Genomic DNA, 72,089 nt, shown 5'->3' with positions numbered 1-72,089 from the left:
TTTGCCTGATTTGCTCCAAAACAGTGGTGATCTCTGTGAGAAAGGCTGTAGTTAGCAATTAGCGAGAAGTTATGTTAATTAGATGTGTTTATTAAATGTGGTACATTCTACAGACTAATTACAGGAGTAGTTCAAACCTCATTTTCTTCGTTCCGCCAGATATCCGAGTTTCTCGACCAATTCTTATTCCTGGATTTCCTGAGAATGCTACTGTGTTAGTTGGAGGACATGTGAAGCTGGTGTGTAAACTCCACCAGCCAGCCTCAACACGTCTTCAGTGGTTCAAAAAGGACAGCAATCGCCAGGGGCCTGACGGATCACCACTTCTTACAGCGCTTACGGTGAGAAAGTGATTTAAAGATCCTCTATTATGCATATTTTCTGTCTTCAAGAAAGAGGGAGTAAAGTTACATTTGTTTCCCCCGCAGCCTCTTCTTGAGAACCTCTCCAAAGTCAACATACTTCCTTTAGTGAATGTCTCAGTGGAAGATGCTGGAGAGTACGTATGCAAGGCAGAAAACTCAGTTGGTCAAACTATGCGCTCTGCCTGGCTGGAGGTCTTATCAGGTAAGCCATAGCATCTGATAACATTTAACCTTCTCATCCTTAGGGCTGATCTGCCATCATTCTCTGACAGGTCAGCCATTCACGTTATATTGCCATGAAAACAATCTTATGACTATTTAGTAGGACAAAATTACCACCACAGTTAAAAGGTCACAGCTTCAGTTTAGTGTGATGGTGGTGCTATTAGCAACTTTGTTTTTCATGTTTTGTCCAAGAAGTTTCTGAGGAGCCAACTGAGGAAACATCAGAGCATCTACTTCTAGAGCTTGGAGATGTACTAAAACTCCGTTGTGACACAAACCGTCCTGGAGCTGTCCAGTGGTTCAAGGGTGGTGTACGGGTGCAACACAATGCTCGTATCCAGATAAGGGCAGCAGTCATGGAGATTGCAGATGCCACCTATGAAGATTCAGGAGTGTATGTGTGTATGCTGCGTGGCACCAAAGAGTCTCTACGCAACTTCACTATCACAGTGGCTGGTAGGTTCTGCCACTTGGTTTCCATTAAGAAGATTTGTAGTATTCATTAATAACCTTTCTTTTGAATGTTCATCTAATAACTTGAACACTTAATTCTCCTGTAGATGCTGTAGGATCAGGAGATGATGATGAGGACAATGGTATTGATGACGCTGGTCCTGAGACTGAAAATGACCAGGTCTACATCTCCAGAGGTTAGTGTTCATTGTATCTACAAATTCAGTTGCATTTACTCGCATTTCAGTTTCTTGAAATGTACCATTGTTTTTTACATTTTAGCACCATACTGGACTCATACTCAAAGGATGGAGAAGAAGCTCTATGCAGTCCCAGCTGGAAACACTGTCAAATTCCGCTGCCCTGCCACAGGGAACCCTCTTCCCACCATTCGCTGGCTAAAGAATGGCAGAGAATTCAGAGGAGAGCACCGGATCGGAGGCATCAAGGTGGGAGATTGATATTTTTGTTTGTTGGAGACATAGCAATGACTTGAACTTTTCAAAATCTCACAATAAATATCAGAACCACCTCATGCTTACACATTACATTTTGTGTTCATAGCTACGACATCAACACTGGAGCCTGGTCATGGAGAGTGTGGTTCCCTCAGACCGTGGGAACTACAGTTGTGTGGTGGAGAACAAATATGGGTCCATTGCTCACACCTACCTCTTGGACGTGTTGGGTAAGAGGGCTTCTGCTTGCCTGCTCTAGACAGCCGCCTGGCTCCACGAGGAGCCATCGCAGGTCTGCCATGCTTAGCAAGTGTCAGAGGCAATAAGCATCAAATCAGTGAGATCCTGTACTAGCAGCTCAGTGGCGTCACATAGCAAGACAGGCACCAAATGCACCTCAGAGAGAGCCACAGGGCACACTGCTTCACCACAGGCACCAGGGTTCACCCGAGGCTATACATGTCTATACAGATATTTAAGAACTACACTGGAAGAGGGCAATAAATATCATCACACCAGGGGAATGCGGGTTGGGGGTTGGCATCGGTCTGTATGGTACGTGCCTGGAAGCGCTGTGGGTTGAGGCGTCCAGACCAATTTTCTACCTGACCTGTGACAGACCTGTTTGTTAAGAGTCCGGCGTGGGGTCAACTGCTGTGTCCTAGCAGACAAGGGGGGGAAGAACAGGGAATAAAGAGCCCATCGACATCAAAGCAACCCAATACATGGGGCTGGTTCTAAAAATCCCTTAATGGAACTAATTAATGAGCGTTGATCAGCTTTGGAAGTGCCGCTTGTCTATCCCTGTGCCTTAGACTATCTTTCTGCTCTTGAATGTAATCTTTCTTTGGTAACATTGTTTTTTGGATGTTGAGAATTTTGATAGAACTAAATATCTTTTGAATATAATATCAAAGTACTGAACCTTCTGATTTTTTCTTTCAGAACGCTCTCCACACAGGCCCATCCTTCAAGCTGGTCTACCCAAAAACACTACAGCTGTAGTGGGTGGAGATGCTCAGTTTCTGTGTAAAGTCTACAGTGATGCCCAGCCTCACATCCAGTGGCTAAAGCACATAGAGATGAATGGAAGCCGTTATGGGCCTGATGGCATTCCTTATGTGAAGATCGTGAAGGTATTTAGCGAGTCATTCATTACACTTTTCTCGAGGTAAATCACATTACCAGATCAGTATATGGAATGAATGAGCATTAAAATGTTGATTGTTTCTTCCACCTTCTTAGACAGGAAGCTTGAACATGTCTGAAGTTGAAGTCTTATATCTTACCAATATTACAATGGAGGATGCTGGGGAATACACTTGCTTGGCGGGAAACTCCATTGGATTCTCTCATCAGTCTGCTTGGCTTACAGTCTTATCAGGTAGATTTGTTTGTATAGACACATTGATGACACAAATCATAAAAATTGCTCGTGGCTCAGAGGTACAAGTAATGAAAACGTATCAATTCCACAGAGGAGGATGTGGCCAAGGAGATGGACCTTATGGAGGCCAAGTACACTGACATCATCATCTATGCATCTGGCTTCCTGGCACTGGTGATGGCCATAGTTATCGTGGTCCTCTGCCGCATGCAGGTTCATCCCAGTCGGGAGCCTTTTGATACGCTCCCAGTGCAGAAACTCTCCAAATTTCCACTACGCAGACAGGTAAGATGACACTTCTGAACAAACCTCATGATAATTCCCCAAGAACATGGAATTCAGCAGAGCATTCTGGTTTCTAATCCTGTATGTTTTGGACCCTATTACAGTATTCTGTGGAGTCCAATTCTTCTGGAAAATCAAGTGCGTCACTGATGAGGGTGGCTCGTCTTTCCTCCAGTTGTTCCCCAATGCTGGCTGGAGTTATGGAGTTTGAACTGCCTTATGACCCTGACTGGGAGTTTCCAAGAGAGAAGTAAGTAGTACTAGCAACCATAACTGTAAAAGATGTTTCCTTTTATATGATGGTGAACTGACTGTTTATTTGAATTCTCTTGTGCTAGTTTGACTTTAGGGAAACCACTTGGAGAGGGCTGTTTTGGTCAAGTGGTGAGAGCTGAGGCTTATGGGATAAACAAAGAAAATCAAGATCAAGTGGCAACGGTAGCTGTTAAAATGCTAAAAGGTAAGTTTGTACTTACAGGTATCGTAGTCAAGTGTTGAGCATTTCTGAATTTCAGACTAAGAAGGATTTTTCTGTCTTTTTTTAGATGATGCAACTGACAAAGACCTGGCAGACCTCATCTCTGAGATGGAGCTAATGAAGGTGATGGACAAGCACAAGAACATCATAAATCTTCTTGGTGTTTGCACACAGGATGGTAAGTTAAACACAGTGACATCTCATGGTTGTACTAAGTTCATTTTGGACATTTGACTTAATTTCAATTTATATTACTGGAACAGGTCCACTCTATGTGCTGGTTGAATATGCTTCTAAGGGCAGCCTACGGGAATACCTCCGAGCACGTCGACCTCCAGGCATGGACTACACCTTCGATGTGACCAAGGTTCCGGAGGAACAGCTCACCTTCAAAGACCTAGTTTCCTGTGCCTACCAAGTAGCAAGAGGCATGGAGTACCTGGCCTCCAAAAGAGTAAGTTGCTTGCAAGACTCAATTAGCTTCGGTTTGAAGCCAGCCCCCCTGCGTCTTATCAACACATCCCTTTGTCTGACACGTGATGCCAAGCATTCCTTAGTGGAGTGGTGGTGTGTCATGTTTACCGCTGTGTCCATCCTGTCTCTGTGGGCTTTGTCCTTTTTAGCACTGCCATAAATCTGTTAGCAAGCAGGCGCTCGGACCCGCCTGTGCACTGGATCGTATTACTAGCTTTTTGTGGCCTGCTAAGAATGCAGTCGTCTGAAACCCCTCCATTAAGGGCCACAAACCAGGGGCCTTTTTCGTCCTCTTTTTCAATCCTCAAATACCACTTCTATTTAAAATGAAAACCAAAATAAACTTAATGACATGCATTTACATCAGAAACTAGCTCTGTGTTGTTTTTCTGTGAAGTCCAAGTCTATTTAAAGTTAGGCTTGTTTAAACTTTTGCAAATATTGCTTGCTATATGTTGATTTAGACAGCAGACCTCATATAGAAAGTAGTTTGTAATTTCTGTTTCATCTGATTTGTGGGAACAAAACTCTAGCCTCACTGTGAACATGTTTATCTACTTACCAGAAGCGGAAAAGAGTCTGCGAAACATTGTTTGTGTCATTTTAGCTAAATAGAAATCTCTTTTCAGTGTATTCACAGAGATTTAGCAGCAAGGAATGTTCTTGTGACAGAGGACAACGTGATGAAAATCGCAGATTTTGGTTTGGCAAGAGGAGTGCATCAGATCGATTACTACAAAAAAACCACCAATGTAAGTAAAAATTAATTCAAGACTTGCTTACATCTGTATATAGTTGTTTTTTGCTCTTTTGAAGACATCCCATTTGTAAGCAGGGCTGCATGGCCCTGTTTGTGGCTGTTTGATGCCTTAATGCTTTGAAAGACAGATGTGTAATGTGTCCATACTGATTGGCAGGCAGCTTAATAGAAGATAATTGGGGAAAGGGGGGCGGGATTAGCGAAAGAGTGGGCAGTGATATTTTTGTGGATCAAAAAGAGATGGAGTGCTTTGGCTCGGCCTGTGTGGCAGCTAACTGTCCCACTCACAGCCCTGTTGTTTCCAATTTCAGGGACGTCTGCCAGTGAAATGGATGGCACCAGAAGCCTTGTTTGACAGAGTCTACACACACCAGAGCGATGTGTAAGTCTGGCTAATCATTACAGCTATGCCAAAGAATCAGCTGAGCAGGGAACCCCTGGCTGGAATGTTGGTCTGTTCAAATTAACCAGAATGCACCAGCATAGTTTAATCCTGGTTTGATGGTGGACGTTTTTAATGACTAAAATATATGTCCTAATGACTAAAAATGTTCTTAACAAGAGGATTGAATTAGCACGGCTCAAGCTGATTATCCTACATGGTGCACTGACATTTCTGGACTCTTGCTTCCACAGTTGGTCTTTTGGAGTTTTGATGTGGGAGATTTTCACACTGGGGGGATCACCGTACCCTGGGATACCGGTAGAGGAGCTTTTTAAGCTGCTGAAGGAAGGTCATCGAATGGACAAACCCTCCAACTGCACCCATGAACTGTAAGCATCAATCTGTTCACCCAAAACCATGATTAATTTCAGTGTTCAAGGTGATTTACTTATATTCAAATTGCTTTAATAGCTACATGAAGATGAGAGAGTGCTGGCATGCAGTACCAACACAAAGACCTACATTCAAACAGCTTGTGGAAGAGCTTGATAGGGTGCTGGTGTCCATTTCAGATGAGGTAAGCACCTATTTCAACAGCAGTTTGAGTCCCACAAGTTGTTGTTTTGTATCCAAACCTCTAAACGATTCGTATTTTTACATTTTCAGTACCTGGACCTATCCACCCCTTTCGAACAATACTCCCCATCTTGTGAGGACACCTCCAGCTCTTGCTCTTCAGACAATGATTCAGTGTTTACCCATGATGCTATGTCAACTGTCCCATGCCTCCTTGGCTACCATGATGTGCGCTCTAGGATGGACCTCAAGACAACAATGCGATAGTCCTTTTTGGCTGAAGGCTTGTGGACATCAGATGTTGCTATGAAAAGCGGTACAAGGATTTTCGCCTTTGTTGCTATGCCTAAGAACATTATAACGATGCTTGGCACTATGAAACATGGTGATGAATCATTTCACTCTCATATCATCAAATTTCTACTAGAGGACTGGTCATGAGCTTTTTGTTTAAAGTTTTAATTGAATGGGTGCTGCTAGATGTAGAAAGCTACATTGGAGCAGCATACAGGAGCGTTTTCAAACCAGATTTTAAAAAAAAAAAGAGAACATTTATTTTGATATAAAAGCGAATAGCGTTAATAAATATAAATCTCTCTCTATATAAAATTATTCTACATTTTTATTTAAAAAACTTAAATCTCAGGATCTTGCATGTTGTAGTGGCAGCAAAGTGCCTGATTTTTTGATTTCCTGTGAATATCTTAAAATATTTTATGTACATATCATTACAGAAGACAATTACATTTTATAAATTATTCTAAATGATATAAAGTGAAGGTGTTACGTAGGTGAAGAAATTATGTAAATCTGTTCTGAAGCTATCCCTGAACAATTCATCATTTCATCAACACATTTACAATAGCTATTGTTCGCTGCTCATACCATTGTACACTGTCAAGGCTAAACCTCTGAGCACTCAACTTCCTGTTGTTCTGTTCATTTCATGCCTCACCATTTGGTAAGCATGGTTTGTCGTGGTCTTCTCACCGACCATTCACCCCATTCAAACTAAGACATTGCGGGGACCAGCAATGCTTCCATTGTCAGTACTGTACGGAAGAAAAGGACTCGAATGAATGTGAAATGCCTTGATATTGATTGATTTCAAATAGTGAATCCTCCATTGTTTGGCTGTAACCTTTTAACCACCCCGACTTGTTTGCGGGTTCCAAGCATAGGCCCGAGGTGGACAATGGTCTCATGCAGCTGTAATGTGTGTGACTGCTGGCTAGGGTGATTGGGGGGCTGTCTAAGGCCTGTGTGCAAATGAGAAAGCCCCTTATTATGCTAATGGCTACAGCTGCCCATCTTTATCCTGCACTATCTTTTAATATACAAATGCTAATGCTGGCCTTTCTAAACAAACTCAGCAATGTCCTTCAGGGAATGCAAAGCCTCATCCCACAAGCTGATAAGAAACCAATGGCTTTTCTCAAGTTAATTTACCCAGTACTTTGCATTCTCAGCCAGGGACGCTCCTATGGTTCCCTTTGGGCACATTCTGGGACAATTGGTGGTTGATTTCTTCAATGAGAGCAAAACTGTTCAATTTCGATTTATCATCAGAGCTCAAAATCTTCTTTTCAGGCAGCTACATTGGTGTTTGACCTTTAAATGACAAACAAACTCTATGGACTAACAAATGGACTAACTTAAATAGTCCATGACACCTCTAGAACTGTAAGAGCACATTCTTTGTGTACAAAAAAAAATGTGCAAAGAATTATAAACCACATGACATTCCATTTGTGTATTCCCCATTGTAACAATCGATGTTATTATAAATTCCCCTCAAAAGAATTATTTTAGAAATATTTAATTTATTTGTTTATTGTTTGTTTTATATTAAATAAAGTATAATTTAAAATACTTTGCCATTTTTGTGTCTTGTTTCTGTGAATATGTGAGCAGAGGATGTTTGAATTTCTGAGAGAACGTTAGAATCTCGAACTAGGTTTATAGCCACTGGTTTTGTGATGGGTAGGTTTAGTGTGGGAGTTGGATTTGAATTTCTGATCAAACGTTTATTTTTATTTAATGAGGCCAGTATTTGTTGTATAAACTTCAGATCAATGCATTCTTTTCACACGCTACCCACAATTCCTTGTTTGCATTTCATCTGCTTCAATCATGCAGATTGATTTTCTGATCACACCTCAATGTCACCATCTAAATTGTCTAGACGCATGTCTACTGCATCACTTATCTTTCATGTGTAACAAACCATTATGAGATGGGATAATTATCGGGACAACTATCACTACAGTCCACATGTGTCTGTCTCTCCATGGAGACAATCTCAGCCAGCTGGTGTTGGTTAGATAAGAGTTTTTCCACCATGGACTAGGCGTCTCTTGTCTTTGTATGTCCTGAATGTTTAGCCAAAGGGCAAAGGCCCAAACCAGCCTACCAAATGCCCTGGACTGCATCAAGCTCTGGCTTCCTACTTCATTTTTATTTATTTTTTTTACATAGAGTGACCAGATGTCTGTGTTGTCCGGGGACAGTCCCCAATTTTGTTGGCTGGAGCTGTCCTTGGAAATGTCCCTGCCAAAACATACTAGAATTGTCCTTGTTTTTTAGTTCATAGGCAATTTATTTGAAACTTCAGTGAAGTACGTTTTCACTGTCTTTCAGAATCTGTCAATAGCGGCCATTTTGTCTTTAGTGATTGAATTTGACTTAAACTGATGCAATTCAGTCAAACATTACATCTCTTTTGTGAATTACTGCTATTTGGAAGTCACCTAGTTTGTCTTTGTTTCAAATCGTCCAAGCAAGCATGCGTTCCAAGCCGTCTTCAAGACATTTGCTTGAATCATCCCAAGACCATAATTTTTTAAATCAATGTTCTGGTGTTTCTGATCAAAAACTTGCTTTTACTGCTGATTATTGGTTGGCAGCTAGAAGTTGAGGTCATTGTCTTCCACTTTGTGTGTGTGTGTGTTCTTGTTTCTAACAGGCTAATTTTGCATGACAGACTAATCTATTTTATTATGATCCAATTGTCAGACAAGCAGTTACGACCAAATGTAGTTGAACATCTTCAATATTTAGCCAAGTTCAGGGTAAACAGTTAACCAGTTGATTAATCAGTATTTGAACTAGGGCTGTTCAACGATATTCGTGATTATCATGTACAAAATAAGAGTCTGTGTTTACGTAATATATGTGTGTTTGTGTATAATTAGTATGTATATATATATATATATATATATATATATATATATATATATATATATATATATATATATATATATATATATATATATATATATATATATAAATAAACATACATTCATGTATATATTTAAGAAAAATATCTTATATTTCTATTAAAAATATTTGCATTTATATATAATATAAATATATAAAAATATAAATATATATATTTACACATACATGCTTATATTTCTTAAATATATACATGTATGTGTGTGTATTTATATATACATAAGAATTATACACAAAACAAACACACATATATTACGTAAACACAGACTCTTATTTTGTACACGATAATCACGATTATCATTGAACAGCCCTAATTTGAACCTATGACCATAGCATTGCTAGAAGCACTGTGCACTAAATAACCTTTTAAATTATGAAATAGCCTATGAATATATTTAAAAAGTCCACTGTTGTAATAATTAAATTTTTTAATAATCTTTTGCCAGGCCTTAATGAAATACTCTTATTTTGTTGACTAGTATATTAAAGCACATGTAAATTTCTTGATTATATATTTTAACTTTAATCTTAGTGTGTTAAATGATTTACCATAAATGCCTCAGTACATTTAGCAGTACCACTAATAATGAAATTACATATAAAGATGTACTTAAGTCCTACTTAAAGGATCACTTTCAAATGAAAATTAGCCCAAGCTTTAATGACGCTCAAGCCATCCTAGGTGTATATTACTTTCTTCTTTCTGATGAACACAATCAGAGATATTTTAATAAATATCCTGACGCATCCGAGCTTTATAATGGCAGTGAACAGGGGTCAGGAGTATGAGCTGAAAAAAAGTGCATGCATCCATCCATCATAAACGTGTACTCCACACTGCTCCGGGAGTAAAGCTCAGATGCGTCAGCATATTTATTAAAATATCTCCGATTGTGTTCATCAGAAAGAAAAAAGTCATATACACCTAGGATGGCTTGAGGGTGAGTAAAGCTTGGGCTAATTTTCATTTGAAAGTGAACTAATAAGTGGGTCAGAAAAGCACTCTCAAGTTTAAATTGCATTTAATATAAATTACAAAAACATTACATTCAGTTCACATTTAAGCATTTTATTTCAAAGTATATTATTTCCGTAATAAGTTTTAAAAGTATGCTAAAGTGTACTTTTTCACAAGGGATATCAAAGTATTATTACAAACTGTTACCATTGCTTTACTATATATTCCTATAAGTATTTCTAACTGATACATTTTCCTTTTTGCACATGTGCAGCCCTGAAATGTACATACTTAGGATAACAATTGATATACTACCAACATGCAACATGGCGTCATTTGTCAATCTTATTATCAAAATCTCTTGAGGAGTGACATTGCTAAACAGCAAAGTAAAAACAGACCTTATGCCAATGGAAACATCTTACAGTGGGCACTATGTCAATGTCATTTTTATCTACAGAAACCTGTGTGTAGTGCAGAAAGGCCAGCCAGGGTAATTATGTAGCAATTACTTTAGAATATTACATCAGCTGTTTGCCTTCCTGTATCCTGTTCCAATTAAGGTCACACACTTACAAAATCTCTCTTAATCTGGACACATTCCCTCACATACTTATTTAATAAAAACACTCACAAGCATTAGACTCATTCACAAACCTAATTTCTCATGTTATAGAAAATGTAATCTTGTACATTTTCTCACTGTTACACACATGATGTAAGGACTCGCTGTAGTTGAGTCATGCTAACCGTTCAGCAGTTCAAAGTTAATGTTCAACCGCTTAGCCTTCAGCCCAGTGCTCCGGACGAGAGCACAATGGCTTATCTGTGTGTGTGTGTGTGTGTGTGTGTGTGTGTGTGTGTGTGTGTGTGTGTGAGTGTGTTTTCTCTTTCTCTCTATCTGCTGATCAAGGGAAGTATTTGAACACTTGTCTATACACAGAGCCTCTGTGGATAATGCCTAGAGTGTGTGAGGCCAGGAAGTGTGAAGGGTAAACATCCCCCAGTAAATGGCGCCATTTTATTTTGGCTCTTATATTTCCACACAGATTTGGACTTCTTCGTTGAAATGAACTGTCAGAATTTGCCTGGCAAATGTCAGAGTTAATGTTGAAGATATATTGCCGCTGGATTATATAGTGGAGTTTGACATTCCACCTAGTTAAACTTGACGTCAGACTAATCTATTTTTCCATGAGCACTACAGTAGTACACTGTAATATGTTAAATAGGCTCAAATTTGAGTGAGTTGCCTTAAAGAGTGATCTTCACAATGAATAAACCTAACCATTTTATTAGTTAATTAGTTAATAAGTTTAAGTATATATACTAATGCTGTTAAATGCTGTTTTCAGTTCATTTTAGCTGAAATTGCTAAAATTTATATGTTAGAAATTTATTTTATGTGTCTTTGAGAAACACAAGAAACATGGAGACTGATTATGTGAGGATTCAAAAGGTGTTTATTTTGTGTGGTGGTAAGTGGAGTCTGTCGGGTCAGGTCAGAAAACATGCTGTAATTAGCCAAAACTAGGTCTAAATGTTGTTTTTAACGAAGGACCAAATACTTTCATACTATGAGTGATTAGAACAAATTTGAAAAATCTAAGCAAATATAACTATATTGTATATAGTAAATACATCTTGGTTTACCTGATTATTATGGTATAGCCAACCCGATCTCATGAGAAAATGAGAAACTTTTTTACAAGATGGCAATTTAATTAGTACAATGTGATTCATATGGAAACAATTTTTTTTTTTTTTTTTTTTTAGAAAAAAAAAAAATGTAAGAATGAAAGTCCCCCCTAAACCTAAACATCAGTGGGTATAAGGAGGTGATATGAACAGGCATGAATGAGACATACTGTATGAATTTATACAAATTAGCCACTAATTCAGTGGAACGTAAAATAGCTATGAATTGCCATAAGAGTGTGTTGGTGTAGCTGACAAAGCCTTCACTAAGAAAATGTCTATATGTCTTCATGAAAGTTACGTCTCAAAAATAAATAAATGAATACAATTAGGATTTATTAATTTAATTTGAGAAAAATACAGAATACTATAATTAATTAGAATAAACATTCATGAATAATAAATATCAAAAGCTTTTCAAAGACAAGATATATTGGATATTGGACAAGATATTGGCTTCCATTAAGGGCTCAAGGTCCAATTCAGGAAACAGTATAAATGTCCCACAATCCCTGTCAGCTATAGGAGAAGCAGGGCGCTTGCTACACACTGGATCACATATCCTAAAGCTGGACTGTAGGTCATGGACAACAGAAAGCCCTGAAACTAGAGATGCAGGAGGAATCAAGGGGACCTAATCTTCAGTCACTGAAAGGGAAGAGCGCGGCGAAGACGGAAGGAGGGGGAGAAGAGGGAACCATGAAGGAGCCGTGGGCCTCACCACCGTCTGCAGACCCTCATAACTCCTTCATATTTTTCTGGGGGTTATTTATTGCTCTGTAATTTCTGAGGTGCCGGGGGAGTGTAATTGATTTGGCTTGGATTTCAAGCATGGGAGGAGTGGGATGGGCCCCTGCAATCGGAATGGGGAATCTGGGCCCCTTCACCGCCTCACTTCCCTTCATAGTCTGCCATAATCTCCAAACCAGCCCACTTTATCAGCATTCCCACAACAAGACGTGTGACGGCAACTTATCCATGCCAATCCTTTAAACCAGCCCAAACTGTGACAAGTTTTTAATGACCTGGAGTGGCACGACAGAGGCTGACGAGAAAGGGTGGAGGGGTGAATAAATGTTTGTCAGTATCGAATGGCTAAACCAACACGATATGATCTTCCACGCGAACACTTCAGCTAAGGAGCGACATGCATGCCGGGGGCACAGACTGGGATCCAGCCCAAGACTTTGGAAAATGGCAGCCTCCAGTGAAGTGGATCAGAGTGTAAAAGAGCCAGTTTCCAAACAGTGAGGCATGACACACTGTACAACTTTAAGTTAAGACCAAAATGAGGGAAATGTCTGTGCTTAAATGAAATGGAAATAGCATTTCAACCCATTAGTGTGTTTACATGAGAAATATAAAAGTCATTTTTAGGCAAGTCAGTCCAGTTGGCGGCCATCTTGGTGGCCCCATTTAGCTACAGCTCATGAATGGGGAAAGACAATCTCCAAAACTGTTTATCAAGCTAACATATGTCAAACTTATATGTCAAATCACCAATACAATCAGACAGAAGTGTTAAAATTTAGCTTCTATGGCTAAAATGTCATGAATTGCAGATTAGTCTAGGTAATACATATTGTTCTAAGCCAGAGGTTTTCAAACTGGTGTCCCAGGCCTCACAAAAAGTTTTTTTTACAGAATTTGAATATAAATTATCTATACATAATTAAAGCTAATATATACACTGCCCAGCCAAAAAAAAAGTCGCTGTTTGGATTTTAATAGGCAAATACTTAAGAATCTATGAATGGATCATTATTACAGTGATTATTATGTTTCTAGCATGTTATATGTTTGTATAACATGTATAGCCTTTAATTTCTTAAACAACCATGTAGGAAGACATATCATGGCCATATTCCAGGATGACAATGTCAAGATTCACCAGGGTTAAAATTGTGAAAGACTGGTTCAGAGAGCATGAAGAATCATTTCCACACATGAATTGGCACCTCTGAGTCCAGACTTAATTTCATTGAAAGACTTTGGGATGTGCTGGAGTAGACTTTACAGAGTGCTCACCTCTTGCATTGTCAATACAAGATCTTGACCAAAAATTGATGCACCCGTTGATGGAAATAACATCACAACATTTATTTCCATCGAGAGGTGCATCATTTTTGGTCAAGATCTTGTATTGACCATACAAGTGGTGAGTACACTGTGTAACGTCTCCTCCAGCACATCCCAAAAACTTACACTGAGGTTAAGGTCAGTGCCAATTCATGTGTGAACATGATTCTTCATACTCCCTCCCAACAATTCTTTCACAGTTGGAGCCTGATTAATCTTGACATGGTCATCCTGGAATATGGCCATGATACATCTTAATACATGGTTGTTTAAGAAATGAAAAGCTACAAACTCAATCTTTTAGGGCAGTGCATAATATAAATATATTATTAAAGCTGCTTTGAAATAATATTGTGAAAAATGTTACACAGTTTGAATTGAACCTGTTCTTCTCTAGATTATTCCATGTAAAATTACTATAACAGTGAGTGGAAAAAAATAAGCACAGTCAACTTATTACAAAGTAAATATTGTTTCAGAAAATATTTTAATCACTGCTTTTGGCAATATACCTTTAAATTTTTTTATTATATAATATTTAACTTTTTATTTATTATACATTTTGCAAACAACATGTTGTCTAGTAACATCATGCTTGATATTTTTCAAACTTTATAAACAGACCTATACAGGCACAAGACACTCTACTATCTACAGCTTTGCAAATACATGTCAACTAACTCTAATTAGAGTATTAGTAGACTTTCTGCTTAGTATCTGCTAACACTTTATTTTGATGCTCCCCAACAGACATCCTACTAACATTGAAAGTACATGTTAACTTATTCTACTAACCCAAACCCTAACACTTAACCCTAACCTAACAGTCTACAATTAGTCTAATGAGAGTTAGTTGACATGCAGTTGCAAAATTACTTATAGTTAGTAGAATGCATAAAGTGGACCATCGAAATAAAGTGTAATCGAATATTTTTTTATATTTAAGGAAAGGTGTCCCATGCAAGAGGGTTTATACATCAACAAAGTTTGAATTGTGTTGAAGATGTCTTAAAGACCATAGGATGCCTTTTCCAATAAAGCTATTGGCTCATTATCTCAAATGCATGTCTCCTTGTATCTCTGCAAATATCCAGACAAAGTAAGCCAGAGATTGATATGGATGTTCTTCAAAGTATGAAGGGCTTGCAGGGGATTCTTTGCCCATAGATACCAATAAACAGAAGTGTGAAGGCCAAGGCAAATGTTGTGCTGACAGGAGATCCCATTTACAGCTGAAAATAAACAAAGGACTTCCTTTACAGACTAATTTAGCAGAGTAAATCTGTCTTTTCCTTTAGAGCACATTCCTTTCTTTTCCATTTCAGCTGCGAAAGAAAATTGATCAGATTACAGGGTTCAAAAACTAATTCACTGCAAAAGATTTCTCGCAGTCATTTGGTCTTAAAAATACCCTCTGGTTCTTCAAACCACATTACAGAAGCATCTCCACACTGATGCTATTTTGTGGGCCAGGCTTTGATCCATGGCCATATTTATGTGAAAAGAGAGGCGAGTGCAGGGTGAAATTGCTTAGGCAGGACTGCAAAGCCACAAACTCTTCCAGATTCCGACGCTTGCCTGTTTACTTGACAGCATTCAATTAGACGCTTAGTTTCCACATGCAGTGATTCACCCAGCCAACAGGAATCCAAGCTTTTGCAAATCTGGATCGGTGAATGTTTATTAACAAGTGTGGAGCGATACGGATGTCACCACCCCTTCCACAAGCCCTGCACGCTCACAAACACACTCGTAACCCACCCATCTCAGGTAATTGGCTGTAAGGTATTATCTGCCTAATTATCAAATAAATCCTGCTCTTCCTCTGCGGCACTGCATTTACACAAAACAGGAAGGGGGGATTAGTGGGGGCGCGCTGCCCTCAGATCCGGAGCCCTGCAACTCGCTGCAGGAAATCTACTCAGCATTCAGCACACACACACACACACACACACACACACACACACACACACACACACACACTCTCTCACACACACACACACACACACACACACACACACTCTCACACACACACACACACACACACACACACACACACACACACACACTCTCACACACACACACACACACACACACACACACTCTCTCACACACACACACACACACACACACACACACACACACACACACACACACACACACACACACACACACACACACACACACACACACACACACACACACACTGTGTTGTAAAATTAGAGTGCTTGAAAAACATGCTAGTATATTAAATTGTTTGCACTCAAATTACATTGTCAATTTACAAAAAGGGGTAATTAGGAGCTTCTTTTAAAGTTGTGCCAGATTTCTGCCATACCTTATTTCACTTTAATCAATGTATTATCATTCTTTTATTTGATTCCTTTATCTGTCACACAAACACACACACACCTACACCTACACACACACACACACACACACACACACACACACACACACACACACACACACACACACACACACGTTTGTTTTTGTGAATTGTGGGGACATTCCATAGGCGTAATGGTTTTATACTGTACAAACCGTATTTTCTATCGCCCAACACAACCCTACACCTAAACCTACCCATCACAGGACACTGTGCACATTTTTACTTCCTCAAAAAAAAAAAAACTCATTCTGTATGATTTATAAGCCTTTTGAAAAATCGGGACATGGGGTAATGTCCTCATATCCTCATAAGTCACTCTCTCCTTGTAATACCTATGTTATTCCCATGTCATTATACAAATTTGTGTCCTGATATGTCACAAAAACACGTCCACAGCGCGCGTGTGCGTGTTTGTGTGTTGTGAATCGATTAAAAAAAACGAATTAATAAAGACAGTATATTTTAAATATTGATCAAACAGGTATGAAATATACAGAAATTGAATAGTTATCAAACACATTTTATCACAGCAACACACAGTTTTTACTATAAATTATAAATTAAATATAGATACATTTTTATTAAAGCTACAAACGTTATTCAGTCAAGAGCAGTGAGGGATTTTCTCTTTTCTTTTGTTCTTTGTTTAACATTAATGACAGACAGCAGCCGGTTTATTAGGCTGCTGTCACTTTAAGGCCTGCCGCACATGATGCGGTCTGATACACATCCCATTTTCATAACTCTTTAAGTTCATTTAAGACTTTATTTAACTCAATTAAGACTATGGTGCGGAAGGTTCAAATATAAATTGAAACAAGTAAGAACAATGTTTTTTTTTTTTTCTCACATGAGCAACAGAAATCACTACTTTTGATGGGTTTTTGGAAAGTACAGCAAAGTACGAACAAAAAGGGTTCAGTTTTGAATAATTTGAAACTGTAATTTTCAGAAAACATGGTTTTCAAACATTACACACCTAGACTTATTATTATTTAAAAATGTTTAAATGTGTAGAATATTTTTATATGTAGGCATATATAAGAAAGTCACGTTACACTTTATTTCGATGGTCTACTTTAGACATTCTTCTAACTATAAATAACTTTGCAACTACATGTCAACTCTCATTAGAGTATTAGTAGATATAGTAGACTGTTAGTAGACTATATGTTAGGTTTGGGTGTCAAGGTTGGGGTTAGTAGACTAAGCTGACATGTAGTTGCAAAGTTACTTATAAACAGTAGAATTTCTGTTGGTGAGCATCAAAATAAAGTGTTAGCAGATATTTAGCAGATAGTCTAATAATACTCTAATGAGAGTTAGTTGACATGTAGTTGCAAAGGTACTTATAATTAGTAGAATGTCTAAAGTGGACCATCGAAATAAAGTGTTACAAAAAATCAAATGTTGTGCATATCAGACCTCCTACAGAACCTTCACAGTTTAAAGACCCTGGCCTTAGATTTACAGGTGATTTCAAGTTGACACCTTGTCTCAAACTTTTCCCAGTCTAAAACTCTGATCCAGAGATTTCTCAGGATGCTGAACTTACTGACAGGCGACTCTCTCTGTGCTGAACATCTGTTGGAAATCACACTGGGGCAGCAGCGATGGGAGAAAAGGGGCAAGAGAGGGTGATAGAGAGGAACTCTTTTTCCCCTCACAGGCATTATCTCATCCCATGAGCACTCCCGCTCCATCCTCCCCTGGCTGGCTCCATGCACAGAAGCATTATGCGCATCTGTCACCCATTAATCGGCAAATTACGGAAGAAGTGAGCGTCAAAAGCCATTACCAGCAGCCGGTCCCCGGGGCTCTCAGTGCTGTCTCTCTCCTTCCCGACTTCACCTCTGTTTGTCATTCCTTACACACGAGAAAACATGTAAGGTCACATTCACTGTGAAAATAATGCTTTAAACATTTTGTGTAAATTTATGTACATTTTATGATATACTTTGATTTTTTACGTTGAAGTGACACGAACAGCAGGTAGGTGAGTGGGATCGATGCTTTATTGAAGTCTAATTAGGTCCCATTTGCCTTCTTCCCATCATGCATTGGGGTATGTATACTTATTATGGTTGCCTTTTTGACCATTTGCCATTTTTGTTGATTTGTCATTTAGTAACGTCATCGTCATAGTCATAGCAACTTGATATATCAAGACATTTAGAGGGTAATTAAAATATAAAAATAAAAGTAATTAATTAAAAAATAATCAAGCAAATGATTTCAACTTTTAGTAATAAATCATTAATTTTTAGATTCTAACATGTTTGTTTGTTTGTTTGTTGTTTGTTTGTTGCAGTGTATAAGATACAATATTTAAAATGTAAAAAAAAAATACATTTAATAAATAAATAAATTTTAAATAAATTTAAAAATTATAAAGCAAATGATTTCACATTTTAGTCATAAATTGTTATTTTTAGGTTCTTATATTTTTATTTCTTTATTCATTTATGCAATTGTGTAAGATGTAATTCAGATGTAATTAGATGTTGTAGATGGAATTCAAAACAAAATATAAAAAGTACAAATATAATAAATTAAAAATAATCAAGCAAATGATTTCAACTTTTAGTCAATTATTTTTTTCATTTTTATGTCCTAACATTTTATTGATTGATTGATGCCAGTGTATGTAAATTCAATTTAAAATAAAAAGCAATTTCAATTAAAAAATAAATATTAAATGAGATAATCAACATAAACGAAGGATTACTTACAGGCATCACACTAATTAATAATGAATGAAATATTCAGCCCTATTTTTCTATACTTTCGAGTGCCACAAAATGCTGTACTCAGGTAACGGATCCTCTAAAATAATTCTAAGCGCTCGCATGCCCTTGTGACGATGTTTCTGTCAGGAATAAATCAGGACTTTGCTCAGTTCTCAGCACTGGCATTAAGAGTTTGTTTTTATGCTGGTACTAAAAGTGTCCCTCTTAATTCACTATTCATTTGTGCTGAGCTTTTCCCAAGAGCCATAAATTCTCAATAATGTCTCTCTGTTGTTAAGAGCACAATGTCGGATTGGATTCAGAGTTGTGTTGTAGTGTTAGGCTTACAAGCTAGCTATCTATTCCACATCAGACAATCTACCAATAAATGTCAAATAAATCTCAGATATCAAAAGCGTTTAATTCGCAAACATAAAATCTGTCTCATCTGAAACCAAAAACATCACATCTGTTTTGAGACTTATAGTCAAATTGCGCCAAGAGCTAATAACGCAACAGAGTTTGGTAATTCGATCATGCTTGAGGCCTACTCGAAACATACAAGAAAATCCTTATTTAAAGATTGCTTTCAAAGGGAAAACTGTATTGTGAAATGTTCTGGGAAGAGGACAAGCACTTATGCATGATTTGTAACTTTAATTAAATAAAAGAAATGTTGATATTTTGCAGTGCCAAGGGAGCAATGAAAAGCTCTGGACAAAGTCAATGAGAAAACAACATTAAGTGCGTCAATTAGTTTCGTAGAAAACAAACACAAATATTTTGAATTATGTTTGGATCGCCGTTTTAATTCAGATAGGAGATAAAGTACAGTCAAGGGCAGATTTATGTTATGAAACGAACTTCGTTTGAGCTCTCGCACAGCTGTGCGTCTGAACATTCATTTAGCCTCTCAAAGGAACACACCAGCCATAAAGGTCTCAGGGCAAGAGGCCGTGGAGGATTAAATTGTCCTTGCACTCCCATATCACCATAAGACCAGAAGTACTTTGCCCCTTCACTCTCTCAAGTGCTCTGTTGACAGAGAAAACAGAACAGTGGAATAGAAGCCAAAGGAACTTGGAGATCCAGTTGCAGGTCTCCCTCAGTATTGGTGGGGTCTACTGGGTTGACAAAGGGCCTCGATTCAGGTAGGGCATAGCGGTGACCTCACGTCACAGAATTGTGGGGTGGAGGGGAGCCGCGGGGAGGCCGGCAGTGGCTCAAACCGGCACGCAGGGAACAAAGAACCACTTATGTAGCCAGCAATGACAGCTGAAAACATCTTTAAGCTTCGACTGTGACTGTGTGTGATTGAGTGAGACGGTAGAGACAATGAGCACTAAAACAGTTATTCTGAAATTAATTCAAATAAAAGACATAGATGTTAGATAGATAGATAGATAGATAGATAGATAGATAGATAGATAGATAGATAGATAGATAGATAGATAGATAGATAGATAGATAGATAGATAGATAGATAGATAGATAGATAGATAGATAGATAGATAGATAGATAGATAGATACTACTCTACTATCTAGTTTGTATCATAATATTCACATTAAACACAAAGATACTGCAAAAAATGCTCCATATCCTGATCCAATACCACTCATAGAACTAATTCCAAAAAAGCCCTCTTGTTGTAAGTGGAGGGATCTGGCCATCTCAACTGAAGAACAGCAGGCCTCCATGCGTGACCATGGCCACAGGCCCAGGTCTCACCCCTCCTCCACCACAGCTGTTGTTTTGAAGGTTTATCTCAGGGCTACAGGTCAAGACTCTCAGTCCAGCACTGCAGACTCAATGTGGTCTTTGTGTGTGAATGGACAGTAAGGTGTGCCCTTTGGCTTGGCGGCCCATCAGTGGGGGCAAAAGACCTCCAAGACTATTCATGCCAAGAACAAAATGAAAAATCAAAGAAAATGGCAGAAAAAAACGACTAATGGTCATCAAACCAAGAGTAACTTTCCATGGAGTTTGCATACATCAAAATGAATTGCATTGCTTATTTAACACAATCTGAAAAGGGGTATATAATATATATGTGCATAATCATTGTTCCTGTAACCATTTGCCATTCTTAAAGAGAATAACAATTTTTTTACCTTTTTTTGCCACGAGTAAATAATTGTAAATAACTGTAAGGTTTTTTTAAGAATATTGTCATAATTACATAGATACATCAGAAAACATACCACAGAATCAGCTCTTGCTTTTATTGGCCATCAATGAACACAGATGAACGTACATACTGTTCCACATGCCCTGTCTGTCAGAAAATAAGTCCTGGACTGGGGATGTTCACAGACTATGTTTTAACTGTGTGAAGGCTTGTTCACAGTCCTCAGTGCAAGTCATTGGGTTGTTAACAGCTTTGGTGGTCAGGTTAGTCAGAGGTACAGCCATGATGGAGAACTGTGGTATGAAGCGCCGGTACCATCCAACTCGTCCTAGAGAAGAACATACCTCCTTCTTTGTATGGGACAGTTGCATATGACTTCAACCTTGTCCACCTGAGGTCTCAGTACACCATTTCCTTGTTGGAATCCCAGGTATCAGGTCTCTTGCCTTGCCCACTCACACATTCAGTTCAGTGTCAGGCCCACTTCACTGATCTTGCACAGGACTCGGTGCAAATGTTGGAGGTGATCGTCCCAGGTGCTAGTATAAATGACGACATCATCCAATTAAGAGGCACAGCAGTCCTCACACACTTGAACAGTATGGTCCATAAGCCATTGGAATGTTGCCGGAGCCCCATGTAACCTAAACGCCATAGTTGTGAATTGTAAGTGGCCAGTGGGTGTCCTGAATGTCCCTGGACTTCTTCTCCAGTGGAACCTGTCAGTATCCTTTACAGAGATCGAATGTAGTGATGTACCTGGCCCTTCCAATTCTTTCCACCAGCTCATCTATTCTGGGCATTAGATAAGCGTCAAACTTACAGACAGCGGTGAGTTTTCTGAAGTTCAGGCACAGCCTTAACGAGCCATCTTTCTTAGGGATCAGGACTATTGGACTACTGTTCACAATGGTTGATGGTTCTATTACTCCCATGTCTCTCATCAATTGAATCTCCCTTTTCAATGGGGCTACGAGGCTCTCTGGTAGGTCTCTGCCGAATAGGGGTAGGGTCCGTCAGATGGATCATATTCTCCAACACAGTGGTTCTCCTAGGTTCAGTTCAGAAGATTTCAGGGTAGTCAGCAAGGACCTTCATAAGCTTCTCCCTTTGGTCCCTCTTCATATGGTCCAGGCTCACCAGAAAATTGGGGACGTTTCACAGCCTCGTCATCCACTTTGTCATCATCTTCTGGGACCAGCTTGCATGCCATCAAGGCATTTTTTTTCGCTTCAGGCATTCTCTCTCGCCATTCTATGATGAGGTTGAAATGGTAGACTTAGCTTTCCTTATCTTTGACTGGGTGGTGAACTTCATACATGACTGGCCCTATCCTAAAAAGTAAATAAATAAATAAATAAATAAAATGGATAGTTGCACACCTGGATGCTGATCAATACAGAGTTCCAGTCATATTAAAATACACAATATAGTAACAGCTACTACACAAGACACCTGATTAGCAGCTTTTGTGTACATCATTGCACTACACTTGAAAACCAACTATTCACCTTAGCTTGTGTGGCTAAATCCTCTTAAAATTCACTTAAAATGTTACAATAAAATTTGCATAGATGTTTTACTGAATATTTGGGTCCTTAATATATTTATTAAAGCAAAAAGCTTTTATGTCATATTATAATATATTGTATTAAAGCAAAAGGCTTTATGTCATATTATATCTATCATATTGATAAATTGACTGGAATTATTCTGTATTAGTAATGCATAGAAAATGTAACTTTTGGCAGACAGTTCTTCAGTGTAATTCTATAACAGCTCTTCTAAAAGCAATGAACACTAAAGGACTCTCATTATGTTGTAAAATAAGCTTGCTGCACTGTTTTGGAAGAGTTGAAGAGAACACAAGAGAACATGTTTTAAAAAAGAATAATTTCTAGTGAATTTTATGGAACAATAAAATTCCCAGAAAATCACTGAGATCTTTGGTCAGGCATGTTTAGTTTGTTCACAGAAACCAATTGGTAGTGGCTTTGGATTCTTGTCAATTCCAAACCAGCAGATTCCTCTGCTGGTCACTGGTCACCTCTGTTTCCTTGACTGTGTTCATTCAGACAAACTGTGCTCACTCATACTTTCTGACAATTACATATTCCAGGAGCTTTTTTTTTTTTTTTTTTTTTTTTTTTTTTTTGCTTTTGGCCAGTAAAGATTATACAGCAAATCACTTCCTGAGGAAACATCTCCTCCACTAACAGCACTCCTGGAGGGCCTTCCTTAATACTGCAGAATACATGTGGGGAAATGCACCATGAAATGCAATAGCTCCAGGCAGGAAACTGGAATACTGAGAAGGAAGAAGCAGGAAGCGAACACGGCATGTTTGCCCTCCTAAAGCTTACACCTTCGGCTTGCTCTAACCCAGCTGAGTGGGGCAATATCTTGTTTTTAGAGGGGGTCCCGTCTCTACCCAATTTTACAGCTGGATGGAGAACTTCAATGGAGTCTCTGATGCCGGAGTTAGACAATGGACTGGTAGCCAAACCGGCATGCCAACACAGGATTTCCTGGCTTATGGCACAAAAAAAGGTTAGCCACCGTTGCACAATGAAGAATGAGTCTTGTGTTCGGTTGATCTGAATCACAGTTCCGAACTGCGCCACATCTGTATGTTGGTATTTACATTAAAGCTGAACCCTCCTCTTCCTGTAAAGGAAGTGCTCAACTAGTATTGGAAATGGTGCTGTCTTGAGACAGTTGGGTGGCCAGTTCAAGGGTCAATGGTATTAGAGAGTTCACATTAAAGAAAAGGAAAAATCTTTTAAAAATCTAATTTACAACGTGTGCAATTTCTTTGAACTGAACTTTTTTTTTTTTTTTACTCTTTTTATGCTTTTTATTCAGTTGGATTCATCTGATTTTGAAAAATGTCATGTGGTATAACTATCAAGTAAAAGTAATATATTTCCCTCATACCTTTAATACATGAGTGTTCATATTTTACATTTATTCACTTAGCAGACTCTTTTATCCAAAGCAACTTACAAATGAATTAAAAAAACAAGCAATTCAGGAGTTGTTATTTTCAAAAAGTTCTTAAGTTTAAAAAAAGTCTTTAAGGTAGGAAGTTAAAAAACTTCCTACAAATATCTAATTATTAGTTTATTTATTTTTTGGCTTTGGTCAGATTATCATATATGTAAAATAACTAAATATCAGGTCCTCTCTACAGTCGTGGCCAAAAGTATTGGCAGTGACATCAATTTTGTGTTTTGTAAAGTTTACTGCTTCAGTTGTTGTGGTGTTGATTCACATTTTTTTCTAGATTATTGTGCAGCGTTATCAGATGCATTTAAAATAATTGCAAAAAAAAAAAACCTTCATTACAAAAACCAAAATTTGACTGTTTTTTTTTTTTTTTTTTTTTTTTGCCTCAGCACAAAATGACCAGCTAAAATCATTACAATAATCATGTCATCAGCACATGGAAAAGTGTGAATGAGTACAAGTCAGTATCATTTTAATTGGATTATAGGAGCAAACTGATTGCTATAAGAGGAGAGAAGTACTTCCAATCATTGTGTTCTTGTGTTAGCAATGTTTACCTCCAAAGAAAGATGTGCAGCCATCATCGCTTTGTATCAAAATGGCCTCACATGCAAGGGAATTGCTGCAAAGAATATTGCACCTGTAAAAACTATTTACCGGATCATCAAGAACTTAAAAGTGTGAGATTCAACTGCAGTGAAGAAGGCTTCAGTGTGTCCCAGAGTGTCCAGCAAGCATCAGGACCACCTCCTCCTGAGGAGTCAGCAATGGATTCATGTCACCACCAGTGCAGAGCTTGCTCAGTATTGGCAGCAGGTGGGTGTGAGTGTATCTGCACGCACAGTGAGGCCAAGACTTTTGGGCAACAGCCTGGTGTCAAGAAGGGCAGCAAAGAAGCCACTTCTCTCCAAGAAAACCACCAAGGACAGACAGGAAGTACAAGGATTGGACAACAGAAGACTGGTGCAAAGTTATTTTCTCTGATGAAGGCCCCTTCTTACTGTTTGGGACATCTGGAAAATCGATTGTCCAGAGAAGAAAAGGTGAACACTACCATGAGTCCTGTGTCGTGGTAGCAGTGAAGCATCCTGACACCATCTATGTGTGGGGTTGCTTTTCATCCAAGGGAATGGGCTCTCTCACAATTCTGCCCCAAAACACTGCCATGAATAAAGAATGGAATCAAACTGTCCTGCAAGAGCAACTTCTCCCAATGATCCAGGAGCAATTTGGTGATGATCCATGCATTTTCAAGTATGATGGAGCACCATGTCACAAGACAAGAGTAAAAATGAAGTGGCTCGGAGATCATTAAATTGACAGTTTGGAAAAAAAAAACATTGAAATAATCCCATAGAGAACCTGTGGTCAATCCTCAAAAGGTGAGAGCACAAGCAGAAGACCACAAACTGTGATGAACTGTGAGCACTAATAAGGTAAGAATGGATTGCTGTCATATCCAGCATGCCAGAGCAAATTGCAGAGGTTATGAAGAAGTGTCAACACTGTAAATAATGACTCTTTGTAAATAATGAATGTTTTTACCAATAAATGCCTTTAAAAATATTTAAATGCCTTTAAAACGTTACACGTTTAAAATGTTTATCACTGTTTTCCATGTATAAAAATACTGAAGCAGCAAACTTTAATGCTTGTAACTTTTACAAAATTTATGTCACAGCATGTATTTTCTACACGTTTCGTTTGCACCACATGATTCAATTAATTATATTAATTTTGATTGACTTTTTAGCTTTTATGAAATAAATTAAAAACATGTTCATCATAGAGAAGGTGTATTCAAATGATTGTATGTGTGAATACCATTTTTATGTAATTTGAAATAATTTATGAGATAGGATAAAAATAAAGTGTTACAAAAATGCCACTCTTGAGATAAAACAGTGAGACTGAAGCGAGACTGGCCTCGGAAATGTGCTGGCTGTATTTATCTCTTCGGCATTGGACTTGCATGGGGGCTGTAAAACATTTAACTGGCCTTTAAATGGACGTTGTGCCAGTGTGCCATTCTTCAGGCATAAGGATTTGTGCATTGGGTGCCTGCTGCCAGGAATTTTCCAGATTAACTCCTGATTTCAAAGAAAGGTCCCTGTGGTCTGCCATTGTGCAAAGCAATACACTTGTATTCATCTGTGCAAGGAACTATTCATCCCTTCATTCTCATTCATTCACTGAATGGGGTCTTATTTAATAGACCCATCCTTCTCCTCTACCTCATTGTATTCATGCAAACAGCACTTCCTCCCAGATTAGCAAATAATTATGGATCCTTCACCATTGCCAAAACCCCTAGAGCACAGAAAGAGGAGATTCCTTTAAAGATGCTTGCATCTCCAGCTAAGTGTGACATTCTGCTATTTCCTCATCTCTTTTTTGAAAGTCAACCAAATTGTTCACAGAGGGGAGTTTTGAATCTTAACGGAGAGGTACAGCAGTAATGCTCATTTTCACTCTTCAGCTCCTCTGATCTCAGCAGTAACGGCTGATTGGGCCGATACCTTCATCCTTCCTGCCCCTCCCTGCTTCATCCATTCATCCAGTACTTCCTACCACCCCTGGGTGAGGACATAAGCCTCTTAAGGCAGGACGGAGCATTGAAAGGCTGCGGTGGAGGCTGGCTCTGTTTGCCTTGCGCCTGGCGTTTGGGTGGCTAAGCAAACGGCAGGGAGGGCTGCCGAACCGTGCAGGCTCAACGCCTTTAAAAAGAGCCCAACAGAGTGACCATTGTGTGCATGGAACAGGAGAAGTCACTTATTACAAGCAGGAAAGTGAAAGATCCTTCCTCCATAAGTCCGAAGGAAGGCTAAAACCCAAAAGCCAAAGCTGAGACTTTTGTTTCACCCCACCACCCAAAACAAAAGCGCAACTTGAGCGCAACATCCAGCTTATAAAGCAACAAATGTGTTTTGGTCCTTGAGTTCAAGCTCAGAATGTGTTTCAAGAGGATACATGGGTATACATTCATTTTATAAAATGCATAGTTTCTTATTGGATGAGTCATATTTTAAGATGTTGTCATACACTAACAGGGCTTTGGATTCATATGATTTGAATTGATTGAGTCCATTCACCACACAGGTTCAGATTCCTTTACTGATTCATTCCAGTAACTCCTTTTGCAGCTTATAGTGTTGTGGCAATAGATGGCAACAAGTTGCCTATACTTCCCCGCTATAACAGATCAGGTTATACACTATGAAATGTGAGATGAGTTCTATGTCAGAATTCACAGTATTCATAAAAAGAGTAGGCGAAATGTACCCGGATGACTTACTACTTGTGTCAAAATTTCGAAGTGTGCATCCAATGGACATTTGCCACGGATTTGTGAATGGCACTGATGAATGTCAGACGTACATCTGGATTTCATTCATACTACATACATTAATATTAATAGCCTTCAGAACATACTTTTTTTTTAAAACATTTCTGAGGTTTGTTCCTCATCAAATGTAGTGCCTACTTAGTATGCAATTTTGGACACACCTACTGTCTGTATGATTGTGTAAATAAATCTTTCATTCAACTGATTCATTACACTTATGTAATATAAGTTTTATTATTGTTTATTAAAATGTTCATGTTTACAAATCTACTGAGAGAAGCCAGACAGTGTTCAAAGTTGGCATAATATAGAAGTTGCGACAATGTTTTCTTCCCTTTTGTGACGTATATCCAAATAAAACGGCCTCTCAAACAAGAACAAGAAGAAATGGACTTAATTTTGTCCATTGGGAATTGATTGGATGATTATTGTGGTTTGCTATTGCTCTGATGTCATGTGAGTGACAGGTGGTCCCGCCCTCGCACCAGTAAAAAACGTCATCAGAGAAGAGAAGAGATGTGTGTTCAACTTGAAGTGCTGCACAGACCGATTGGTGTATGACATCAAAGTACCGCGAAAGCAATTAGAGAGCAGACGGCTCCGAATGCTTTCGAATTGCTTTCATCGGTCTGACGTAATTTTTTATTAATGAATGAATTGTTCAAGGTGTCTGAATAAATTAAATATAAATATATATCCATTTCTTCAAATTGTGTCATATTTGTGTGTTTGTGGTCGTCAGTCATTTTTATGTATTCATAATAAATCCTTTCTCTCCTTTTTGATGCCACACTTTTCAGTCTTTGTTCACAAACAAAATGTCTTAAGCTGTGTTCTGATTGACAGGGCCCCTACAACCATCCAATCAATTCCCCATGGACAAAATCAAGTCCCCGCCCCTTCATTTTTACCTTTTCAAGAAGATATGTTGTTTCACTTGGATATACGTCACAATATAGAGAAGAAAAGATTGTTGCAACTTTCGTTTCATGATGACTTGATACTCAATAATAACACTGGATTCTCAACTTTCTTTTTACCGCCTTAATTTTATTCAAACTTCAAGTGCTGGAGCGATGCACAAGGTGCAGTTTCCCTGTCCACTTCCTGTGAAGTGATGAATCAATATTCACTTATTCCTTTCCTATTACCTTTCGAAAATAACATGTTCGCTACCATTCAACTATAATTACACCTAAGATGGAGGAATACCTTGTAAAGTCCACATCACAGGGCACCTATTGTCGAAGCGTTGCAGCACTCAAGAGAATCCGGGTTCGAATCCGACTTGAGTCATGTTCTGAACTCAGATTCAGAATCAGTGTTGCCAATTGTTTTCAGTTGAAAGTAGCAAAAACTGGTCGCTAAATGTCGCTAGATGACGTCCCACTGGCGAGTCCACTGATCTATATTAATATAAATATAGATCAGAGGGCGAGTCACAGAATCTAGATAAGTTTTGTCCAAGAAGTTTCTAGATTTGTCGCTATAGCTTTTGAAAAAAGTCTCAAAAGGTGTGGGGAAGGCAGGGTATATACAAAAGCAAGGTAAAAAGTAAGCTGTCACACAGGAAGAAGCTCGGAAACACTCTAGCAGTGCTATTATCCAGGGAAAGATCTTTCTGAACCAAAAAGGAAGCTGATTCTTGTTTGCACTCCACTTTATCAGCTAAAGGTGCTGAAGCTGGAAAGTCACTTTACTAGCTGTATAGTACAAATATCCACCAGCTCATGCCAGCAGCCTGAAAGAGAAGCATTGTCCTGGGTCAGTTCTCTCCCAGCCAGCCTGCTTTCATTATCTCACTGTTAAGGCCACTGCCACAGATCTGCTTCACATTGAGTGGATCAAAGCACATGGAACAGGTCCTGCAATGCAATAATGTGTGTCTACAGGGGAACCTTGTTCTGGGAAAGTTCAATAGGTTAGAATATCAGTAAGATTTGCCGGCTGACCGTAACCGTTCACCTGTTGTCTGGTCTATGGATTCTTAAAGCAGCACTCCGTCTCTGCTTCCTCAGACACTTAAACTATCAAAATGATATCCATCTGTTGGCATGCTGTGGGAAACACCCTTTTTTTGGGGTGAAGTTAGAGATGTGTCATCTTGAATAGGCTCTGAATGAATCAAACTGTTAAAAAATCCTGTTGTTTTAGAGAGAGAAAAAAAACCTGGCAGCTGTGGTTGCCAGAATAATTTGTAAAAAATACAGTAAAAATATAAACATTTACAGAAAAACCTATGAATTTTACAATTTAAAACTCATTGACAAAAAAACAACAAAAAAAAACCCCTGTTAAATCGAACAGCTTCTGAATCTGTTTTATTCCTTTTAAGTGTTTTATTGTGACATACTTCTCCGAGACATGGGTTGAAAATCCAAATGCAGTTTTATTGAATGTAATCCATAATCATAATCCATAAAACAGGCATAGGGTCAAAACCACAGAGCAAACCACCCAGATAACAAAAGTCCAAGGCACAGGCAAACAGGGAAATCCAGGGAGACAGGCATAAGATCAAGACCATGACACAGAAACCAGAAGTATAACGCTCAGAAATGCAGCGTAACACCAACAAGACTTAGCAATGAGTGAATGAACACACAGGGTATAAGGGTATGTTTACAAGACAAAAGAAAAAGAAAAAAAAAAAGTCATAACATGATGAGTCCAGGCAATGTGTAATGGGAAATGTAGTCATGAAGCGGTAAAGGGGACGGAAGGAGTGCCCTCTGGCAGGCGTCACATATATACTGACAGCCACCATAATAACACTGGTAATAAAGAAAAAGACACATGATGGATCAAAGTTCATCATAATTAGCTTTTCCTCATGCTAAGGGAAATGCTAATATATAAAAGGTGCACAGTGTCATACACACAAATACAAATCACCATGGTAATACACATGACATTAAAATAAAGCAATAAAATTTATTTAACAACATAAGATGTACAATAAAACACTAATGTACATAACTGACAAAAAAAAAAAAAAAAACTAAGAAGAAACATAATTATTCAAATTAAACACCCCTGGTAATATTAACAAAGGTAAATAAATGCTGTAAGAATGTATTGCTCATTGTTAGTTCGTGTTATTTAATGCATTAACTAACGGTAACAAATGAGACCTTATTGTAAAGCTTAAAAAATGTTCATGCATGTTTGTTCACAGAGCATTAACTAATGTTAAAAGATGATACTTTTGATCTTATTAGTAAATGTTTAGAATAAATGCTGTAGAAGTAGGCCTATCATTCATTGTTAATGTAGCTAACTAACGTTAACCAATGAAACCTTATTCTAAAGTGTTACCAAACCATCAGATTTTAAGTGTCATACAGGGAATATTCTGGGAATGTCAGTTTACGGCTTTTCACTGTGAATCATAAGATGTTTTGTTCTTTTTTAATTCCAAAAATGATACATTTTACTGTAAAATTACATGAAACGTAAATTTAGATCTATTACTGTTTTTCTCTATATATAGTGAGGGAACTTACTGTTAACCAATAAACAGGTTTTTACGAAAGCATTTTTACAGGTAAAATTACAATCATTATCTCAAAATTGTGTTTTTCTTACTGAAAAACTGTGGATTTCGGGGGATGAAATGCACTTGAGATGTCTACTAACTGCCTCGTTAACTGTTCAATATTTTTCAAATGTGTAAAACTTTATTTAAAAAAAAACAATTCCAAGCGTATTTCTGCACAATACGTCCCAATAGCTTAGCTGTGCGCCATGCGGTGCCTATCATGTGACAGGGGTCCTGACAGGTGGCTGTCCTAGTTGCCTGTTCACAGGTTGTAGCACTTACTTCCAGCCTGACCGCTGTAGATTAAGTGTGTCCATCTGTCAGAAGAATTAGGAATAGTTTGCAGGAATTCTCAGATCATGGAAAGGAAGGAGGGACCAGAGGGTAGGGGGAACTTTCATTGGAGTGTAATCCGAACCCCTCAGCCACCTGCACTTGTCTCGGAGCCCAGGAAATGGAGTACATGGGACTTTCTTTCAGCTCTCATAGTGAACTAATCCTACTTGAGAATTGCATGCAGACATATACGGCTTCCTTTATGGGGTTTGTTTAGGGGTGGTATGAAATTAACTCCACCGGTGGATTCATTTAAAAATATCCTGCTAATGTTAGAAATGTTTTGGAGACAATGTTGGACCCTACAAATTTGTCACACTTAAAATGTGTGAACATTTATGCATTATATAACAATGTTTCAAACGAAGTGACGTGAGGATCATTTTTGTCCTGTTTATTCAAAAAATAAACTTTTGGCCGCAAAAAAAAAAAAAAAAAAAAAAAAAAAGTCATGTGATGCAACTAACATGCAGAAACAGGTCAACAAGTCTCTTAAAATATCAGATAATTTTACTTTTAATGACAAGGCAAGGTTAGTTCATATTGTAAAACACCATGTTGTGCAAAATGTATAATTAATTGTATTGGGGGGTTGGGGGTACCTTGAAAAATATATTACCTTGAAAATGTCATTTTTTACTTATTTATCTCCAGTCGTTGTCTTATTTGTTCTATTTTTGTATTTGCAAACTTAAGCAGCCATGAAGCTGTCCCAGCCATCAGGCAAACAAATGTTTGACCCCCATCTTATCACCAGTTCAACATTCTCTCATGTTTGTTGGATTATGTCAAGCAAACATCCGATTTGACGTTATAAAACAGCCTTTTGGTAACTGCCCATGAACGTCTGGTGGTGTTAATTCCTGGAATCATGGCTCTAGGGAAATTATGAAATTTTTTTTGACATAATAAGTTTGAGCTGAAATCGAACATGTATCTTAAGGGCTGTTTGTTTCTGAAGGATAAACACTTGAAAATTATTGCAAAATCTCAGGAGAAAGGCTCAACCCTTTCTGTGGCTAAAACTAAGCGTTTACTCAACCAGGGTGAAAAATGTGAGTCAACAGCTGTGCTTGTTTCATTTCTAATGTGTCTCCGAAAGAGGTTCTTGTTGGAAAGAGAGGATATTATTTAATTTGTCCATTTTATTTTGTTAAAAAATATCATATTATTCTATTATATTATTTATCCATTATTTATTAAAATATTAAATGAGAATATCTAATAATTAGTCATGGTCTTGACCAGTGTCTGGGGTAACGCATGTAATCAGATTACTTTTTATCAAGTAACTAGTAACGCCTTACTTTTAAATTTACAACAAAATACTTTTTCAAATAAGTAACTTACAAATAAGTAACGATTAAGTGCCTCTGCACTTAATCGGGATTAAGTGCAGAGGCATTGTGTGTGCTGTGTGAACATGATGGTTATTGTAGTTCTAGATTTACTCATCTCACTTGTACAAAAACAGATTCAGTATTACTCAAAATGAATAAAAACAGTGAAATGAACTCAGAATATTACGCAAACCTGCAATAATGAAATGTTAAATAACACAAATATACTCTATGTATTTAATCTCACTTTATTAACTAATGTCTTTGCTGCTTACCTTCGACGATCTAATTCAACTATATTAACAAGCAAAAATGACTTTAGATAAACACATTTGTGTATCTTTTTTTTAATTATTATTATTGAAGTAAGAGTGCTGAATTTTCTTCTCCTGCATCCTATTCAAATTGTAGCACAGCTGAAAGGTTTGTTTGAGCTGCGCCCTCTACTGTACAGGTGTGAATTTGCATTTCCTTCAGCCTGAGGCTTATTCATTTCACTTATGGTGTGAAAAGCCTTTACATTTGCCAAAATAATAACTTTTTTTTTTTGTTGTTATTAAAAAAAACATTCAAGCAAGCCCAGCCCCAGTAAGAAAAAGTAAAGCAAAAGTAAAGAAACACTTTACTTTCGATAAAAAGTCAAGTCACCTTTATTTATATAGAGCTTTTTACCATGCAGATTGAGTCAAAGCAGCTTTACAGTGATAACACGAAAATTATTTTGTCTACAGCAGCTCTAGAAGAAAATGGTGTCATTGTCCAGCTCAAGTAAGTTCAGTATTGATTCATTCCATTGTAAAAATCATTAGTTATTAAGTTAGTTAATTTATCTATACAGCAGCTTTGGAGACAGTAATGTCATCATCCAGCTCAGTTCAATTCGCATAGAATGGTGTCAGATCAAAAACATTACTGAATATCAAGTTGAATGTCAAGTGTCCCCAACTAATCAACAGCGGCAACCCAAACTCCATCAGGTGACAAAAATGGAGAAAAAAACCTTGGGAGAAACCAGGCTCAGTCAGGGGGGCCAGTTCTCCTCTGGCCAACAACGAACAGTGCATGGTTATGATTCAGGCACTGTTACGGATCATAAATCAGATTGGGATCAGAACAGTCAAATTATTTAATCCAGTTCCACCTGGTTGAAGATCGGATTCATCACGCCGGTTGTCTGTTCTTTTTTACTCTGTTTTCTTTTTGTCTTTCATATCCAAGTCATATTTTACTCTAACTTTTTATTGCACAAAGGAAATGACTTCTAAATAATAAAAAAAGGTATTTATTTAAATTTTAAAGTACTTACACATAATGGGAGTATTTGAAGAAAAATTACATCTGGACACATTACAGCAAGAAAATTTGCTAAAACGTGCTTAACTGTCATGACAATAATGTCACAAAGCAAAAAAAACAAACAAACAAAAAAAAAACAATCCTCACGTCATTCAAAAATAAAAACGGAAAAAATCCTAATAGTCCTATATGTACACTAATTTTTCTTGAAGCAACTTATTTATTTTGACTTGGACATTCTCAGTTTTCGTGAGATCCACCCTAACTCTCCTTCCATGTGAAAATAAGAGGCCAGCAGCGCATCAAGCAAATTAGCAGTGGCTGCAGAGGGACGCTGAGAACAGTGAGCTCATTTCCATATAGATGTAGCCCATTCCTGCCACCTGTGATTCCCATTTGGTCTGTTCTTATACAGGGCTGTTTTGTTCCCTGCCTCACACAGGGTCTGAGGCATTGACCTCCGGATGTCTCCATCCTAGACAATAACCCCCTGAAACTGTGACAGGCAAAACAGAGAATACAGCCTCCTGCCGCCCACATGCCCCTAAACAACACTTTCTCTCTTCACCCATGAGCAATCCCCCAACCCTTATTTCCTGCATCCTGACTGTCCACACACCCAAAAACACACATGCTGTTCCACTAGTTAAAATATTTAAAATAATTATGATTTGTTCTTAACATTAACACTCTAAAGCGTGATTAAAAGTGATAAAAAGAAATATTAAAAAAATCCCTTCTGTAAAATCATTTAACATATCAACAATATGAAACAAGAATTTTGAACCTGACTTTATCCAATGATCATATTCCTGTTCTGGAAACATGTGCAAATTAGTGCATATTAATTAAAGGGTTAGTTCACCCAAAAATGACAATTATGTTATTTATTACTCACTCTCATGTTGTTCTACACCTGTAAGACCTTCGTTCATCTGCGGAACACAAATTAAGATATTTTAGATGAAATCCGATGGCTCAGTGACATATTTAAAACAGTTCATGTGACTACAGTGGCTCTACCTTAATATTATAAAGCTACGAGAATACTTTTTGTGTGCCAAAAAAAATGACTTTTCAACAATATCTAGTGATGGCCGATTTCAAAACACTGCTTCGAAGTTCGAAGCTTTACAAATCTTTTGTTTTGAATCAGTGTTTCGAAGCGCGTAAACGAAGCCTTGTTTACTGAAATCACGTGACTTTGGCGCTCCAAACCACTGATTCTATACTGAAATCACCCATCACTAGATACTGTTGAAAAGTTGTTGTTTTTTTTGGCACACAAAAAGTAATCTCATCACTTTATAATAGTCACATGAACTGTTTTAAATATGTCTGTAGTACCTTTCTGGATCTTGAGAGGTTCAGTGACATTGCTGGCAATAGAGGCCTTTCTGAGCCATCAGATTTCATCAAAAATATCTTAATTTGTTTTCTGAAGATGAACGAAGGTCTTACAGGTGTAGAATAACACAAGGGTGAGTAATAAATGACATTATTTTCATTTTTGGGTAAACTAACCCTTTAAACATACTGGCCTGGTTTCACAGACAGGACTTAGATTAAGTCAGGATTAGGCCTTAGTTCAATTAGGACATTTAAGTACCTTTTATAAATGTACCTTAGGAAAAAACATTACTGATGTGAATCCTGGAACAAAACAATTGCACTGACATATTTTAACATGTATTGTAGTCTGGGACTAGGCTTATTCCTTGTCTGTGAAACCTGGGGTACATTTCAGAAAACTTTGCTTTTACAAACCAGTTGTTTTAATGTACTGTGATTGTTCATTTTGATCATATTCACCTGTGGTGTCTTGCCTTAGGACAAATAAGAAATAACAGAAAAAGGAATAGCTAAACATTAAATAAGAAAGACAGGACAGAATGCTTGAAGTCTATTCCATGCAGGCCAAAAATCATGCAAGCAGAAAATAAAGGATGACTACACAGCCCGAAAAGGGGTTTAGCAAACAGCACTCGGTTCAAACAAGTGTCCATGTGGTCATTCAATACACAAGGGCATGTTTAGAAATGCGAGTGTAAACTTGAATGGGTCTGCCAAAGTCCAGCACTCATTCATCAAGTTACACTCAACATGACCCAAAGCTCCCCGGGCCTCATTTCAGATGAAATGTAGGGGTCAAACTATGAAACTACAGCCTATAACCACTAAAGTTACAGCACTTTGCGCTACAGCCAGCTCGAAACAATCCTCTTTTCACGGCGCTGAGGTCCAGGTAATTCTAAACGTCTTTGTCGGGGTAAATTTGTAGAGATTAATCTGTCATGCCTGTAAATAACAGCAATTCACTGGAGAGCTAATCCCAACACGGTGCTAATATCTCTGCAGTGAATATACATACACTCATACGGACAAGCTTTAAATGGTGGTGGGTGGGGTTTGTTCTGCTCACACAGGGGAGTCTATGTTTCAGCATGCTGATATACGTAGAACTGGCTTGTTTATACACCGTGGCGCCTCGCTGGAGGGGCAGTACCCCTCTCTCTCAGTGAATGGAAAGGCACCAGATACCTCCCCCTTCGAGTAAATAGATCTTATCAATGAAAACAGTCAAGCCTCCTCCCCACTGCCTTTTTATGAATGGAAATACCTGGCAAAATCTAGCCGCATTCATTTTTACAGCACATGAGGGGTAGGAACTGGAAACAGTGCTAAAAAACAAAGCTAGAATGTACTCAATAAAATTGAGGTAGAAATTTGTACTCAGTAGGTTTATTCCACATCTAATTACTAACAAAAAGAGAATATTATGAACTCTTTCTTGTTATTACACGTTAGCTTTTCTGTGGCTAGCATAACAAACATTTGCAATGGACAAATAAGTTAATACTAACTTACCCACAACCTAAGCATAAGCTCTACTCTTCAACACAATGGCAACTGCAAAAATATAACAGAAACTCTTTTAAATGTCAAATATAACTGAACATGAACAGATTTTTCCAATTACTCAATCACACAATCAATAGCACTTAATTTCAACATTTACTCTCCTGATCCAGTCCTATGCAAAGCATGCTGGGAACAACTGTTGTCTGTTCTGTTCATTAGTGATTGATTTATTATCTCTGTTTCCGTAAAAAAAAGACAAAAAAGTTTATTGACAGTGCCATAATGACATTGAGAGTTGTCTCTGTTGTTTCTAATCTATGACCTTGCTACTAATTCATCCATGATGATTTACAGATGGCGAATGGTTCTGTCAACATAAGAGCTATAAAAACTGATTTGATTTTGATAAGTTTACATTAATAAAAATGCCTTTCAGAGAAGATATGTTAGCCATGTATTGGCCCAATATCCATCTTGCACTAAAAGTAGGGATTAAAAAAAGCTAAAGAGTAATGTGTAAAGTACACCATCTAGAGGACAAGGTCTGAACATGTTTTTTTTTTTTTTTTTTGATGACATCTTTTGACATTTTGACAACATTCTGTTTACCACTTCGAAAGGTATTTGAGACTAAGTATAGGCCTATCCCATCATTCATCATGTTTAGGAACTCATGTGCTGCTAAATTGGAAGAATTCAAGGAAAACTTTTCAGTGCAAAATATTTAAATTATTTATATATTACATGTAGGCCTGGTTTCATAGACGGCTTAGATTAAGTCAGGATTAGGCCTTAGGACATTTTAATTAGGACATTTAAGAAGCTTTTATAAACGTGCCTTAGAAAAAAAACAGTACTGGTGTACATCTTGAGACAAAACAATGACTGAAATATTTTAAAGACATGTCAGTGTAAGTTGCTTTCAGTTAAAACTGCTAAAACACACATTTTAGTCTGGGTCTGTTAAACCGGGGGATAATTCAGTAGTAAAACAAAGTTTTGCACATTTTATTGGTGATGAGTGTATTTTGTAAAAAAGTCTGCAAATGATTTTTATCACTTAAATAGAAGCATCACAATTACTAAATTGTGTCATCTTTTACATAGAGACTACAGAACATACATTTAGCTTCCCACCTGAAGTTCAAGGCCTGTCTCACTAGACTTGTGGCCTTGTGGGCTACAATGGTCACCACGTGCATGTGCTAGTTAAAGGGACAGTTCACCCTAAAATGAAAAGTAAGTTATAAATCACTCAACCTGGTGTTGTTCTAATGCCGTATGCCCTTCTTTCTTTTATGGATGACAAAGGAGAATTTAAAAAAAAATGTCCCAGTCGTGCTCAAACATAATGGCAGTGAATAGTGACCAACATCAAGCTTTTTAAAAAAAGATGCAACACAGAATGATCCCGTGCTACACGTGTCATATATTCCAAGTGTTTTGGGTGTTTATGATATGAAATTTAATGTAATATTTAATGAAAATCCTGACCTTGGCCGTTGGTCTTCAGTGCATGGCTACAAGATGTGTTTGTGTAACACTATAAGCGTGACTATTTTCTGTCTTGAGTTGTGAGAAATCAAGAATAAAAAAAAATGATTAACACAAAATTTGGGATTTTTTTAGGAATTGCATTTTGTGTCACATTTTTGTTAATCTTGATTTCTCACTACTTTTTCCTAGACGAAGCGCCGCAAACACGCATGTTGCGTAGCTGTGCATTGAAGACCAACAGCCAAGGTCAGGATTTTCATTAAATAATACATGAAATTTCATATCATTTACCTGCAGAAAACTTGGGAATATATGTCACATGTGGCATGGAATATTTGCCGGTCGCTATTCACTGCCATTATTATGTTTGAGCATGAGTGGGGAATTAAAAAAAAAAAAAAAAAAAAATCTCCTTTTATGGTCCATAAAAGAAAGAATGGCATACAGCATTAGATCAGCACCAGGGTGAGTAACTTATGACTTAATTTTCATTTTAGGGTAAACTATCCCTTTAAGTCCACAAGACTGTATAGGTGCCATTTGTCATTTTAGGTCTCAGAAGGGTGCACGTGAGCGCCCCCCTTTGTGGTAGATATGAGCCCTTGATGCGCACTTTTGCCAAGCCCGCACTGAAGCAGCAGGCTTGGAGCAAGAACACAAGGGTTTTAGATTCCATTTGGGACAGGACCCAACTCGACGCTATAGAAAAATAAAATTACGTTTACCTGTTTTTTTTGTTGTTGTTGTTGTTTTTTTTTAAAACAAAACAGGTCATTCATTCACAAGTTACAACCATACGTAAATTAAACCATTTACACTAAAATGTCTAGAAAATCAATATTCAACCATCAAGGCAGATGTTATTTACATATAGAAGGTAATATAATTACATATAAAGGTGCAATAGCAAAAAAAGAATCTGAATTATCAGTGTCTAGCAAAAGTTAGCAAGGTGGCTAACATTGCTTAGGGCAGCATTAAAGGGACAGTTCACCCCAAAATGAAAATTCTGTCATCATTTATATCAAGTACAGTATTCAACATTTGAAGTGGATCAAAACCTTTCATCAAAGTTAAAACCACCTTCTTAGGACAACTTTGATGAACGTTTTTGATCCACTTCAAATGTTGACTGTTGTTCCAAACCTGTGTGAATTTCTTTGCTCTTCTCAACACAAAAGGAAGTTATTTGGAAGAATGTCAGTAACCAAACAGATCTCGACCCCCCCAATTGACTACCATAGTATTTATTTTTCCTACTACGGTAGTAAATGGGAATGGGCGAGATCTGTTTGGTTACTGACATTCTTCCAAATACTGTATCTTCCTTTGTGTTTAGCAGAACAAAGAAATTCATACAGGTTTGGAATACTTGAGGGCAAGTAAATGATGACAGAATTTTCATTTTTGGGTGAACTATCCCTTTAATTCGAAAGGTCAAAGAATAGATGAAAAATGGTAAACTTAATTATACGTGGACTGAATTTTTCTTTTTTTTAAGTAGAATATGGCCTTTTTGAAGTATATACCTTATTTTTAATTTAAGAGCAGCACAGCCATTTCTAATTTAAATGCAAGGCTTTCAGTGTTAGCTGCTTCCAGCTATTTTAGCTGTACGAAAACAGTCTGTTGAGCTTCTTGATGTTGCAAACTGGTATTTATTTGATAACATTAATACGATAACATTCATTTGCTATCGTAACACGCTGGTTTACCGTTTTATGCACATTTATGAGAAATAGCTTATTTCCACGTTGCAAATTAAGGTAGATAGAGTAATTTCAGGTATGTTCATTAAAACATGTCGGAAATACAAGAGTTTTCTCAAAACATTTACTGGATGAAAAGTAACATACATTTTTTAGGCTCACACTTTGTTGAAAAAAAAAAAAAAAAAAAATTGACCAATAAAAGCAAAATTACAACAAAAACATAAATGCTACCGAGTTTAAAAGCCCTAATCCAGCACGTAATTGCTGTTGTGCTGCTTAGAAGCCTTTAAGATTCAAAAAACATTTGTCAGCATAACATCTCAGGCTCCTAAGCTAAGCAACTGTCTGTACTCACTTACAGTAGTTCTTCTGCGGACTGCTATTGTGTTCAATAGCATAACGGATTATGAGTCTGTATGAATTCCCACCCCATCAAACATTCATCTAACATAGGCTCAAGAGAGTAAAAAAAAAACAAAACTACGCTCTTGAGAAAACACAAAAAGATTAATGGTCTCTCACATTCGGTTCTTTAGTGACAAAGTAGCGCTTCAACCATTCACAATGACTTAAGATACAATTCCCCCAAATAAACAGACTCTTAAACAATCATTTGTATTCAGAAGCTTAATATGGAGGTGCTAAACACTAACTGGACTATTGCTGATTTGATGTCTTAGCGTTGGCATCAGTCTCTTATACCGAGAACAATCTGCAATGTACATTGCAAAAATAAACAATGCAAGCCATACATTACACATATGCTCAACAGTCATCGAAAACTTGTTGCATTTTCTTTTCCTACTTGAAATTCCAAAGCGTTTTCACATTAAACCCTAACGAAGGCTTTCATCTTACAAGCATGTTTGAAACGAATCAATTTCCTAATAGTTTGACTGTAAAAAGAGTAACACACCAGAATATACTGCAAGAATCTACATTGTGACAACGTCAAGATGAACTCATGTGTTTGTGCCTAAATGGACACTAAATAAATAAAATCACCCTTATGGAGTGGCATTAATTGTTTATGATTGGACAATTTTAATCACTAGGACAAATTCAGTTTGGATGTGAGAACTGAAGCTTTAGCTTAAACCTCTAAGCATATGAAATTGACAATATTCTTCCTACTTAAAGATTTACGTTTATACGGAAATGGAAAGGAGCCATGTAAAAATGAAAGACAACTACTGACCAGCCTAAACAGATTAAATGACTAAAATTGCTTAAAAATACACTTCTCCAAAACTGACATAGAAAATCAGAACTTAAGAAATAAAGCACTCTAAGCTCCCCCAAAAAAACTTTCCAAATGTCAAATTCAGCGGTTTTGAACTCCACAGACATTCATTTAACACAAAACATGGAGCTTGAGTATTTTAAGATAAACAGCAACAAATAAGAGTATCGATCATAAAGACAAAACATCTCCCGAAACCACCTCCAGGACCTGCTTCTGTATGTGGAAATGAATTTTTGTAAACCAAACTAATACATAACACTAATAAACACACTCCTAACACTGGAAAAAAGCAGCACTCTTAAGTTTTGCCTCCGTTGTTTTCGGTTATGGAGAGGAGAAAAAAAGCTGTGGAAGTTTATTGTGGTCCCTTCAACTGTGTGTGAGAGTGACAGAAGGAATCAATGGACGGGAAGAGATGTATTGTTGTGAATAGCTGGCATTAGGAGATGCACAGTGCAGACACACATTGACCTGTGCCTAAACAGAGGAAGCTTGTCACAAATGAGCAGAGGGCAGCCAACGCTGAGGGCGTTTTCTCACTCATAGCCCTCGTTGAAGTTGTCCCAGTCCCCTGCGGCCTCCAGCCCCTCCTGGTTGGGCGGATACTGGAAATTGGGCTGGTAGTTATCAGGTGGGCACGCAAATGCATTTGGCCCTTTCTTGGGTCTGACACTGTTGAAATCGGAGAATACATTATTGGTCGACCAATAAGGAAAGTAAACCTTTTCAAGAGGGCTATAAAATGAAAGTCACTCACTGGTTCTTGTGTTTGGAACCGCTGATGTGGGCCTGGTACTGCTCCACGGAGTTTAGCTCAATATTGCACACAGTACATGGGTAGCCCTTCAGTGTGGAGGCTGAGAGAAATGACATTTAACATTTTAGTAACATTTACTGCTGTGGCAAAAACACAGAGTCTGCAAATTAAGGCTGGGCATTGACATTTCACGATTCAATTCGATTCACAAGCTTGCAATTTGATTCAGTTCTGATTACAATTCAATATCGATTCATTTGGATATACTGTATATCAGGTATAGTATGTCGATTTTCACAAGGAAATTCTCAAATTTACAAACATTTAAATTGCACACAAGGCAGTTTTTTATAACAATGTTATAACTTAATGATAATTATGCTTGATTTTTCAAAATATAAACATTTAAACTATTTAAACAATTGATATGAGCGTAATATAGTGAATACATTTAGGGAAATGCCTCTCTCTAAAGTTAATTTTTTTAGTTAACTAACATGCTATGGTCACTGAATGGCTTTTCTGAGGTAAAATGTAACATTATGTGACATTGTTTACAAGCTGTCTGATTTCCACAGTTGAAATGCTGATTGAGCGATTACATGAGACATGATATATTTCAGTTATTTGTACTCTTTTATTCAACATACATTCTGATGTTTATTCATATTTATTTGGTGCTGTAACTATAAACAGTGTTCCCAATCTAAACCAAATGTCAAATTCCCTGACTTTTCCCTGACTTTCACCGACTAAAAAGCTGAATTTCCATGACCTATAATGAAAGGAAAAACAAGCCGCTGTTGTGCTGAGCACTGAGCAGAAGAAGAAGAAAAAAAAAAAAAAAGTATTTAAAATTCATCTATTTGCAAGCTTTATTTACTTGTTCAAAGACATTTTTAGTACAAAACTAAGTTAAACACCCATAGACACTACTTTTTTTGTGTGTTTACCCATTAGTAGTGCCTCAGTTCTTACTGAAATCTCATGTAATCACACAATCTGTGTTTCAACCATGGAAAGACATAAATTAATAAACAACATGTCACTTAACATTACATTTACCTCAGGAAAGCCATTCATTCATTTCATTACTCATTGGTCAACTAAAAAAAAAAATATCTTGGGAAAGGGGTATTTTGTATTCACTATATACATTTTAATCATATTTTTACTTAACCTGTTTGTGATGTCTTATTTATTGTGTTAGACTAAATCGATCTTGAAAACAAGTTGATAGCCACAGCTTAAATGATTACATTAAAATGTTGATATAAAAATATATGAGCCTTATGAGCAATTTAAAGTTTGTATACAAGATTTTTGTGTGTATTGGTCACATCTAAAAAAATAAATAAACAGCAATTGAATTTAATAGTTTGAACTAGTTTTAAACTTCAATATTTTATCAGTGTACTGAACTGACTGGGTTGCCTGTATTGAATTAGTTGAGTGAATCGAATTGAATTGATTTGTGTCAATACCCAGCCCTAGAATCAGCATTTCCCTCCTTATTAATATTTGGTGTCCTATTAAATGAAGTTGTTTTACAGTAATTTTTTTTTCCATCTTTTATGTTAACATTACTTAAATATAAATATAATTCATATTTGCCATTTTTTGACAAACTTTTGCAGGCGCAATTCAGTTATTTCAACAGGAATACACGCGAGCAGAAATTTTGCAAAGGGTTCAAGTTGGCCACACAGATTTGACTACCTGGTTGGTTTGAAAGTGACTTCAGTTTGAGCTCTGCTTCATATATCGCTACACTATTGACAACAGAAAATTTTTCACTTGCAAAATTTTGCTGAAGTGACCACACATTTATAGTCACAATGTTATTACAAATTTGACTATTTTGTCATGTTAATGTGTTAATTGAATACATTTATATGCACATCTTATATGCACATCAATATTCTGATTCAGTTTAAGATAATATTCTGGATTCCCCAAATTCCAATTCCCACCCCACCCAATTCTGTGTATCTCCTTTCAGTTTTTTTCAGTTGAGAAACACACGCAAATTCCTCACAATTTCCCAGTTTGTAAAGCACAATGGCAGTTATCACATTTTCCATGATTGCACAGTTTGTGGAATGAACATTTCAACATTCTTAAATTGTCTTGCCATTCTACAACTCGCTCCCATCAGTCCTTACTGCAAACTTTCACCCACTCTCTCCTCTTCTGTTGCAGAGTTACCAGTGCTCGGCTAAATACGTTTAGCAATGACTGCCTGGCCCTTTCCATTTCATGATGGTGTTGTCTGGCATTTTGGAAGGTAAGGTCTTGATAAACTTTAATCTCCCGGGAAATAACAGCGGGAAAAGAAACATGCATGCGTAGATACATATACTTACAATTAGTGGTCAACTGATATTGATTTTTTTAATGGCTGATGCAGATATCTTAGAGGGCAGGGTGGCTAATATAATATAATATAATATAATATAATATAATATAATATATAATATAATATAATATAATATAATATAATATAATATAATATAATATAATATAATATAATATAATATAATATAATATAATATAATATAATATATATAATATAATATAATATAATATAATATAAATACATACACACACACACACATACATACATATATATCCATCCCACACTAATTTAAAGCAAAAAACACATGCATAATTAATGAAATTAAATTTATATGTATTTTACTTAATATCTACTAGAATATAAATGAATCATTTGAAGATTAATAAAAAATAATAATTTGAACTTGATACAATTATTTGCAAAATAAACAGACTTATACTTTAAATGGCTACTTCTTGATTCTGTAATCCTATTGAAATATTTAACAAATAACAAAAAGTAAACAAAAACTGTAACCAACAGGGCACTCAGTAATAAAAAAAAAAGATTTTTTGATTAATTGTTTTTTAAAACAATTGGTAGATTCGATATTGATTCTCAAAAGCCACGAATCAATCTTTTTCCATATTTATTTCTTTCCTTCTCCACAAGAAGGAAAGAAATAAATAACCCTGATTAGGTGTCATCCTCTTATTTACTTTGCTTGACAGTGGTGACCCTGTCATTCATTCAGTGTGAGAAGTTGTGTGCTCACACAGAAATCTGTGCATCTACTAATAAAATTAATTCTCTTTCACGTCTCCTTGTGCTTAAAGGGACACTCCACTTTTTTTGAAAATAGGCTCATTTTACAACTCCCCTAGAGTTAAACAGTTGAGTTTTACCGTATTTGAATCCATTCAGCCGATCTCTGGGTCAGGCAGTACCACTTTTAGCATAGAATATGGCTAGAAACTATACTCTCATTCTGGCGTAATAATCAAGGAAGTCTGCTGCCGAAGCATGGGTGCAGCAGGCACAATGATATTGACGCAGCGTCTCTCACAAATGTCTCCATGGTTGCAAGGAACGCTCCCCTGTGCAAGCAGGGGGTCACAGCTGCAGCGTAATATCATTGCGCCTGCTGCATCCATGGTACGGCAGCAAAGTTCCTTGATTATTACGCTGGAATGACAGTATAGTTCCTAGCCATTTTGGCCTAGAAAATCGCAACTTTTCATTTTCCGTCGGTCTTAGTGCACAATGTAACTACAGAAGACATAAGTTTTAAATAGGAAAAATATCGAAACTCTTTGGTCATTTTTTTTTGAGCGAGATGCTAACGGCCTAATCAGATTCAATGAACTATGCTAAGCTATGCTAAAAGTGGTACCGCCAGACCCGGAGATCAGCTGAATGGATTCGAAAATGGTAAAACTCAACTGTTGAAAGGCGACTTGAAAAATGAGCCTATTTTCTTAAAAAAAGTGGAGTGTTCCTTTAAACAGAGAAATTCTAATTTATTTCAAAATGCCCGCGTTGGCGAGTATCCTAATAAACAGTCGGTTATGGCTTAAGTGAACGTAAACAGTAGAAAAAGACAACGCATGTGGATTCATGCAGCTCTTAAAGTGACAGCAGCCTAATATTTTAATGTTTTTGTAACTTTAATAAGGATTAACATTAAATTAATTTGTACAGTAAAGATTACATGCAGTGTTATTTTACATTTGATTACTTTATTCAATTTCTGTACCTGAAAACTACTGTTAAACCTACGTGAAAAACCTTAAAAAGCACTGTTTTAATTTTAGTTTAATTATTTGTTCTTTTTTTATTAATGACTGATTACTTGTCTTTAATAATCTTTGACATTAATATTAGTTAGATAGCAGTTTTAGCTGTGGTATCGAATTGTTAAATTTCATTGGTATCTAAAATTTGGGTTCATAACCTTATTTATTACAATACAGGGATACATGGGTCAAAAACAACAAAAACAATAACTTTTATTATAATTTTTTTGTGGTGGGGCCAGTGAAAATTAAATCTTTGAATTCACTGAATCAAATCGAGATCTTGCGAATTGGAATATCTAATCAGGCTAATCAGGATATCTGTATCGATACCCAACCCTACTCAGTAATCTGGTAAATTGTGCAAGTCTGGTAAGTTTGAAAGTCCCGCTTACGACACATCAGGCAAAGACAAATTTATCGCCTGATGACGATGATTAAATGTCAAATACTGGCCAATATATATCGGCCTTGGCGATATATATTGGTCAACCACTACTTACAACAACCATGTGTGAAGGAATATTGTGCTCAGAATATATCTTCAACCCACTGTTTCTTCTGTTAAACAGAATTTGATGTGCATGCAAATGTAGTCATATTCCTTACTTATTCAGTTTTCATGGCCTCTTAAATAGGGCAGTAAAGATTTAGAAGTAAAAAAAATGATGTAGATTAAAAGGTATTTAATAAAAAAAAAAGGTTAAAAAGGAACATTCCAGGTTAAATACAACCAGAGAAGCAGTCGCTTACCAATGAAAATAATTTTGACTCTTCTAAAAACAAAAAATGTGCTTATAATGCATTTGTGGCTGAATGTTTTTCACAGAATTATGAAGCCTGTACTTTTTTTAAAGCGCTTGATTTATATAATAATACATATTTATATATGAATTATTCAGTGCACCAACGCTAAATTTTTCCATCTATCCAAATTATTTGTTAACATGTATTTTTTGTTTCATTGAGCTCATTGTTGAAATTATTACATTGTTTAAACTAATACATTGTTAGCTAACTGCATGATTTGTATATGTACCAATTCTGAAATGCATAACTTAGACTCAGTCACCTCTGATAACAGATCATTCTAAATTGTTATGTAGACATGCATTTTCTGTAAAGCTGCTTTGAAACTATATTTTTAAAAGCGCTATACAAATGCATTTACAAATGTAAATGAGTGCTACTTTTCTGGCTGGATGAAATTCTGAGATGTAATTCCTTACATGCGAGATGTAAGTGTTACTGATGTAATTCCTGTTTGATGTCCACATGAGGTTTTACATACAGGCTGTGAGACCCCCCTTCTATGTTCTGACCTGGTGCAGAGGACGGCCCATATGTCTCCATCAGCTTCTGTTTAGTCAGGTGTTTTTTATGTTTCTTGCCACTGTAGTGCTGCTGAGCCATGAGGGGATTGTTGAAGGAGGCCTGGCAGATGGAGCAGAAGCGGTTGGGGTCACGCTCTGCCGGCCCCTGCACACCTTTAGGTAGCCCTTCATCCTTCTTCACCTGTACTTTGGGCTGAGGTAATGCTGGAAGATGAGCAAAAACACAGCAGGTCAGCTTTCTAGATAAAATGACCAGTTCCAACCACATAATATTAGCGTGCTGCGTAATATATACTGAATATTGTCTACAACTTAAACCTAACAGTGAAATTCACTAAATGAAATAAGTCCATTTTAGTTAAGACTTTTAAAAAGTTAATTCAACAAATTGTGTGTGATGTGAACTCAAAAACTTCTTATATTATGCAGAACTCAATCTAAATAAGTTAATAAAAATAATGTTATTTTTAACTAATGGTTTAAGCTTGTCTATGGCTAAATAAATAACTAAAAGCTATCAAATAAATACACAAACAATAATAAATACATTAATCTATTTCATATTAAGCCTACAAGCCTACATTAAGCTTTTTTAAAAGTAATTACATTTACTCATGTCAAAGTATTATCCCAGTGTGTTTCTGAGGCAACAAAAACCACACCATTTTCCCTCCTTCAGTCACAGCAGGACGGGCCACGGTCAAGAAAAATAACAGGCAAGCATTTCAAACTTCTTTATTCATATTTGGTGCACTTTTGAACGTTTTCTGTTTTATTCTCTTACCTCTTTAGCTGAAGATTAACCAGCTCAGTAACACTAATGTGTGTAACGTTGGCTAGCAAACTACGGTATCAGTTTCTCTCATGTTGTTCCAAACACATAAGAATTTTATTAATCTTCAGAATCTTTTTAATATATTTTTGATATTCATCATTTTTATCTATCCATCGAAAAATAAAGATTGCCTAGATTTCTGGCTTCCAAAAGTACCTTCATTTAGGCTTTTATTCACATATAAACAATGAGCACAGCAAATATTGTAAATGGAGGCTCAAGGCTTGTTTGACAAGTAATAAACCAACCTCAGCTCAAGTTTAACATTTGTTAATCAAATGTGTGTCTTGTTAGAAGACTTGGATTAAACTGCTTTATTCATATAGATTGTTTTTATGTACCTCTTGAAGCTAAATATTGATTGCCTAGACTTTCAATGGATGGGCAAAATAATGCGAGAGTATTAATAATATCTTCATTTTTGTTTCAAAGCTGAAAAAGTCTTGTGTTTGGTATGACATGATAGTGAGTAAACAATGACAGAATTTTCATTTTGGGGTGAACTATCCCTTTAAGCACCACTTTTCTTTTGTTTGTGTAATAAATAACTTTAGGTTGATGCCACAATACATTTTATTAATGAAAATTAACAAATTCAATTCAAAGTCTAGAACATTCAGCTGATTTTTTCCCAATTAAATCCTGCTGACAAACAACTCTGGAAGACGTGTTGTGAAAATGTAAGTACTACAGGGTTTTAAATAAGCATACCCTATTGAATAAACAATACTCTGTTCCTTCACTACATTATTTTCATTTATGAAAATTTAAAATATGGTGTCTTCCCTGACAAGGGTTGTTTTTATGTGTGGTGACATACGCTATCATTTTTTTCCCAATGCATTTAGAAAAAGGAGCTGGACCAGGTGCAGAAGGCAACAGTCACCATCATTGCTGTTGAGGAGGAAAAGGGAACGTTACCTTTAAACCCACTGGATATTTTGTTTGTCTTTGAAGATGATGTGGTGATGTCTGCCAAGTCTTGGGTCAGTGCACTGCCCTTAAAGTACACTAAGTTCATACAAAAAAGTGCTGTTGAATCTTGAGGAAAAACTTTTTTTTTTGTGTTTTTTTTTTTACATAAAAATTATCCACTCTGTTTCTGGTGGTGTTAGAACATAGTTATTTTATATTATCATTTTAATTTTACAACCTTTTCAATTTTAAAATTGTAAATTTTTAAACAAACATATTTCCTTGTTTGTCCAGTCTTATTAGGTAAAAAAAAAAAAAAAAAAAAAAAATGTCAGGTAAGATTGTTTATCCCCGTGGAGCGGGGAGCGGAGTGGTAATATTTCCTTAAGAGCTCAGAGCGCCTTTCTGAAGATTCCGCTCCGCCCGCTCGATACGCTCAGCGCCGCTCGCTCAACCCATGCCGCAAAATCTTCAGCATCCCCAGTGGTTCTTCCAGCGCTGAGCGAGTGTTTTCTGCCGCTGGATTGCTTTCCCGGGCACACCGAATGAGCCTGAAGCCTGACGCTTTGTCCAAGCTAATGTTTCTTAAAGTGAATTCTAAAATCCAGTAAACATCAAGAGACGTTTTAATAGACCACAGTTCCCCGCAGTTATGGTCTATTTTAACTTGACACTAGAAAGTGTTTCTTTCATCGGCAGTTCATAATCTAAGCATTCTTAAGTGCATTTTATCTTGTTTATGCTTCTCACAGGCTTTATAATCAAAATGTGTTTTGTAAAGATCTACGCATATTTCATCTCTTGCGTGTGCGTTTGTTTTAATGAACCTGTTTGAATGTTCTATTGCACAACAATGGCAGCTAGCCTATTTTCACGGAAATAAAAGTTAATGAAAATCAAAACACATTTTTTTCACTTTTTTGCATTTTAGGTATGTTTGCTAAGGTTATATTAATATATTTTTTTTTTTATATATTTCGTTTTGAAACATGATAATTGCTATTTATCAGCAACTCAGCATGAATAATTTTATACAATTATCCAAGAATTTCGGTACAAACAGTAAACAATTAGGCCTACTAGAGCAATTTTATGTCGGAGCGGGATCTGAGCGAGAATTGGTTTATGGCGACTCGGCGAGCGTGAGCGGAATATTAACGGAGCGCTTGCTTGGGCGGTTGAGCGACTGAGTGGAGCGCACGTCCATAGAGCGGAAAACGTAGCGGAGCGTCACACCGCTCCGCTTCGCTCACATGCTCTGATTTGAACATGTGTGAACGCTGCCATCCGAACCCTGGTGCGCACCAAACAAGCGGACCGAGACCGCAGAAATATGGGTCTCAGTCCACTTCCAAACAAACTCTGGTGCGGTTCGAATGATATATGAATGCAACATGGACCAAAAACATGTAAACAAACCAAAAAACACAAAGATCAGACCCTGAAAAGGACAGAATTCTCACGCATGTTGGTTTTTCTTATCATAGTCCGAGTTTGCCCATGACAGGCATCAGACGCGCGTCTCCATGCAGCAGACTGTTTGTGTGTGACGGATGGATTTTCGCCGTGTTTTGACTACTTTACACATTTTATAAGCTCTTCGCGAGTTCCCAGCTGGCCAAAATACCATCACATGCAGGCTACGCACACACTACGAGCGCATTTACCTCAGCTCACAGCATTATTTTGGATGTTCGGTAAGTTCCGTCTCAAAATAGGAAATACGTCATAAAATCCGACCAATCACGTTGTGAATGTATCCCTGTGCCTTTAGGTTCGGTATCTTTTGGTTTGGTGATAAATTTGCCAATCTGAACGTAATCGGACCAGGACTAAATGTTTTTTTTTTTCTTTTTTGGTCCGGACCAAATGAACCAAACGAACCAAACTACAAGTGTGAACGCACCCTTAATGTTATATTTTTGACTTTACAGCCCACTGATTTTGTTTTATGCTTGAACATTTTGTCAAGTAAATGTGGCATTTCAATAAATACTTCAGAATACCCTCCTGTTCCGTCATCATTTTGTGCCAATGTTAGGTTTTGCTTAGTCTTATGTAACTTTGAGTTTGATGAACTCAAACCCTTTTCGGTAATCCGTTTCCTAAAACCATTTAAGTAACAATATAGGTGTTACCTGAATTCAAACTGAATGAATAAAATAAACTTAAAATCTTTAAGCTGAGTTTACTAAAATGATTGACTAAACCAAAACTAAAATATAAGTGAATTTAACCCAAGTATATGAGTTTACAGTACTCATACTTATTAGTTTTAAAACTTAAATGGTTTACGGCAATAGGTTTCCTCAAAAGTTTTGAGTTACCGTAAATTATCGGGTTTTACAGTGAAAAGGAATGAAATGTAGTATGACTACACTATATTATAGAGCTGCATGATTCTGGATAAATTGAGAATCACAATTAAACTAAATAACATGTAATTTACTAGAGGTTCTGACAAAATATTAATTGCTGCAGTCTATTTAAAAATGTTTAATATCGAATTAATTATTTTGAAAAAAAATGGTTTGAATGAATGATTCAATGACTCACTCATAAAAATGTAACTTAATTACTGGATTAAATCAGTGTTTTTGAACAAATCTCTGGAATTAATTATTAAGAATTAAGACAAATAAAGTCACTTGCAACCACCTAGTGGTGTAACACTGTAATCGATACCATAGTTACCGCTACCGTAGACATCAGTGTTTATATCTGAACTTATATATAAACTTTTAAATCGCAGTACTTCTGTGATCATTTGAATTATTGCAAGAGCAAAATAACAGTTCTGTGTGGTTGAAAAGACTGTTTGTGAATCTATTTCATACTTGTACATGACAACTGCTCTTACTCGATCAGCGGCAGGGCAAGCACAGATTTAAATGTTATGATTTTGTCAAAAGTTTAATAGACATAGCTGAATAGTTGTCATTTAGGAATAACATTGCGTGGGTGTTTGAATCAAGGTTGCGATCTTTTAACGATTAAATCGTACATCTCTACTTCATTGTATGTTTTAAGTCAGCATGAAACAGAAGTCTTTTCTTCCCTATGGTGACGTATATCAGAGTGAAATGGCTTTCAAACAAGAAAGAAAAAAAAAAAATGTATTTTGGGGAATTGATTGGATGGTCACGGTTTGCTAAATTGCTATTGGTCGATGTGAGTGACAGGCTGTCCTGCCCTCACACCAATAAACATCATCAGAGAAGAGAAGCAATGTTGTTTCAAGAGGGGAAGATATTTTGATTAAAGATCAAGTCAAGAAGGTCAAGTCAAACGGTCAAGTCAAAAGCATTGCATTGTGGCATACAATATATTTCAAAAATAATACTTTTCAATAAAATTTGTAGGTATTATGCATCACGAAAATACCCATTGCAAAAGATCGCAGAGTAAGTCCATCTACTAAAAAATAAGTGTGTACAGCTCAGTTTGTTCATTCCAGGACACTACATAAAGTACTAAATTTCACGATAATCAAGTCTTCTTACCTGGAGTCTGCTGACCGTAGGTCTTCAAGCGAAGGTTCTTGGAGTGAACTTTGCCCTGGTAATGTGACTGTGCCACCACTGGGGAAGAGAATGTCATGTTGCACACACTGCAGGCTTTGTATTTGCCCCCTTCATCGACAATACTTGTCTGCAAAACAGAACACAGGCCATTAATACAGGACACAAACATATCTGTGATCTAATATCCAATAAGTCTACATATCTGGCCATTCATCTGACTTACAGCATCATCTGAAGACTTGAAACGTTTTGCAATGGGCTCCTCATTACCGTGAATGCTCATGTACCGGCGTACTTTGCTTGCATGTTTTTTGCTCTATAAGAAGACACAGGAAAGTTAACAGTGAGAAGGTTCTAACTTGTTATTTAGCAGATGTTTTATAAAGTGCTTTTGTCATGGGACAGGAACTTTAACCACAAAGCTATACCATCCACAAGTACTATTCAAAGTTTAGTATGTTTTAAGCATGTCAAAGAGTATAGTATGCTTCATACAATGATAAATGTTTTATCCAGTAGTACACTATAGTTATCACAATGCCTCAAACAATTTCTAAGCATTATTCAGCAAGGGGTAGTCAGTTATAATTTTGGAAAATGTATAGCATTTTTCATCCACATTTGGGTAAAAATGTCTTAAATTTTGAAAGTGCGATCAAATAAGAAGCAGATGATATTCATGGGTTTTGCAACATCACGCTGGAAACTGAAGGTCACGTTAAGCGTGCTCCATTGTGGGAAACAGTCTTTGCACTTGACCACTTATCTACTTACATGCCATATTTCCCATATTTGGTGTTCAAATAGGCATGAAGACTCCAAGTGGGACCCGATGGGACACGCTTTCAACATAGTGTTGTAAAAACACAAGTAAAGTTTTACATACTCATCTATGCTCAAATAAAAAGTGCAAAACTTTGTTTTACTAACAAATTAATTAATCTGATTAAGCTCAAATTCCTGCGTTTTCGGGGGAATATGAATTCCTGAACACAATGAATGATGGGATACGCTTAAGGCCCGGGTCTACGTCATTTTCTGCATTCAGCACCATCTTCTGCACAGTTGAGTGCACGAGCCTTTAAAAGTATACTCCTTTTGCCCTGACGCACTCGATCTAGTGAACTTTGTTTTCAATCGCTCAAGTCACTCCCACATGCGCTGTTGTATGGGCACCGTACGTGCGGACACAAAAACTGTGTGTGATAGTGTGCGAGAATTTCCGCTAACCCTCCTGATTAGGAAAAGTACACAACACTTTAGACTAAAATACCACTACAAAGTAGTTTTAGAGAGAATGTGGATTTAGTGCACTTAACTTTGCTAGACCTGGGAAAGTCTTGCGCATTTACTTCCTGTCACGCGCACACACTTTCAAGTGGCCGAGCCCACAAGTGTGGGTATTGGGACAGGCCCTTTGTACACAAAAGTCCCTTTTAAGTCAAGCCAGCTGACTCGGTGGCCATCTTGGGAAATATTTAATTTAACTGAATAACACATTTTCAAATCATCAATTCATTCCATCATGAATGCTATCATACATTGTTTTACACTCTCTAAAGTGTAAGGCAGAGATATTAATATCTTTATTAGATCCACCATGTTGGGCGTACAATTTTCAATCTAACTCAAGAAGACTGTATCTACTATATACTGTTTATGATAGTACTCGGCACAGTGTGCTCTGCTGTATACTGCAGAGTTAGTTAAATTCAGTAAGTCATCTGGGTATTATGTGCATAATAAAAATACAAAGTATGCATGCTGCAGAAATAGTATGAGTAGCATGCTAGTATGTCATTGTGAACACAGCCTGAAATACTTGCAATCAATATTTAGTTCTCAAAACCGTACTGGCTGAGGAACAAAGGACGTGGTGCGATCATATAAACTGTCTATGTGAATGTGAAATCTTACCTGGTAATGTGCAAGTTTCTGGGATTCTGAGATTAAGACAGCGCTACACACTTTACACTGAGAATCAGAGAACAAGTCACTGTTCTCCTTTATCATTCGGTTCACTGAAAGACAGGGCAGCATCAGAAACAGTTAATACAAAGGGACATTTCTTATTGTTATACAAAAGAATCATACAAAACAGCTTCGATGCAAAGTATGCAAAGCTCAAATCAAACCTAAAATAGACTTTCTTTGCATTTAATTGCAAGTATCAGGCTATGTCTTACATCGACCTTGTATACACTGTTCTGCCTAGACACTAAAGCAGCAGTCCTGAGAGCACTGGGGAGCTTGAGCTAGGCTATCATGCTTTACACTTCTCCCCACTCTCAGACACTGTACATTCTCGGAATAAATGTCATGTTTTACTTATAAATAATGCAGCGAAAGTAACACGATTTATTCTGAATGAGTGTCGCCGATCTCTTACCCTCGGCCGCCCCTGAAGGTAAATATGGAAAATCTCCATTCGACTCTTGCTGCGCCATGATGGTTGCAGGAGGCGGGTCGCGCATGCGCAGACGATACATGCGCTGCACAAGTCTCTTCATACCGATATGCTGTAGCCTGTAACCCATTTTTATTCTATGTAAAAACAAATATGTGCACTGTTTATCCTACATGCTTCACAAAATTAATTATATGCACTAAGCAATGCAGATGACAAGGATCTTTAAGAGAATCTAGACGAGGTAAACATAACTTGTTGCTATGATTGCAGTTGAATTGAAGTGTTTTGGTTTATCTTGCTAAAGGAATCGTTACTTTTTAACTTGGCAAGTAAAATTGGCATCCTTTTAAGTTACGGCGAATCTTAAGACCATCGATTTGACACTATAGCCTATGTAATTATCACCTCAAATCTTGTGCTGGTTTGTGAATGAATTGTTTTGTGGAGTCCAATCTTTTAGTGAATTCAGGATGTGGTCTGAATCGGTCCAATTCTCGCCCTAATTGAATCAATTTTGTTGCAGGTGGAAATGATAGGATATAATTTACTTTAGAAATTATTTCGAAATAAATGTTTTTATTAGCTGAATTTTAGCTTCAGCAAACTGAATTGGGCCACGTGATGTTAATGTAAACAACATTATAAATTCATTTTTAAAATATAATAAACAGCAGTATGTGCCAATAAAATAAGTAATGCGATTTATTTGGACATTGGAGCATTAATATACCACGCTACCAATCTATTAACAGTTTTACCTAAACTACCCAAATGTATATTACGGATCTCTTTTTGTTATTACGGATCTCTTTTTGTTATTAGGAAAAATTGTATATTCATTAAAGTGAGTGGAGTGACTTGAAACCCTACTTGGTTCATTTGCAAACAGCCCTTGAAACTAATTTTGAGTCTATAAAATTTTTAAATATAACCTTGCTTCTGTAATTTATGTTTGTGATGTCCTTTTATATGATTATTGTTGTATTTATTATTGCATTTGCGTTGTTAAATGGATTGAGAACCTAATGAATTTATTTAGTAAATTTAAAATTCGGCTTCATGCGGCGGCGTAATGACGTAAAAGAATCAATGAATCGGTTCTTTGAAACAATCCGATTCACAGAAATGATTCGAACTTCAGATTTTGCCAGCGCGCGCGCTGTCGGCTCTGACGTAACGTCTTTCCTTGTCTCTTTTATCACGTGACCTGACAACCGCTTGTGAAAATATCCTGGAATCGAAATCCTTGTTTTTCGAACCTTTGACTGGGCGAGCTAACATTGTATTACCGAATATGAACACTGAACGTGTTCAGTAAAAGTTTCTGAGCAGTTAGCTGAGGTAGCGTTTCAGAGTGCGTGTCTAGGTGTGTACAGAGAGGGAAAATTAATGTTATCGAGGTCGCAGGATGCCACGCCGGAAGCGCACACCGGATGAAAGCGGAAGAAGAGCGAAAGTCAGCAAAGTGGATCACAATGAGGAGACCCTGGTCATTTCTGATTCTGAACAAGAGGTACTGTGTATGCAGTAGACAGCCACCTAGTGTGTGCGTGTTGAGTTCGTTTAAAGGTTTGAGAGTTGGCTAAGTGGGAAAACAACTTCTCTTTATGAATTACCATGGTAACAACTGTTTCTGCTAAATTTCATAGTTAGTACCACATATTTAGTATTGGCTGTGTTGTGCTAATTTCTATGCTATTAACGTCACAAAATGGAACTGTAAAATGAATTAGACAGGTTTTCCAAACATTCTACATTCAATGCACAACATTAAAATAACAATAATAATCATGGTCCCTTATAAACTTTAATCAAAATAACATCCCTCCCTCTTGCAACAAATCTTCTTTTGTCTGATTATGTGTTTACTGGCATGAAGGTGGGACAACCTGTCACATGCATGAGATCCACCATAGCAAACCACAACTATCTAATCAATTCCCCATGGACAAAATCTTTCTTCTTGTTCCAGAAGCCGTTTCACTTAGGTTTACATCGCAATAGGGAAGAAAAGACTATTGCAACTTCTGTTTCATGCAGACTTTAACAACTATGACGTTTTCTAGTAAATAACAGTGGTTAATTTTAAATGGAAGGAAAGAAATGACAATAAACTCACCTTGGATTTGCCTTATTATCCTTAGGAGGAAGATTCTCCTGTTAAACGGTCGTCTCGGACAGCCCGATGGAGACGAAGGGAGAACAAGTCGCAGCTACAAGGTACCGAAACACAGAATTTCTTAACAAATCATAAATTGTGCCATGAAATCTTAGATGTACATCTCATTCTGATGCCTCAATTCTCTGAAATTTCAGAGCTGACAGAAGAAGAGATGCTGGACCTGGCCCTAAAACTGAGCGCGCAGGAAGCAAGCAGTGCAGCACAGAGACGAAGGCTGGAAGACAAAGACATACAGAAAGCCATAGCGGAAAGTCTTAATGTAACTTATTCTCGTAAAGGCCGGAATACACTATATGACTTTTAAATTGGGAACAGATTTTGAAAAATTAGGCGTCATACACTTGCTGACTTTTGAAATGGTTACAGAGAAAAACTGGCATCATGCTCTAAATGACTGAGGATCACACACTACCAGACTTTCAAGTGGTTCCAAAAACAACAAACATGCACCTCGTTGCATGACACATGAAAGCAATATCTGTTTTTAAATCGATTCAAAATATCAAGTGGATAGAATCTAGAAGTCTGAAGCTAAAAAAATTCGAGTCTGTGCCCATCATACACTAGGTGATTTTCTGTGAAATCTGTCATCTCCGACTGACCAAAATCTGCAGACTAACTCTGACTTACTGCAACTAGCATCACCTCGTCCAGACTGCAAATCAAGGGGAAAATCTGTGCAAATGTCGTGTGGTGTATTCCAGCCTTAAATCTCACAAGTCTCTCATAAGTTTAACCAATGAGCAGAATGGGATTAATCAAAAATGCTGCATGTGTTTCTGCAGGAGAGCACTGTAAAAGCATCAGAGGGTCAGGATGAAGCAGCCAGCTCTTCAGATCAACCACAGCAGAATGTAGCAAGTGCGATATCACACTTGAGACGAAAGCTGTCTTACCCCAGCCAAGATCAGACAAACAGCGAGAATGAGAGGGAAACGACTAGTCCGCTGCCAGAAATGCCTGATCTCTCACCGATGACCTCCTCACATCTTTCATCAAAGAGCTCAGCTCAGGTCTCCAGGACTCCTGCTACCACTCAGGTTAGTTGTTATGAAATGGCTTCATATTATATTATTAAATACTTTTTTCTTCTTAAACCTATAAAGCCTACTGTATCATATTTGATATACAAATTTCTAAGGCCTCTAAATTGTCAAAATGATCAAAATGACCCCTTCAGGTCATGGTACACACTTTTTTTTCTTTACTGATTTTTATAAAGTAAGCGTAAGAATAAGTTTTATATTGTTAGTAATATTTCAAGATGAACATTTACTGGAATGAAACAACTTAGGTTTACTTGATTAGACATTCTAACACTGCATCGTTTCACACTTGACATGTTTGGCACCGCAGTGCGGGGTTAACACCACAAATGCAGTGCTAACCCTGCTCCAGAGAAGGGTTTCATAACCCCGGGTAAAAAGCAGTGCTAGCCCCGCTTCTAAAGCCCTATTCGGACGGGATTAGTTTTACATGGGGAGGTGAAGTAATGTAATTTTACCTCAGGACGTCTGTAACATTAATGGCCAATTCGCACGGGATAAGACATCTCAGTAAATCTAGCAGAAGTGGGAGGGATAACTTGATTTACGCACCGCTGTCACCTCACCTGTCGTCATGTGGGCATACGTTGCTTCCTGATACCATGTGTGCAAACACATATAATCTAAATATATAAACTATATATATATATATATATATATATATAACAGTTAGGTCCAGTCAAATGATTTATTAATTAAATTCTGATTGGATTATGCACTTAGCTAAAGCTAAAATTAGTTTTGTGCCAAGTGCTTTCAATCTTCTTTTTGCTCTGAATGGTATGTGGAAAATACTTGAGGTTTGCCACAGACTTGTCCCACCACCTACAACCCAACTGAACGTTTCTTCAAGTGCTTCCATGCTTGAAAACTACTTTTAAACAGGAAATGACAGAATTTTACCGTACATATTTACAGCGGGTCTATTCGAACGGGATTAGTATTACCTGAGGTAATTTTTTACAGAAGGTAAAAGTCGCCGTAATCTTTACTGACATTTTCCGCAATGATTACTGAGATGGCACATTCGGATGGGACTAAAATCACTGAGAAGCTCTGGTAATAATTACTTTACCCCACCTCCCCATGTAAAACTAATCCCGTCCAAATAGGGCTTTAATTACAAGTGTGAAACGTTCATTTACCCAGGGTTAAAAGCAATGTTTTAGAATGACAATAACCCGGGGTTAAGCACAGTGTGAAAAGCCCTAGTATTTACTGTATTTTAATCAAATAAATGCACTCTTGGTGAGCATAATCCTACCAACCCTTATACACAACACAACAAAAAAGGTCTAAAGTGTCAACAAACTCTTCCATTTAAAAATATATAGTGTTTTTTTTTTTACTATTATGTCATGTCAGGCTTTACTGGGTTCATTATAAAAGTATTAACCTTACCCTTTGTTTCCCACATGTTGATGCATATTCCCAGGACAAGACCTCAGATAAACAGACAGTCATCAGTGACACTCTGGAGGACGAGCTCTTCAAATCTCGCTCAGAGTCCCAGACATCCCCTGTCTTTTCCAGGCATGGCAGCTTCAATCGCCTGCCTGTAGTATGTGTGGAGAAACTGAGTCAGGAACTCATCCCGGAGAGCGCAGGCTCAATAAACTTTTACACACAGGACAGCACTGTCATTTCCACCTGCCCTGACAGATTTCGGTCCCCCCAGCAGGATTCGCCCTTTTCCAAATTGCAAGTCTTCACTCAGGGTGACTTCAAACGAACAAGCGATTTGCTAGAGGACAAAGATGACCATCAAAATGCTAAAGGGAATGAAGATGATACTCAAATACCTGATGAAGATACTCATTTACCAACACAGCTAAGCCAAGATTTGAGCACAGATCCAGATACGTGCCTTTCACCTTCTAAAAGATCCCAGATATCAAGCCCCAAATGTGTGCCTGAAAACAACAATGAAGATGTCACTGAAACAAGTGTAAGTAGGACAAAAATTATTTCACACAATTTTTTCACCCAAAAATGAAAATTCTCACTCTCATTCTTAGATATCATAAAACTAATCCATATGAATTGAACAGTTTAGTCCAAATTTTCTGAAGAGACAGCATTTATATGATGAACAGATTGAATTTAGGCTAATAAAGTTATCATTCATGGTGTGAACAGGCCTTAATCCTCTGTAATAAGCTTTCTAATCATTTTATTTCAAAGATTGTACTTAAAATAGCAATTCTGTTCTTCATCTTTGACATACTATGTTGCCCATACTCTTCTGTATAGGATACATAAAATGTGATTTGGGATTCACCGTAGATCTCCAGAGACGAGATCCCTGACTCTATCTGTCATCTCTATTTGTGTTCTAACTCTGTGTTATCATTTTAACAGAAAACTCCTGACCAAAAGCAAGTGGAGGATCAAACCCCTCAGGGTGAGAATGTAAAATCTAACACTGGTATGCCATTTCTTACACTTCTCCTCTCTACTGTGGCCATGCTGGCTGTTTGAACTATTTACTCTGAGCCATATGGCCTAGAATCAAGAGTTTACAGTTTTCAACTTGCCATCTTTGTCTGATGCTGCTACACAAATATAGATTAACTTGCATACTTCATGTCAAACAAAATGCTTAGTGTTTAGTGTTTGATTTTGAGTTCTGGCAATAGTAAAGCATTTACTTGATACTTCTAGTTGCATTTGTGGTTGACCCACTGTTGCTGCAAGACTGAGCAATGTTTTGTAGTATATGTCACCACACAGAGCGAGTTTGGTTCCTGCCGACAGGGCCTGTCAAGTTATTGGGTTCTCTGTGCGATGGTTCCATACAAATGTTAAATCAGCCAGGGCAATTATTCAGCCTTTTTAAAAAATGTAATATAAATTTTTTTGAAAATCACCTACTGACATACATTACAGTTAATACATAATACAGCAAGGACTTTTATACAGAATTACAGACATTTATAATATTCCAAAAGATTTATATTTCAAATAAATGCTTTTGTACTTTGTTTATAAACGAATCCTACAAATACATGTAAAAGAATTCTGACAAGAGACTTTCAAAAACAAAAATCTTACTGACCCCAATTTTTCAAGGGCAGTGTATAGGCTCTGTTTCCACCTGGTATTAAGATGTGTTTTGGTCGATCAGATCACAAGTGGACGCCGCTAAATACAGGTCTAAATGGGGTTTAAAACATTTTGAGCTTGTCCAATTTCAACCATTTCCAAAGGTAGTCGAAAACGCATTTGACCAGATTGCTTTCGTAGTGGAAAAACTCAGGTGGGTAAATGTGTTCAAAAAGCCACTAAAGACCGCCTACTGACTTAATGCGTAAACATTATGGGAAATGTGGCTAACCAGACGGGATTTAAACTTTGTCAGCTGAAGACCCAAGTTTGGTTTGAAGACAAAAAACATACCAAGCACAGTGTTCTCTCACCATTTCACAGCATTCGGCGTGATCTTGCAGCTATCAGAGCAGAAACAAAAGCTGCTCCTCTTCATATGTTTTTACCGTCGTCTCTGGGCGCGTTCATATATAAATTGCGTGAGTTTATTTTGTCCATTAGATCTAAACATCTGAATAAACCCATTCGTTTACCTACCTATAAACCCTCCCCTCAAAGAAATCAGGACATAAGTGGTTGAAAGTAGACAAAAGAGATGGATTCAAATACCAGGTGGATCACTTGTGATCCGATCAACCAAACTCATCTAAATACCAGGTGGAAGCAGGGCCATTATCTGTGATTCTGAACACGTGGGTTAACCCTTATCATTTCATCATGTTTTAAGCTGCAGAAACTGCTCCAAACACTCAGTCTTGGAATGAATTTACTAGTCACATGGTCTTGCATTTAACAGATGATGATGATGATGAAGATGATGGCAGTGAAGAGGTAGGCGGGAAACCGTACTTTACAGTTAACAGTTTGTATATTAAAAACAACTGCATGTTAATGGCCTGTCACTCGAACAGAGGGGTATTAGACAGTAACATGCACAAGAATATCAGTATTTGGATGTATTCTGGTTAAGTAAGCCTCATGTAAGCACAATATTGCCATAACCAGATACAGCTAATTCCAGTTTCTAGAAATTCGAATCTGGCATATGGCTGTATTTAGAATTTTGGGTCAAAATATCCACCACAAATGAATATCCACTTCTGTCAGTGCATGTCCAAAAAAGGTCATTCTGGGTGATATTAATTACAAAAAGTATGTGCATGTCTTAGGTTATTTGGAATATGCTGATTACATGTAGATTAGGGCTGTCAAGTGATTAAAATTTTTAATTTAATTAAAGTCCCCCTGTATTCAATCATTTTATCCCTGAAAACTCATCTTTGATCACCAAAATTACATATTTAAACATTCTTTCCTGGGAAAAAAAAAACCGTAATGCCTTAAAGGTGCCGTAGAAGTAATATAAGTCTAAGGTGTCCCCTGAATGTGTCTGTGAAGTTTCAGCTCAAAATACCCCATAGATATTTTTTTTATTCATTTTTTTAATTGCCCATTTTGGGGCATCATTAAATGTGCGCCGATTTAGGCTGCGGCCCCTTTAAATCTCATGCTCCCTCCCCTGGAGCTCACGCTTGCCTTAATCAGCATAAACAAAGTTCACACAGCTAATATAACCCTCAAAATGGATCTTTACAAAGTGTTTGTCATGCAGCATGTCTAATCGCGTAAGTATGGTATTTATTTGGATGTTTACATTTGATTCTGATTGAGTTTGATAGTATGCTCTGTGGCTAAAGCTAACAATACACACTGTTGGAGAGATTTATAAAGAATAAAATTGTTTATGAATTATACAGACTGCAAGTGTTTAAAAAATGAAAATAACGACAGTCTTGTCTCCGTGAATATAGTAATAAACGATGGTAACTTTAACCACATTTAACAGTACAGTAGCAAAATGCTAACGAAACATTTAGAAAGACAATATACAAACATCACTAAAAATATCATGATATCATGGATCATGTCAGTTATTATTGCTCCATCTGCCATTTTTCGCTATTGTTCTTTCTTGCTTACCTAGTCTGATGATTCAGCTGTGCACAGATCCAGAAGTTAATTCTGGCTGCCCTTTTCTAATGCCTTGAATGGCTGGCATATGCAAATATTGGGGTCATACATATTAATGATCCCGACTGTTACGTAACAGTCAGTGTTATGTTGAGATTCGCCTGTTCTTCGGAGGTCTTTTAAACAAATGAGATTTATATAAGAAGTAGGAAACAACGGTGTTTGAGACTCACTGTATGTCATTTCCATGTACTGAACTCTTGTTATTTAACTATGCCAAGATAAATTCAATTTTTAATTCTAGGGCACCTTTAAAATTGCTTGAATGTAACTCTACACCTATGCCTCATGTAATATACATGGATCTATGAATATGATAGTTAGCAACAGAAAAATATACTGGGATGACCTTCTTTTGAGACTCCCTTGCGGGGTCAGTTAATGATATGCTAAAGCCTGCCGGCACATTGACGTGATTGGTTACAAGATAGTTTGTGAAGTCAGAAACACCAGAGGCTTTGAGACTGTCTTTGGTTTACTGAAGTTTTAAAGAGAAAATACTCAATGGTCTTAGCAATGGTGTTGACTTATGAATTAGCACATGGTTTGTCTTAAAGCTTGTTAAAAACACCAGATAGACTTATGAACAACATTAAAAACTTGATTTTCACCACAGGGGGACTTTAATCAAATTATCCCCAAAAGATAATTTAAAGTCATTATTGCGTAAAACATCAAATAGACATGACAAAAAGTAGCTTCAGAAAAAATTTTGGGTGAACTTTGGGTGGAAATATGAAATTTTATGAAAAATCAAATTATAGTCTAAATAAGAAACTAAAATTGCCAGTAGGTTGCGGTAAATGTCTTAATAAATAAGTAATTGAGTCATTCTTTCATTCGATTCGTTCAAACAGCTGATTCATTCAGGATCATATCTTGAATTTTAGGGACATTCTAACTACATTTTAAAGGCTCCATTACACAGTGAGTTGTTGCCCTGCATAATATTTGTCATCAATCAACTTTATGAAATGTAAAATGACCTACATAGGTCTGGGGTGGGGCAAGTGCGTTAATTGCGTTAAATTGACAGCCCTAATGTAGACACATTTTTTCCACTAGCTACATGTAAACATCAAGGTTTAACCAGAATTGGAAAATGTTGTCATTTGCAGGTTCTCTCCCCGAGCCCAGTCAAGAAGATTTTTCGGCCAATCAGGCCTGAGCTTTCCCCAGACCAGTCCTGTATCTCTTCAACTACCATCACCCTCGATCCTTCCACACAAGACACACAAATGTCTCAGTCTGTCCTGGAGGAGGTCTCAAGAGCATCCAAAGCTGCTGAATCCAAACCCTCTGATTGTAATCCTCCACATACTTCAGTGGAAAAAGGACAATGCACAATCTCTTACTACTGGGGAGTGCCTTTCTGTCCTGTGGGGCAAAACCCGGACGAGTACACCCGTGTAATCATGTGTCAGATGGAGGTGTATGAGAAAAGCCTAAAGGAGGCCCAGCGAGAGCTGCTGCGCAAAGCAGATTGGGGACAGCCAGTGAGTGACATCAATGCATTCATTAGTCAAAACGTCACATTACAATGGTTATAGGAACAATCTGAAACTAATCAGCTTTCCTCATGAATATTGTTTGTCACATACAGTATTTAGATTTATTTTATATCTGCCAAACCCACTGGAACAATACCTCTTTTATATATACCGTTTTAGATTACCAAAGGATTTGGGGTGTGAATCGTCACTGGTCTCAAGATTCAACGATTCGATACAATTCCACAATGCATCATGATGCGTTGCATCCTCAATTTTCAGTATTACTGCACATGGCTACATTTTTGTCAATGAATACAAGCAGTCAGATATATGAACTCTATGAAGATATATGAAGTACACTTCCTGTCTGAACGCGGCATATGACGGGAGCCTTTAGAACTAGTAAATACTAAAAGCGCATGAAACTGTCAAGTAGTGTAATTAAATTACGATAACGCGCACACATGCTCGCACACTGTAAATGTTAATATAGTGGGTGCATTTGTTATTACTTGATTTTGTGTTTCGCCTCACTCCACCATTTTACACTAGAGCGAAAAGCGCGTATGCAACAAATGATGTCGGAGATAGTCAGTAGGCAATAATCAATCATGGTCTATTACTGCATCGATGCAGAATGCATCTTAGAAACAATTAATTTCAACACCCCTACAAGTGATACATTTGTTTTTAGGTGTTTCCTCGCTCATCAGAGAGGCCGTTTGGTGGGAGGAGATGGAAGCGCCACAGAGCTCCTCAGCTGTCGGAGGATGAGGAGGAGAATGAAGAAGAGGGAGAGAAGGAAAATAACAGAATAGAGGTAGAAGAAGAGAGGGAAGAAGCAAGGCAGGAGTCTGTGGTGGGGTCACAGGAGGAAGCTGAGGGAGGACAGACTGAGACATACGTAGTTTTGTCTTCTCCAGAGACAAAAGATGAGCAAGTGGTAAGTATACTGGTCTTGGTATTACTGTATTCTCTATATCAGGGCATTTGTTTAGATCTAGGGATTGTCAGTGTCATGTGAAGTAAAATTATTTTTTTGTCAGAACCAGAATTTCAGCATGTCTGCTTGGATCCATGACTCCAAGTAGCTTTATAGGTTTTTTCTTGTTTTAGTGTAATACCATCATCAACCACAAGATGACACTCCAGTTATTGACCGTAACAAAGACAAAATGTTGTTAAGATTGTTGCTGCACCTGTTGCTGTTTGCCTTCTCAACAGGAAAAAAACCCTTTCTCTAGCCAAGAAGAGCCTATAACTGCAGCTACAAATAAATCTTTCAGGTAGGTCTGTTGTTTAGATTTCCACCAAAGTAGTTTTTCTGTTAATTATGTTACTCATTCTACCCTTTAAAAGAATTGGGTGACATACATATGTCAGAAACACACAGCATCATATATATATATATATATATATATATATATATATATATATATATGTATATATATATTTATATTTATATTATATTATACTGATGAGCCAAAACATAATGACCACCTATATGCTGTTATTCCTCCCAGTGCTGCCAAAACAGCACTGCCTTGCCGAGGTATGGACTCTACAAGACCCCTGAAGGTGTCCTTGGTATCTAACACCAAGACATTAGCAGCAGGTCCTGTAGGTTGCGAAGTGGAGCTGCTGTGGATCGAACTTGTTACAGTTTGAGATCACGCATACTCTTTGAATAGGGAATGGCGGTACTGACCACGCATTTTACAAGATAAGATATTTGTCAATGACACTCAGGATCAGTTGCGCACCAACTCCTCTGACATCGTCCTGTCATTCATCTCTCCATGCTATCTGCATGTGATGAGTTAAATCAGATGTACTGTAGTGTAACTAGTGTCAAAAGTACCAACTTCGGTATTTACAACATGTTTTGAAACGTTGATCATTGTAACCAATCACAGACATATCTGTTGAGCACGTGAACACAATGGCTAATCATAGGTTTTTAAGAATCCGCTCAACAGCGCTCAGAATGCTAGGGTGAAATGCTGGTATCGTTACATTTTTAAAATGTAACCATGTCCCTTAGGGACTATATATTATATTATATGGAATATATAATATATATTTAAATATAAAAAAATATAAAGTATGTGTGTGTATATATAGGTCAGTAAGTTAAAAAACAAGACCTTTATTATGTTACAAAAGATATATATTTCAAATGATTTTCTTTTAACTTTGTTCATCAAAGAAAAAATGTATCATGGTAGAATATAAGTGTGTGTGTGTGTGTGTGTATATGTATATATGTATATATATATATATATATATATATATATATATATATATATATATATATATATATTATTTTTTTATTTTTATTTTTTTTATTACATTTGTTTTATTGCAGATGTACTCATTTTATTTTTTTTATATATTTGAAGGAATTGTTGGCTTAGAACTGAAATATTTACTCAAAGTGATGAAGTGGATGGTGATGAAGCTCTCGAAAGGACTAGTAATATCATGACATTATTATAAAGCTGTCCTATTGCATCTCATTGACAGGAAAAATGCTCCGTGGGATATTTCGGATGAAACTCAAATAAAGTGTCCAGCTGAGCTGGAGGAACAGGAGGCCCAGACTCATGAGGCTTGTGAAGAGGATGATATAGTTTGTCCAGGTATGTGATTGAAATTTCCAGCTCTTCAGTAGATAATGAAAATGTTTCCTGTGGTATAAACATAATTTGGATGAATGTGAATACAGAGACTCAGATGACTGAAAACAGCACACCAGAGCTAATGATGACCAGTCCTGCCAGTCCCGCACAGGTACAGTAGCACTATACAGCTCTGATCCAACAGTTAGGCAGCATCCTAAAAGAAATGTTGTTTCACAGCCCCAGTCTCACGCTGACAGCGAGGTGATGGAGGTAGAGGAGGGAGGAGGTGCATCTGTGGCAGTGGAGGAGATGATGGAGCAGGAGAGCGATCCAACAGAAGCAGCTCCTCCTCACAGTCAGAGGATGGAGTGCCCCATGTGCTCTAAACTCTTCCCCCTCAGCAGAATCGAGGTGCACGCAGCTTTCTGTGATGGTGAAGCAGACCAGCAGGAAGAACAATCACAAGGTCAGCTCTCTACTAGCTCTTCTGTAACTATTCAAGTCAAGTCCAGTCACCTTTATTTATATAGCGCTTTATGCAATTCAGTTTGTTTCAAAGCAGGAATAAACAGGAAAATAATGATTTGACAATGATGCAAATGAAGAGTTCAATTCTGCTGTAAAGCAGCTTTAAAAGATAACAGTAAAGTCATTATTCCGGTGAAATCAGTTCAGTGTTAATTCAGTTCCATTCAATAACTGTGTAAAGATCAACAATTATGATTAAGCTCAATTCAGCTATAAAGCAGCTCTGTACAAAACGGTGAACATCATCTTCCAGCTCAGTTCAGTTCTCATCCTATGTGTCAATACAGTCAAATCAGAAATATTGCTGAATATTATGTGTGAATTATATGTATGCTGAATATAGTATTCAGTATGCAAATAGATGTAGGAAAGAAGACCGCTGCTTATGGACTCTATGCACAATCCCTTCTGCATTTAACATCTGAGAAAATTAAGCACAAAATTAAAACTTGAGGGAATGTTACAGAACAGGACGAATCAATATTGATCTGATCCACCTTCACCTTTTATGCATGGTTTAATGTAATATGCTAAAATGTTTCTATGTTTAAAAATAGATAAGTTTAATAATGTATATAATATATAATGTAACTATTTGTGATCAACAGTTGTGACAAAGTTCATGTAGCACTGAGATTTTTTAAGTGGAAATACATATGCAGTTGGTGTGCATAGAGTCCATTGTCCATGAGATATTTCTGGGATAGGTCAAGAAATTTGTGAAATGAAATGTTTTATTTTTTTGTAGTTGTTGCCCGACGGAGGAGGACCAGAGGAAATTTAACAGAGGAATCTCAGCGATTTGGCAAGTAGGTACATCAAACATTCAATGAACATGTTGAGAGTTAATTACAATAGTAGTGTCATTAAAAACACAACACATTTTAATGGTGTTTTTCTTCGCAGGTCAGCAGAGTTGGAGAAGTGCTTCCTGTGTCAGGAGTTGTTTTCACCCCAGGAGTATCAAGATCATGTCGAGTTGTGCTTAAAAAAGAACTCAAGAACTAATGAGGTGACAGTTATATAGTAAAACTAGTATGCTTACTCCTAATACTCGTTTAACGTCATTTTTAAATGTTAAACGTTCTCTGAGAGGATTTGCATTGTGTTTGTGTCAAGTGTCATTATTGTAGTGCTTTTGCAGGAAAACGGCCTACTTTCTGCTCTGGAACGGACAGAACGAAGACATACTGGTGTGTAATATTTCTCGCATTTCTGGTGTGTTTATGCCGATAAAGCTTGACAGATGAGCCTTTTTATTATATTTAATTCTTCATTTTCAGGCAGTGATGAACCTGGGCCATCTGATGTTTCAACAAAGAGCAACTGGTACAATTTCAATATTGTTTGCTAAACATTGTATGTTCATAAGTCAAATAATCAGCGCTAATCATTTCATAAATGCTTCCCCAGTGGTCTTGCCAATCCTGCAGTGATTGGGACGTCTCAAAGTGTAGACTGTTCAACAACAACTTCCTGTCCCAGTAACGCCTTCACTTCTCGATCAGAAAACACTGACTGCCTTATTGACTCCTCTAAGAACAGCCTAAGACTTTCAAGAAAAAGAAAATTCAAAAGATAGTGTCAACATGCTTTTACTAACACTGGTGTCTGTGCTTTTCAATGCCTCTCCATTTGTATGGCCTTTTATAAAATGAAAAAATGACAAATTTATATATTTAAAGTCTTTGTTGTCTTATAAAAGTGTATTAAATGATATTGGCACCTCATGAAGTTTGTATTAAATCTCATTTTGATCTGCGAAATTCAATGGGAATCTGTGCAATTGGAGTTTAACGTGAGGGCAAAAAAGTTCCCTAGTTGGTCACGCGAATTTGCTGCATTGATTAAAAGAAAGTTGCTAGGTTTGAAACTGACTTCTGTGTGAGCTGTGCTTCATTGATACGCTATTGGCAATGACCTTTTTTGTCTGAAATCACTCATGTAAGCACACATTTACAGCAAGTTTTTCTTTACATTTTGATTGAAAAGCTTGCAATATTTACCATACAGTTTTCTGAAAGTCCCTTCTAAACTGCTGGGAAAATGTTAAGGGGTTACAGAAATGTTGCCTTTAGGTCTTCAACAACTATTTGATAAAATTGACAATAATCGATAATGAAAATCATCGACAACGATTCTCATTATCGATTAGTCGGGTCTGCCCACCGTGCACAGAAAACTTCTGCCAGTCGCGTCAAATACAGCAATGAATAGCGCATTTGTATGGACAAAATTGCATCTAAAAATAGTGGAGAAAATAGAGTGAGCTGCTGTATGTGATTCAAGCTGCCCAAAACATGAGAATTCTTTATTTTAAGGATGTGCATCCTCAGCGCAAAACGTTCTTTCTACGGCTATATCCTTATCTGTAAATGTTACAAATTCACGCGAGCATTTCCATTTTGCATAAACTAAGGCTCATCCTGACAATCTAAGTTAAACTTCAGACTTTACTGAATGAGTGCCAGCGCGGTAGACGGAACGTGGTAGAGAGGGAGACTATTAATATTCAGCGCAAATATATTCATTTTGCTTAAATATGTTTTTTAAAGTTAAATTTAGATTTAATTGTCAACATGACATTCAAGTATTTTATGAGAGTAGTAACTGTAAAGGGATAACAACATGTAATTGAATATAAATGTAAGACATTTCTTATTTAGAGGATAAAGAAATGACAGGTGTCCACAGCTGTCCTAAACTATCAATATTGGTTAATACTAAAATCAGTTTTTCATGTTTCTGTAAGGGTTAATCCACCAGTATGTGTAAGCTCTTTAGTCACAGCAGTATTTCTAATGCTACAATATAATTATTGTTATCCAAATAATTTACTGTTTTACAAGAAAGGCAGAAAAAAAGTAAAGTACTTTATAGTTGTTTTTTCAGATGCCCAATTACAGTCAATAACAGAGATTGTTATTATTTTTTGGATATTATATGTGAATAATGACTATTTAGTTGTTTAAGTTTGTTATCTGCCTAATAAATTGCACTAACATTTTTAGTTTTAAACAAGATAGATTCCTAAAATGTTTGTGTTCTCTTTTTATTATGACAGCTAGTCTAATTAATTAGACTGTGCAATAGTGTGTTTTTTGTCAATAAAATAAAAATAATAAAAAGGGGGGGTTAATCCGATTAATCAAAAAGACCAACTAATCGATTATCAAAATAATCGTTAGTTGCAGCCCTAGTTGCCTTTCTTTAAACTAGATCTAGTCTAGTCAGTCTCCGACCAGATGAACAACAAGTTGACTAAAAAATATTTCAGCCACATGGAAGGAAGTAATGCAACATTAATATGCCATTCTGGTTTCTTTTTAATAGGATATACACATACACACACCGTCAGGATCAGTAAGTTTAAGGATCAGAGGTTTGGGATGAGCAGTGTCTGATTTGTGCATTGTGTAAAGTAATTTAATTTGTGTGATAGTAGCGCCACCTTGTGGAATTTGTATGATACAGTTCTTCGTTGTAATTCCCTTTATATTCACTTTGTGCACAGTGAAGGGTTTTCCTCTCCAAGGGTTGGAGGAAGGACCATCCAGAGAGCAGCTTGATTATTGAATATTTTCCTCATTTGACTCATGAAATTCATGATTCACATTCTGTGCTGTTTTTGTACCCAAAAGTGGAGCAACATCTGCTCTGAGCAGACATTCCATATACATTTACTCACACACCGTCTACCATTTAAAAGTTTGGGATTGGTCAGATTTTTTTCTTTTTCATGTTTTTGAAAGAAGTCACACAGGAAGTTCTTGGTCAAACACAATAAAAAAAAATAAAAAATAAAAAAAACCAGTAAAAATGGCAATATTGTAAAATATTACAATAATATAACTTTTCTATTTTAAATGTCATTTATTTCTGTCATTTTCAGGAACTTTGAGCACCATTACTCCAGTTTTCAGTGTCACATGATTCTTCAGAAATCTAATATTTGATGCTCAAGAAACATTTTT

The 72,089-nt window shown here is 37.1% G+C and overlaps 3 protein-coding genes and 1 non-coding gene across 13 annotated transcripts in view; 3 read left to right on the top strand and 1 right to left on the bottom strand.

Annotated features, from left to right (window-relative positions):
* The window catches only part of fgfr4 (fibroblast growth factor receptor 4), an 11,117-nt gene extending 3,391 nt beyond the window's left edge, over positions 1 to 7,726 (top strand). The window contains exons 3-20 of one of the 2 annotated variants that reach the window (XM_048166078.1): positions 160 to 341; positions 429 to 567; positions 786 to 1,046; positions 1,151 to 1,240; positions 1,326 to 1,492; positions 1,608 to 1,731; positions 2,447 to 2,637; positions 2,747 to 2,885; positions 2,980 to 3,173; positions 3,278 to 3,423; positions 3,512 to 3,633; positions 3,719 to 3,829; positions 3,915 to 4,105; positions 4,755 to 4,877; positions 5,197 to 5,267; positions 5,522 to 5,659; positions 5,742 to 5,847; positions 5,937 to 7,726. In XM_048166078.1, coding sequence (XP_048022035.1) covers positions 160 to 341; positions 429 to 567; positions 786 to 1,046; positions 1,151 to 1,240; positions 1,326 to 1,492; positions 1,608 to 1,731; positions 2,447 to 2,637; positions 2,747 to 2,885; positions 2,980 to 3,173; positions 3,278 to 3,423; positions 3,512 to 3,633; positions 3,719 to 3,829; positions 3,915 to 4,105; positions 4,755 to 4,877; positions 5,197 to 5,267; positions 5,522 to 5,659; positions 5,742 to 5,847; positions 5,937 to 6,113 — 2,672 coding nt within the window. In that variant the 3' untranslated portion in view covers positions 6,114 to 7,726. Of the gene's footprint in view, positions 1 to 159; positions 342 to 428; positions 568 to 782; positions 1,047 to 1,150; positions 1,241 to 1,325; positions 1,493 to 1,607; positions 1,732 to 2,446; positions 2,638 to 2,746; positions 2,886 to 2,979; positions 3,174 to 3,277; positions 3,424 to 3,511; positions 3,634 to 3,718; positions 3,830 to 3,914; positions 4,106 to 4,754; positions 4,878 to 5,196; positions 5,268 to 5,521; positions 5,660 to 5,741; positions 5,848 to 5,936 lie in introns of both variants that reach the window. The other variant, XM_048166077.1, reaches the window with a different exon arrangement.
* A 32,208-nt stretch (positions 7,727 to 39,934) lies between these two features.
* On the bottom strand, positions 39,935 to 55,290 carry znf346 (zinc finger protein 346). 4 transcript variants are annotated; one of them, XM_048165199.1, is made up of 8 exons: positions 55,143 to 55,290; positions 54,671 to 54,774; positions 52,977 to 53,069; positions 52,733 to 52,880; positions 49,236 to 49,325; positions 47,468 to 47,683; positions 42,012 to 42,111; positions 39,935 to 41,926 (listed from the first exon to the last, which is right to left on the bottom strand). In XM_048165199.1, exons 1-8 carry the CDS (start codon positions 55,288 to 55,290, stop codon positions 41,791 to 41,793), a joined length of 1,035 nt encoding a protein of 344 aa, XP_048021156.1. In that variant the 3' UTR covers positions 39,935 to 41,790. The 4 variants fall into 4 exon arrangements, with proteins under 4 accessions (XP_048021156.1, XP_048021158.1, XP_048021157.1 ...); XM_048165201.1 differs by lacking the exon at positions 55,143 to 55,290 and adding an exon at positions 54,940 to 55,124; XM_048165200.1 differs by lacking the exon at positions 49,236 to 49,325.
* Positions 55,272 to 69,992, top strand: uimc1 (ubiquitin interaction motif containing 1). Of its 6 annotated transcripts, XM_048165193.1 has the most exons (19): positions 55,272 to 55,404; positions 56,571 to 56,676; positions 57,308 to 57,383; positions 57,480 to 57,604; positions 58,131 to 58,385; positions 59,827 to 60,339; positions 60,753 to 60,819; positions 62,167 to 62,270; positions 64,589 to 64,966; positions 65,658 to 65,906; positions 66,188 to 66,249; positions 67,490 to 67,605; positions 67,692 to 67,756; positions 67,825 to 68,053; positions 68,864 to 68,924; positions 69,022 to 69,127; positions 69,260 to 69,308; positions 69,399 to 69,444; positions 69,529 to 69,992. In XM_048165193.1, the coding sequence occupies exons 2-19, from the start codon at positions 56,572 to 56,574 to the stop codon at positions 69,695 to 69,697; spliced, it is 2,775 nt and encodes a 924-aa protein (XP_048021150.1). In that variant the 5' UTR covers positions 55,272 to 55,404; position 56,571; the 3' UTR covers positions 69,698 to 69,992. The 6 variants fall into 6 exon arrangements, with proteins under 6 accessions (XP_048021150.1, XP_048021151.1, XP_048021153.1 ...); XM_048165194.1 differs by lacking the exon at positions 55,272 to 55,404 and having other exon boundaries at positions 56,282 to 56,676; positions 57,480 to 57,592; XM_048165196.1 differs by lacking the exon at positions 55,272 to 55,404 and having other exon boundaries at positions 56,285 to 56,676; positions 60,753 to 60,795.
* Positions 61,064 to 61,193, top strand: LOC125253657. Its single transcript, XR_007181519.1, has one exon. It is a non-coding gene; the product is annotated as a small Cajal body-specific RNA 14 (non-coding RNA).
* Positions 69,993 to 72,089: the final 2,097 nt, after the last annotated feature.

This window comes from Megalobrama amblycephala, linkage group LG18, assembly GCF_018812025.1.
Source record: "Megalobrama amblycephala isolate DHTTF-2021 linkage group LG18, ASM1881202v1, whole genome shotgun sequence".
NCBI lineage: Eukaryota > Metazoa > Chordata > Actinopteri > Cypriniformes > Xenocyprididae > Megalobrama > Megalobrama amblycephala.
This window is presented reverse-complemented; position numbering and strand designations above follow the sequence as displayed.

Coding starts and splice junctions, on each gene's coding strand:
- znf346 (XM_048165199.1), bottom strand. CDS start 55,290: ATGGGTTACAGGCTACAGCATATCGGTATGAAGAGACTTGTGCAGCGC. Junction 52,881..52,976: donor TCAAGTCTTCAGATGATGCT/GTAAGTCAGATG, acceptor TCTGTTTTGCAG/ACAAGTATTGTCGATGAAGG. Junction 42,112..47,467: donor TGGGCCGTCCTCTGCACCAG/GTCAGAACATAG, acceptor CATTTCTCTCAG/CCTCCACACTGAAGGGCTAC.
- uimc1 (XM_048165193.1), top strand. CDS start 56,572: ATGCCACGCCGGAAGCGCACACCGGATGAAAGCGGAAGAAGAGCGAAA. Junction 57,384..57,479: donor GAACAAGTCGCAGCTACAAG/GTACCGAAACAC, acceptor CTGAAATTTCAG/AGCTGACAGAAGAAGAGATG. Junction 69,309..69,398: donor GACAGAACGAAGACATACTG/GTGTGTAATATT, acceptor CTTCATTTTCAG/GCAGTGATGAACCTGGGCCA.